At 34.3% G+C, this 72,089-nt stretch overlaps 5 protein-coding genes across 9 annotated transcripts in view; 2 read left to right on the top strand and 3 right to left on the bottom strand.

Annotated features, from left to right (window-relative positions):
- Nucleotides 1-2,052: 2,052 nt before the first annotated feature.
- LOC132549999 (craniofacial development protein 2-like) lies at nt 2,053-3,432 on the bottom strand. Its single transcript, XM_060213993.1, has one exon. The coding sequence runs from the start codon at nt 3,430-3,432 to the stop codon at nt 2,053-2,055; it is 1,380 nt and encodes a 459-aa protein (XP_060069976.1).
- A 6,577-nt stretch (nt 3,433-10,009) lies between these two features.
- On the bottom strand, nt 10,010-18,958 carry LOC132550016 (solute carrier family 22 member 18-like). Its single transcript, XM_060214014.1, has 9 exons — nt 18,566-18,958; nt 16,835-17,078; nt 16,069-16,201; nt 15,534-15,646; nt 15,089-15,181; nt 14,637-14,749; nt 14,177-14,278; nt 12,412-12,532; nt 10,010-10,579 (listed from the first exon to the last, which is right to left on the bottom strand). The coding sequence occupies exons 1-9, from the start codon at nt 18,797-18,799 to the stop codon at nt 10,410-10,412; spliced, it is 1,323 nt and encodes a 440-aa protein (XP_060069997.1). The 5' UTR covers nt 18,800-18,958; the 3' UTR covers nt 10,010-10,409.
- Nucleotides 18,959-20,741: 1,783 nt separating this feature from the next.
- LOC132550000 (MKRN2 opposite strand protein-like) lies at nt 20,742-26,414 on the top strand. The gene is made up of 4 exons (XM_060213994.1): nt 20,742-20,962; nt 21,688-21,737; nt 24,044-24,203; nt 25,675-26,414. The coding sequence occupies exons 1-4, from the start codon at nt 20,742-20,744 to the stop codon at nt 25,877-25,879; spliced, it is 636 nt and encodes a 211-aa protein (XP_060069977.1). The 3' UTR covers nt 25,880-26,414.
- Nucleotides 26,415-32,338: 5,924 nt separating this feature from the next.
- On the bottom strand, nt 32,339-59,492 carry LOC132550020 (protein smoothened-like). Its single transcript, XM_060214018.1, is given in 12 exon segments — nt 32,339-32,569; nt 32,572-33,207; nt 33,824-33,961; nt 34,383-34,519; nt 36,671-36,859; nt 38,348-38,456; nt 40,759-40,851; nt 41,546-41,669; nt 45,495-45,714; nt 45,917-46,095; nt 48,213-48,428; nt 59,025-59,492. Coding segments are annotated over 12 exon segments (2,679 nt in total). The 3' UTR covers nt 32,339-32,399.
- Nucleotides 59,493-63,559: 4,067 nt separating this feature from the next.
- LOC132550010 (tRNA-splicing endonuclease subunit Sen2-like) overlaps nt 63,560-72,089 on the top strand; it is a 9,812-nt gene continuing 1,282 nt past the window's right edge. The window contains exons 1-7 of one of the 5 annotated variants that reach the window (XM_060214006.1): nt 63,560-63,612; nt 67,502-67,705; nt 68,714-68,835; nt 69,011-69,135; nt 70,167-70,969; nt 71,325-71,378; nt 71,699-71,834. In XM_060214006.1, coding sequence (XP_060069989.1) covers nt 67,511-67,705; nt 68,714-68,835; nt 69,011-69,135; nt 70,167-70,969; nt 71,325-71,378; nt 71,699-71,834 — 1,435 coding nt within the window. In that variant the 5' untranslated portion in view covers nt 63,560-63,612; nt 67,502-67,510. Of the gene's footprint in view, nt 63,647-64,883; nt 65,032-66,400; nt 66,716-67,501; nt 67,706-68,713; nt 68,836-69,010; nt 69,136-70,166; nt 70,970-71,324; nt 71,379-71,698; nt 71,835-72,089 lie in introns of those variants that run through there. The other 4 variants (XM_060214007.1, XM_060214005.1, XM_060214004.1 and 1 more) reach the window with 4 other exon arrangements.

The raw sequence follows: 72,089 nt of genomic DNA on the forward strand, positions 1-72,089 counted from the left end.
AATATACTCTCTTCCACAGTTAAACAATTTCTTTATATTAATTATAGTATTCAGTAGAACTTTCCATTTTCCTGAAGATTGAGAGATTCTCCTAATCCATCCTAGTTTAAGGGAGTCTATAAAAGAACTGACATCTATCATTTTTAACTACCTATTCAAATGACTTGTGTTTTATTAGTGTTAATATGTAGCCAACAAATTTTAGTAAAAGTAGTTAGTTCTGTAATTGATTCTTTGAGTGAGTTTTCCGAGCCGTCAAGTGTAAGACCGGTATCGCCTACATATTGTGCATTAATATTGATTAATATTGTCATCCTAGAGAAAGGTATTAATCTGTAATAGGTTCGAAGTTTCATCACAAACAGAAAAATAGATAAAAATATATAGATCAATGAAAAATAAGATAAAAAGATAAATCAACACACTGAAAAAGAATAAAGCTAAACTGATAAACATGTGTAGATAAATATAAATAAATAATGAGAATAAACAGGTGTAAAAATAAAAATAAACATTTAAATTATCATAAACTCTATGTATATACTTAAGAATAAACAGATAATTAAATAAAATAAAGAGACATAAGTAACCTTAACTTGATTCTCTCTGTGCCAGGAGACAAACAAGGCTTGGACATCCCTTCTCCACTGTTTTCGATCTTCAGCGGCACGGCATGCAGAGTTCCAGGTACTCCAGCCAGCACCATTCCACTCCACCTCCACCATTCTTGTTTTTGGGCGGCCTCTTTCCGTTTTCCCTCTAGTGTCCACCCGAGGGCCACAGCACAGTCATCTCGTTGATCCTTCCTCTGGGCGTGTCCAATCCAGCTCCATCTCCTTCTCACCTCCTGGCTTATCTTCACTGTCCCTGCCATCTCCACAACTGTCTTATTCGAGATGTGCTGCTCCCATCGAATCCTGAAGATCCTTCTCAGACACTTATTTTGAAAGATATCTAGTTTTCCTTCCTCTCCCTTGGTCAATTTCCAAGTCTCACATCCATAGAGCAAAACCGATATTATGAGGCTCTTAAAAAGGGAGACTTTGACCTTTCTGTTGATGTCTTCAGCTTGCCAGATGTTCGATAGCCGTTTGAACTGTCCACTTCCCAAGGCTATTCTCTTTTTAACGTCAGGCTGTTTCTCCTTCGTCCTTTGTCACATTGGCTCCCAGATATGTGAAGCTCTCTACCTCTTCTACTTCATTCGCACCTTCAACTTCTCTTCATTCCTGCTTTAAGCTTTCATCACCTTGCGTTTCTTGTCGTTGAGCTTCAGTCCTACTTTGGCAGCATTTTCTTCAAGTCTTGCTGTCTTCTGTTGTAGATGGTTCATGGCAGATGAAAGAAGGGCAAGATCATCAGCAAAATCAAGGTCTTCTATCGTTGTTGTGAAGTTCCATCTGATTCCAGTTCTCTTCCCATCTGTTGTTCGCCGCATTACCCAATCGATTACAAGGAGGAAAAGGAAACCTTACATGCAGCAACCCTGTTTCATTCCGGTCATCACTGGAAACCACTCAGTTGTTTCACCCTCATCAATTACTGAGCACTGGAAATCCTCATAAAGGGTCTTGACCATCTGGACCAGTTTCATAGGGATTCCATACTGACGCATGATGATCCAAAGGCTGTCTCTGTGTATGGAATCGAAGGCCTTTTCAAAGACGACGGATTAAATGAACAACGTAACATTCCATTCGTTGACTTGTTCCAAGATATTCCTGATAATGAATATCTGGTCCAAAGTTCCTCTGCCTGTCCGAAAGCTGGCTTGTTCCTTCCTGAGTGATGAATCCACTCCTGTCTGTATCCTGTTGATCAGGATCATGCCGAGCATCTTGCTGGCCAGTGGCAGCAACGTAACTCCCCTCCAACTTCCACATTCTTGTAGGTGGCCTTTCTTTGGAATTTTGCAAATTAGTCATTTTTTCCATTGTGTAGGAACTGCTTTTTTAGGCCAAAAATCCTTTTTAGCTCAATACTTGTCAGCTCAAGAGATATCAAGTTCTTCTCCTTCGCCTTCTTCTTGTGGTGGTTCTGCTGGTGCACTTTCTAGAAATGCTCCTTCCATCTTCCGTTCCAAGCTTCTTTGTTCTTCAGCAGCTCTCCACCTTTGCTCTTTGCCGCAGCTACTTGCCTGGTGCTGTGTCCTGTCAGCTGTTTCACTATGCAGTAGAGCTCTTTCTGTCGCCCGTTCTCTGTTGCTGCCTGAGCTCTGTGTGCTTTCTCCGTCAGCCATCTCCTCATGTCTTCCCTCACACTTCTGTTCACCTCTCTGTTCTCCCTGTAGTCCTCCTTCATCCTGTTCTTGACCCTCTCTGAGCGAGTACTGTCAGTCCTGGTCTTAATGTCTTTCCTCTCATCGATCAGTTTCCAGGTGTTGTCGCTTATCCATGGTTTGCTCTTCCCTTTCCTGAACCCAAGCACTTCCTCTGCCGCTTTGGTATAGGCACTCCTCTGTTGTTCCCATATCTCCTCTATATCCTCAATCTCAGTCCTGTTCTCCTCAAGCTTACTCCTCACTGACTCACAGAATTTTCGCTTGGTTTCTTCGTCCTTCAGTCGGTCAACATCGATATTTGGCTTAACCTTTTTCTTATTTCTGTGTGACTGAAGGCGTAGTTTGATGCTGGTCCTCAACAGGTAGTGGATGCTGTTGGCATCAGCACCCCACTGTACCCTGGTGTCCAGTATTGATGATCTCCACTGCCTGCTGATCAAGAGATGGTCGATTTGGTTCTTTACTTGTCCAATTGCTGACATCCATGTTGCCTTATGGATGTCTTTGTGGGGGAATAATGTACCTGTTATAACCAGCCCATTCAGTTGACAGAACTCGCGTAGTCTCTCTCCATTGTCATTCTGTGTTCCAAGCCCGTGCACACCCATTGCCCTCTCATATCCGGTGTTATCACTCCTAACCTTGGCGTTCAGATCCCCCATGATGATGATGGTGTCGTTCTTGCTACATCCATCAACTATTTCCTGGAGCTCCTGATAGAACTGCTCCTTCTCAGGATCTTCTTTCACGTTGTGGGGGGAATAGACTTGTATGCTGATTATTCTTCTAGACCTCGAATAGAATCTGACTGTTATGATTCTCTTGTTGATAGGAGTCCATTCCATGAGCGATGTTACTGCTTTCTGACTAATCAGGACGGCAACACCTTCCTCGTGCAGTTCTTCCTCGCCACTGTAAACCAGTGTCTGTCCTGTTGCCAGCTTCATTCTACCTGCTCCAGTCCATCTGCACTCACTAATTCCAAGTACATCCAGGTGGTACCCCTCCATCTCCCTTGCTATCTGTGCTGTTGCTCTTCCTCTGTACATCGTTCTTACATTCCAATGTCCAATGGTGAACGTTATTTTGGGGCTTGCAAGAGATCTCGTCGGACGGGGAGTTTCCGGTAAGCTTTCACCCATCATCGTCATAGTGCCGATGCCGGCGATCCCCGCTCCTCCAAGGTTTTCCTGTTGATTGATGTTCACAGTTTCTGTAACCAACTGTTTGTTTCCGGGAGGAGGTAGTCAGCCTCCTGTCCAACCTCCAGACTCGGAGGGCCAGGGCTTATCTGTTTGGGATTTCCTTCCCTTAGACTGCGTTGGTCCGCGTGCATAAATGCAAACCCCCCCATCCGCCACCCAGGAGACGCACCTCTACGCCGTGCAGTCCCAGCGCGAGGGACATAAATAAATAGATAATTAAATAAACATAAATAAATAAAAGCAAACAGATACAAAGATAAAATAAATAGACATAAATAAAAAGATAAATAAATGGAATAAACACATCAATAACTAGACCAAGACAAACGATATGCAAGTTGCACACAACAAAATGAAACTATCAGTGTGATCGATTAAAACTCCGATATCAATTTCATTGAAGGATCACATAATAAGTCAGCCATGACTGGTTGTGCATCAGTTGTGTGAATGTGACGTTTATTTGCTGACTGGTATATATAAATGATTTCCCGACACCTTTGAGATAAGTAATCAGGCAAATTTTCTTCCTGAACGATTTTATTAACCGTATCGATAGATGACTACAGAATGAGCTCACTCCTACTTTCACTTTTGCTATATATATCCAACTGATAATTGATGACATTCTATTTTTGGTAACAGATGGTACAATGTTTTAATCAATTATACATTATGCATGTTTCTTTAAAGTAGTTCATCTTTGTTCAGTTTATTCATTGTAAAGTATACCCCGTTATTCTGAACTACATATGTATCACATTTTTATGATTCTGTACGATATTATATCATACACGTTTTATTCTGAAATCACGATATTTTTTTATATTACAATATACAATATACATATGTATATATGATTTTCACAAATATGAACTTAATTAATGGTAATACATAAAATTTCACTTGTGTCTTTTCTACAAAAATTTCTAAAATAAAATAATTATTATTGGATAGATATGTAATTAGATCATTAACTCATTCCTCGGGATGAACACTGACAACCATACATACAACAATCCCTGGACGACATCCGCCATAACAAACCGTGGTCAATTAAATAAAGTAATGTCACGTTCTTAAATGAGAATAAGGTCAACATAACGGAACAAGCAGGCAAACAAACGAGCATCAAACACGTCAAGCTCCATATCGCGCGAAATCTTGGAATACTTCAGCACATTAAGCTAGGAAATACCAAGACATATAGAACGACAGCAACAGTAACAGAGGAGACACCAAGACATATAGAACGACAGCAACAGTAACCGAGGAGATACCAAGACATATAGAACGACAACAACAGTAACCGAGGAGATACCAAGACATATAGAACGACAGCAACAGTAACCAAGGAGTAACATTAACCAGTAACATTAACCGAGGAGATACCGAGACATATAGAACGACAGCAACAGTAACCAAGGATACACCAAGACATATAGAACGACAGCAACATGAACAGAGGAGATACCAAGACATATAGAACGACAACAACAGTAACCGAGGAGATACCAAGACATATAGAACGACAGCAACAGTAACCAAGGATACACCAAGACATATAGAACAAAGCAACATTAACAGAGGAGATACCGAGACATATAGAACGACAGCAACAGTAACCAAGGATACACCAAGACATATAGAACGACAGCAACATGAACAGAGGAGATACCAAGACATATAGAACGACAACAACAGTAACCGAGGAGATACCGAGACATATAGAACGACAGCAACATTAACAGAGGAGATACCAAGACATATCGAACGACAGCAACAGTAACTGAGGAGACTTCAAGACATATAGAACGACAGCAACATTAACAGAGGAGATACCGAGACATATAGAACGACAACAACAGTAACCGAGGAGATACCAAGACATATAGAACGACAACAACAGTAACCGAGGAGATACCAAGACATATAGAACGACAACAACAGTAACCGAGGTGATACCAAGACACAGAACGACAACAACAGTAACCGAGGAGACGCCAAAACATAGAGATGTGGCAACAATAACCAAGGAGACACCAAATATAGAGATTAGGCAACAGACACCATGGAAACACCAAAACATAGAGATGTGGCAGCAGTAATCATGGCGACACTAAATAATATAGAAAAAACGCAACGGTAACCGAGGCGATACCAAAATTTTTTTAATAACAAATTTAATCGAGGGCACCTGTACATTTTTCTCCTGATTTTAACGGCACATCATGATCATAACACTCTTTAATATCCCGAGGGAACCGAACCGATGAACGAACGAACGAAGACAAATGGCACTTGGGATAACGCGATGCCGAAACCAAATCTAATATTTTTCATCGAGGACCTCAATCTACCTACTTTGCATTTCTTTATGTCTGAATTCACTCCATCACACAAAAGAGTAAGTTAAAGGATAATTAGGGCAAGTTAGAGGATAATTAGGGCAAGTTAGAGGAGAATAAGGGTACGTTAAAGGATAATTAGGGCAAGTTAGAGGAGAATTAGGGTAAGTTAGACGAGAATTAGGGTAGGTTAGACTAGAATTAGGGCAAGTTTGAGGAGAATTAGGGTAAGTTAAAGGAGAATTAGGGTAGGTTAGACGAGAATTAGCAAGTTAGACGAGAATTAGGGTAAGTTAAAGGAGAATTAGGCTAAGTTAAAGGATAATTAGAGTAAGTTAAAAAAGAATTAGTGTAAGTTCGAGGATAATTAGTGTAAGTTAAAGGAGAATTTGGGTAAGTTAAAGGAGAATTAGGGTAAGTTAGACGAGAATTAGGGCAAGTTAGAGGAGAATTGGGGTAAGTTAGACTAGAATTAGGGCAAGTTAGAGGAGAATTGGGGTAAGTTAAAGGAGAATTAGGGTAAGTTAGACGAGAATTAGGGCAAGTTTGAGGAGAATTAGGGTAAGTTAAAGGAGAATTAGGGTAAGTTAGACGAGAATTAGGGCCAGTTTGAGGAGAATTAGGGTAAGTTAAAGGAGAATTAGGGTAGGTTAGACTAGAATTAGGGCAAGTTAGACGAGAATTAGGGTAAGTTAAAGGAGAATTAGGGCAAGTTAGACGAGAATTAGGGTAAGTTAAAGGAGAATTAGGGTAAGTTAGACGAGAATTTGGGCAAGTTAGAGGAGAATTAGGGTACGTTAAAGGATAATTAGGGCAAGTTAGAGGAGAATTAGGGTAAGTTAAAGGAGAATTAGGGCAAGTTAGAGGAGAATTAGGGTAAGTTTAAGGATAATTAGGGCAAGTTAGACGAGAATTAGGGTAAATTAAAGGAGAATTAGAAATAAGTTAAAGGAGAATTAGGGCAAGTTAGAGGAGAATTAGGGCAAGTTAGAGGAGAATTAGGGTAAGTTAAAGGATAATTAGGGTAAGTTAAAAAAGAATTAGTGTAAGTTCGAGGATAATTAGTCTAAGTTAAAGGAGAATTAGGGTAAGTTAGACGAGAATTAGGGCAAGTTAGAGGAGAATTGGGGTAAGTTAAAGGATAATTAGGGTAGGTTAGACGAGAATTAGGGCAAGTTAGAGGAGAATTAGGGTAAATTAAAGGAGAATTAGGGTAAGTTAGACGAGAATTAGGGTAGGTTAGACTAGAATTAGGGCAAGTTTGAGGAGAATTAGGGTAAGTTAAAGGAGAATTAGGGTAGGTTAGACGAGAATTAGGGCAAGTTAGACGAGAATTAGGGTAAGTTAAAGGAGAATTAGGCTAAGTTAAAGGATAATTAGAGTAAGTTAAAAAAGAATTAGTGTAAGTTCGAGGATAATTAGTGTAAGTTAAAGGAGAATTTGGGCAAGTTAAAGGAGAATTAGGGTAAGTTAGACGAGAATTAGGGTAAGTTAAAGGATAATTAGGGTAAGTTAAAGGATAATTAGGGTAAGTTAAAGGAGAATTAGGGTAAGTTAGACAAGAATTAGGGCCAGTTTGAGGAGAATTAGGGTAAGTTAAAGGATAATTAGGGCAAGTTTGAGGAGAATTAGGGTAAGTTAAAGGAGAATTAGGGTAAGTTAGACAAGAATTAGGGCAAGTTAGAGGAGAATTAGGGTAAGTTAAAGGAGAATTAGACAAGAATTAGGGCCAGTTTGAGGAGAATTAGGGTAAGTTAAAGGAGAATTAGGGTAAGTTAGACGAGAATTAGGGCCAGTTTGAGGAGAATTAGGGTAAGTTAAAGGAGAATTAGGGTAAGTTAAAGGAGAATTATGGTAAGTTAGACAAGAATTAGGGCCAGTTTGAGGAGAATTAGGGTAAGTTAAAGGAGAATTAGGGTAAGTTAGACGAGAATTAGGGTAAGTTAAAGGATAATTAGGGCAAGTTAGACGAGAATTAGGGTAAGTTAAAGGAGAATTAGGGCAAGTTAGACGAGAATTAGGGTAAGTTAAAGGAGAATTAGGGTAAGTTAAAGGAGAATTAGGGCAAGTTAGAGGAGAATTAGGGTAAGTTAAAGGAGAATTAGGGCAAGTTAGAGGAGAATTAGGGTAAGTTAAAGGATAATTAGGGCAAGTTAGACGAGAATTAGGGTAAGTTAAAGGAGAATTAGGGTAAGTTAGACGAGAATTAGGGCCAGTTTGAGGAGAATTAGGGTAAGTTAAAGGAGAATTAGGGTAAGTTAGACAAGAATTAGGGTAAGTTAAAGGAGAATTTGGGTAAGTTAGACGAGAATTAGGGTAAGTTTGAGGAGAATTAGGGTAAGTTAAAGGAGAATTAGGGTAAGTTAGACTAGAATTAGGGTAAGTTAAAGGAGAATTAGGGCAAGTTAGACGAGAATTAGGGTAAGTTAAAGGAGAATTAGGGTAAGTTAGACGAGAATTTGGGCAAGTTAGAGGAGAATTAGGGTACGTTAAAGGATAATTAGGGCAAGTTAGAGGAGAATTAGGGTAAGTTAAAGGAGAATTAGGGCAAGTTAGAGGAGAATTAGGGCAAGTTAGAGGAGAATTAGGGTAAGTTTAAGGATAATTAGGGCAAGTTAGACGAGAATTAGGGTAAGTTAAAGGAGAATTAGAAATAAGTTAGAGGAGAATTCATTCTGCAGACATAGATCTACTTATGTTTCAGATTAAAGTAAACATGGCTGTATGACTGAAGCAACACAAAAACAAGGACAGAGAAGCTGTTTTAAATTGTTTTAATAATAAAATAATTTGATATGCTGTTACCACGGACTTGGATTATTCCAAGTCTGCACTGTTACAAAAGCAATGTTTACAAAAATATTTCAAACAATTATTATATATGACCCATAACATGTTTCAGATTGTGGAATGTTCCTTACCTAAAATAAACAGACATACAGATTTCCCACTGCAATAGAAACAAGTTTCTTGATTTAGACATTACACTGCTCATATTTTTATACAATTTCCATATCTGCTGATATATAAGACTCCCTTGTATCCTTAAATAGTGAACTCACGATATTTAATTTTCTAAAGTCTTCAAAAAATAAGAAACAGCAAAATTTATGAAGTTATACCTAAACTACATACATTTAGATAACTGAACAGTTTCTACAAGATCAAGTCTCTAATTGAAATACTTTGTTGAAGTGTTTCTTGTTTTGCCATGTACAGGGATGTCTACACTTTAAAGATAAAATGAATTCCTTTTTTTAAAATTCTTATATGAACATTTTGTATGGACTAAGGAGAGAGTAAAAATTACAAATTGTAAGCATTTCAATATGCTTAAACTTTTAATTTTCCTTGTCATCAACTTAAAATTTACAAATTGTAAACATTTCAATATGCTTAAACTTACTTTTAATTTTCCTTGTCATCAACTTAAAATTTACAAATTGTGAACATTTCAATATGCTTAAACTTACTTTTAATTTTCCTTGTCATCAACTTAAATTTACAAATTGTAAACATTTCAATATGCTAAAACTTACTTTTAATTTTCCTTGTCATCAACTTCAATGTAACATCTAGAATAACAAGAAAATTTTATCATATTAGATTTTTAGGGAAAAGTAAAAAAAATCAGTTCCTCTTACTAGTCATGACTTAAAGGAATTTCCCTTAAGCCAAGTAGTGAGGTTTCCATCTGGAAAATGATAGATTAGTTGTTCTAGTTCCAGTGGGCTTTGGTAGTTTTAGTTCTCCTTCCTATTAGACATAATGCCAGGACAAAAATGAGAGCTTTTCTGAGGGTGGCTCCTGATTATATAAGGAAATCATGAGTAGTGAAAATTACATCATAAAAATATGTTGATTTATAAATGATATAAAAAAAATGTCTTCTAAAACTTGTTGTAAATGATACCAAGGTATTTTAGATATTTTTATCCTTAAACCAATTACAATATTCGACGACTGAACAAAATATTCCCCTACAGTGAAGTTTTATACAAATATCTTGGTGGAAAATTCACAGCAAAGAAAACATGACAAAAGAATCAACAATCTTCGAAATTTGAAACTACAGTCCTGTTGGAATCACATTTAGGACAAGCTGGTATTACATATGACCAGTAAAATATTAATATGATTCCAAAATATAAATCACTTCTATTTTCTAAGCTAATTATCAAATTCTTTGGGTGGTACCCTTAAACCAAACCTGACATCCTGGGGTGTGATAGATGTTTCAATGGAATTGCCTTACAGAAATTGTTTACAGGGTTCAACACAAAGTGGATGACAAAATTTTCAGACTGACATATTTTTTTTAGGTACATTAAATGAAAGATCTGACAAAACAATGGTCACAATACTATAATTCTATAACACTTGCAAGATTCTTATGCAAGTCCCTCCTGCCATCCCCTGCCCAAGCCGCAGAATCTCAAAACATAAACAAATTTTTTAAAAATATCAATACCCAGTATTTACTACGTACATACATACAAATATGTACTGCCACCTACAACATTAGTAAATTAAATATAAATAAACAAATTTCAATCCTGCTAAATAACTACAACATCAAACATCTTTCATTTTCAAGAACAGAAATATGGTAACCCCTGACAACATAACAAAACCTAAGTATCCAAATGATGGAAAACCGTAATATTTCAGGAGCATGCCACCAATGGTCGGGGATAGAGATCGTATAAGTGAGTTGACAGCCATGTTTAATCCCAGCATTGCACCTACAAAAGATAATAAAATGGTATCTTATATTTGGTAAAAACTATCAAGATTGTTTTATCGTTCTGTTAAATGCTGCAGATTACTATGTTATAGAAAAGGGATGTATTTTCCACCAAATTCATGACAAATGCATCATTAGTATAGTTTGAAGGTAATTATTTTTTGCCAATTATTCAATGAAAAAAAAGTAAAAAATACATGTAACAGGGGTGATTATTTATTTCAATGCCTCTGACTAACTAGTCTTAAGCTCCACAAGTCTTTACCAGGGTTACATACTCCCCTTTCTGGAAATAACTCGTCCTTTTTTTTGTAATTTTCTTTTTTAATCAGAATTTTCAGCAATATATGGTGTTGATTTCATTCATAACATATATTTACACAGACATCACACAGCTCACATGTATGCTAATTTACATCAGTTGATAAAACAGAAATACACATATATCATCTTATCAAGAGAAACAGGGAAAGAAGAAAAGTGGAAGAGAAAGGCAGAGAAAGAAAAAGGAAAGACAGGAAAGAATGAAAAAAGGAGGGAAAAAATCTTGTTTTTGCACTGTAGCTCATCACTACATATGTATATATTTGGGTATAAAATCAGTTTATAAATAATTTAATAATTTAAGAACTATGTGCTTTCGGCCTTAATCAACAAATGAATAGTCTGACACAATTTACATTTTGGGTTTAAATTGGAAAAGAAAAAACTCATCTTTGATATCAAGGGGTTACAGCGATGCTTGTGAAAGGAACGCTATGTATCTCTGCGAGTTCCTCCATGAGTGAGAATGTGACAGAGGTCATCATTTACTTCAATGATTCCGCTAGGTTTTAAATCCAGGCCCCGCTTGTATAAAATATCTCAATTTCAGATTTCCTCAAGCCCAGATTTTCCTCAGCTAATATCTCCTTGAAAATATCTTGTATGAAAATTCCTCAAGGAATTTCAGGACATCCTAGCCGAGGACTTCCTCCTGTTCCTTGAGAAAATTTTATACAAGCCGTTTTTGAGGAGATATCAGCAGAGGAAAACCTTGACTTTAGGAAATCTGAAGTTGAGATGTTTTATACAAGTGGGGCCAGGTCTTCTAGCTTACAAGTCTGATGCTCAACTGATTGAGCTGAAGAGAAGTTCTCTCTAGGCAAACAGTTTAATGCAGCTAGTATTTTAACAGGATTTCATATAAACCATTGAAAATGAGAACCTTTACATTACTTAGATTTGTAGAAGTGTGGAAGGGAGATAACTCAAGGTACAAATCACAAGTCAGACAAGAACCTTTAGTGCATTGTTGTTCAAATGTTCCCAACATAAGAATATATGCCAGAGCTACTACATTAGATATTTTGACAACAAAATTTTATTTGTAAATCAAAGCAGTCCTTGAGTTAAAAGAAAATATATTTCAACTGGAGGGAAGATAGATCTCATTGCTTTCATGCAAACTCTATAGAGCAAATGATGTTGATATAAGATGAAGTATTAAAAGGTTCCTCACTAGTGGTGCCATCCACTATACAAGGGGAGCTAATTACTACTAAAGGGAGATAACTGTGTCACCTGTGTCAAGTTCAGATACAGTACGAGTCGGCACTGAGCTGATGACAATGTTAGAGGAAGAGATTCCCATCACTAGTGGTGTCATTACTAAACAAGGGGAGATAATTAGTGCAGAAGGGAGATAACTATGTTACCTGTGTCAAGTTCAGATACAGTATGAGTTAGCACTGAGCTGATGACGATGTTAGAGGAAGCGAGTTCATCACTATTGATGTCATCACTATACAAGGGGAGATAATTTGTGCAGAAGGGAGATAACTTTGTTACCTGTGTCAAGTTCAGATACAGTACGAGTCAGCACTGAGCTGATGACGATGTTAGAAGAAGCCAGTCCCATCACTAGAGGTGCCATCACTATACAAAGCTGCTGGACGTTGGTGACAAAGGCCTATAAACACAGATCCAGTCAAGAGATAAGTAAATTCTATAGTAAATTACTTCTACAGTCATATTTCAAATATTCTTACACAGGTGTCTCGTTTAGGTGAAATCCCAAGCATGAAAGTTTATTTTAAGAATGTAAAAACTTATTATCAAGTATACTCATACGATATTTAAATGACATGCAGCTTTTTTTTTATTTCAAAACAGTTTTTGAGGAGAAAAATAAAAAACAAGAAGAACAGACATTATCTCAATAATGACATCATGTTTTGCATGTTACAGAGCAACACTTCATGGGAGCGTAAACTTGTCAAAATTGGTCAGTGCTTAAGACTTCAGAACTAGAGCCAGTTTTAAACAAGAAATTAATTTTGGAACAAAGTTGTGAAGCAGAATCCTTTGTATACATATACCCCAGTTGTAGTTTTTCATCACACAAATTGAAAGTGAATAAATCTCCAGGAAAAAAAACCAAGAAAAACCATTAAATTTCTTCTTAAAACTCCTGTAACCAGTAAAGGTAGATAATATATACAGTAAAACATGGATAAGTTAAGTTGAAGGGACCAAATGAAATATTTGACTTATCCGATGGTTCAACATAGCCATGTTTCTATGACAAAGACGTTTTGCATAGAAGATTCAGCCTATTTTCATTGGTTATTTACTGAATGCATGTCTCATAATGTGACAGAAATGAATAAGTAACATTTTATAATTGTATACACTAATGATATCTTTTATATAGATAAACAGATATAAGTACGAATATAGAAGAAACAGGAGGCCCATGGGCCTTAACGGTCATCTGACATACAATACAAGATTTCAAATTTTGAACTTGAGAAGAAGTCGAAAATGTTTTTTCAAGATGGCAGCCATGTTGGATTTCGGACCAACCCAAAATTTACAAACTTTGGTCAGGATCATGTCATGATCATTTCAGGTAAGTTTCAGCTCAATGAGACATGTAGAACTTGAGAAGAAGTTGAAAAGGTTTACGACGGACGACGTATGAAGGACGACGCCAGACCCTTCGGTCAGATGACCTAAAAATGTAATGTGAAACACTGGAAGACATGCATGAATATGCATCCATTCTTCTTACACATAACTTAGTGAAATCTAAAACAAATATTGCATTCACGTTTATACCTTTTAGATAACAAGTCCAAACAAAAACATTTTTATATAAATACATCCTCATGAACATTCTACATTGATATAACATTGATAGCTAAGAGCTGGGTTACGAAAAGGTGAAGGCCGCGGCAACGTCACTGAAGCATAACGTCACACATACAGTACCATAAGAATGTATAATGTAAAATAGAATAAAATAAAGCTTACACCTTGTATATGTACATGTCTACCCAGTAAATGTACTTCAAATCATAATCTAATGTGTCAATAACTAATACTTTTATCAATCTGCATCTGTGCGTAGTTATCGCTTGTTTTTTCCTCTTGGTTTCCGACAGATATGCCCATAAAAATGTAAACAAACACAGTGTATCTTATTTTAAATTTAGTTTCAAATCACCTGTGTTAAGAGAAAAATCGTGACCGAACTAAACATTTGAATGATACAATGTATTTGATTCAAGTGTGTTTGACACAGTAAGTTTTACAGTGGCAGAATACATACCAATGCCAGGTAGGAGAAGATGAGGGAAAAAGACGACCACTTCAAAATAGAGGTTTCCGAGTATTTCTTTGTCAGTATGGATACACCTAATCCTTGTACAATCTGAAAAAAAGTATGAGAGGGCACTCATCGATACATCAGTAATTTGAGAATTTTTAACAGTTTGACCACAAATTTCTCTTCTTTCAAACATCTGAAAATTGATTTATTGCCAAAATTAATTCAGCAGCATCGTAGTAAAGCAGTGATCCCATTATCAAGCATACCTGACAAAAAACAAATATACACACCACCTATAATTGTACATAACATGTAAAAAACCTTTTCAAGTTTCTGAAAACTGTCACAAAACATTAATCCACAAGAAATAAATATTACTTAAAAAAAAAAAATTGTACAGAGTTTTCTTATTGACAAAATTTTTATTTATTTATTGGAATATTCACGTTGATGTACTTACCATGGTTAATACTCCAATATATGAGAGTATATAGCCATTTTGTTCAGGTGGCAATTTGAAGGTTTCCAAGGCAACAACAGAAAACATGCTCTGGAACACACCAATAGGTATACCTGTTGAGAAAAGAGGAATATTATTTCAGGAATTAAAAAAGAGTTATTGACAGTCTCATATATATAACCCACCTCCCAACTCACTACTGCCAGGAAATGCTGTTTGATTTGAAAAAAAGGTCAAGTATGACCTTTGACCTTTGACCTATTTCCTCTGACTAATGACCACAAAATATTAACAGGTGTAGACCTAGATGCAGAAGTACATGTAGTTCACAGGGATGAAAGGTAGCACCCCGTTAAATACAATATTTACCCAGTGGTTTCTGTGAACTTTAAATCTGGTTTATATGATAAGTTCCCCATTACAGAATTACGATGAAACATTTGTCAGCGTACCTGCAGCAGCTCGAATGATCAACAGAAATAAGGCCCCTGGAGCCATTACTAATTTTACAATCTTGTTGATGTCAAACACAGAGGACTGTTTTTCTGGAAATAAAAATGATAGAAGGTTACGATGAACAACAATTAAAAGATGTAATGTATTATACTACAACCATAACCAATTCCTTAATGATGTTACAAACCATGAGTTGGTGAAGAAGTTAATTTCCATACAGCTTAAACAGAAAGAAACCATGTCTGATACAAAAGAAATTATGTAATTTCAATTCTGTTCATTTAAACATCAAATATTTTGTTAAAATTGAACAATGGTTTTAAAAAACGCTTTAAACTATTTCAGTAAAATATCAATCAAAGTGAATAAATTCTAAGCATGAAGTGGAGTTTTAATTTTTCAGAGTGATTTAATTTGCAGTGACTTCAATTTAAACAATACCTTCTAAGGTGCTTGTTACAGTTGTTTTCTTGGTTTTCTTTGGTATAAAGAAGAATGCGATGAATACCGAGAGTACAGATCCAAAACAGGCTGCAAACGCGGCTGTCTGCTCACTACAAAGAGGAAAACAACGGGTTACAAATCAGATTCTATCAAACTTGTGAATATCTTTTAAATGTATTATCCATAAGGGAGGTATATTCGAGGATTTAAAATTTTGTTGTAAATTTTGTTTTGTCGATTTTCTGAAATTTTATATTTTTATTTTTATTTTTTGCAACTTCTGTAATTTAGACATTGAAAAATATACTTCATAATTGTGACAATAAAATTTAGTAAGAGAAATCTGGGTCTACATTGCCAAAAACCACAATACAGTGCAAAGGTCAAAGTCACAAGTTCAATAGCAAACAATATCTAAATAGAGTTTTATTAGTGTCCTAAATGGACTTTTGATATTTGACATTAATAAAATTATTTCTTCTCGATATTCTTTTTTTTTTTTGGATGTAAATAGTCAAGGTTATTATTTCACCTTGAGTATTTTGTGATGAGTCCACCAATGAATGGCCCCACAACCATCCCTACACCATATGACAATCCCAGCATGCCTAGTGAAGCTGCCCGTTGTTGTTTGTCTCCCATGTCTGTCACAATCATCTGCCCACCTAAAAATCAAATTTTACCTCAATGTTTTGTTCTAGTGGAACCATACAGTTTGGTCATACATCCAACCTTGCCACTAATGTTGAAGTTTGCATAGGTCAAATAAAAAGATGAAAAATGTTGGTACCACATATTTCAACAATTATGGTAAGTATAAGCTTTTTTCTGAAAAGTTACATAAAACAAGAGGACGACTACGGCTAAAATATATAGCTTCCTTGAAAATAAAATGATTAGGATTGGGCAAAATTTCAATTTCAAAAACTTGCATTGAGTTCACATGATTTTTCAATAAATTAGACTCAGCTTTAAAAAATATAAATAACAATTTTCTGTTTTTTTTTTTTTTTTTGAGAATAAGAGAAAGTCTCTAATCTTCCTATAGGTATATCTGACCACAAACTGAGACCAAAACATTTTAAATCCATTATCATCAAAAACATAAAATCCTCGCATATTCATCCTACAATAATCCACCAAATGATTATACAATGTAGGAGAATTGGCTTATTACAGAAAAGTATTTACAGAGATATCATTGGTCTCATTACTAGACATTGGTAACTGCAAAATAAATGTGGTACATAAAATGATCAGTACTATGCACATTCTCTGTATTTTTTGACTTTACAAACCTTGCATTGCATGCATGAATATTGATGGCAGACGGGATATGAACAGAAGTGGAAAGCTGTTTGCCAGTCCAAGGAAGAGATATGTTGTTGATGCTGAGGCGAAAGCCAACATCATGGCTGCTCTCCCTCCAAACAAGTCACCAAATCTTCCAAACAATGGACCACCCGCAAGCTGAACAACAGCAAAAGTGGTTTGGAGGTATCCAAACACAACCATATCTACTCCCAGCTTCTTGGTCAAATACTACAATGATTCAAAATTCAAAACGTGTTACAATGATTAGGGCAAAAAAGGGTGATAACACTTACAGAGGTCAATGACTGAAAAAAAAAAAAAAAAAAAAATAGGAAATATGGGCAAAAACTACAAAAAGAAAATATATAAGTTCACTTCATATATATGTAACACTGGTAAAATACTAGCTGCAATATACCACTCGGCTAGAGAGAACTTCTCTTTAGCTCGATTGGTTGAGCGTCAGACTAGTAAGCCAGGGGTCCTGGGTTCGATTCCTAGCGGAGGAACTGAGATGAAAAATGACCTCTGTTACATATATATATGCACATGTATAACTAGACACTGAAACAAACTTCTTACACTATATCAAACAAAAATGGGAAATAACTTCTACTTCAGAATCTAAACATGATATCAAGGTATTAAAGAGCTATCAAACTGACACTATTGAATTAATAGACACCAGGATATACCATCTAAAATGTTCTCAACTTTCCATGAAAATATGATACATTAATAACACTGTGTCCTGAACACTTATAACAAAGTCAACAAGACTGATGAATGAAATCAAGTTGACTTAATGACCCCTTTATAAAGGGGTGCAAAGATCGGTGAAAGTCACTTCAGTATCACGATGGTAGTTACTCTAACAGTTTATCTCTTATATAATTTAGAGACAAGCTTCGATGTAGTGGTCCATATGATGGTGTCTTCAGCTTCTGGCTCAAAGTCAAAAGTAATTAATCATTAAGAGTAACACAATCAATACAACACACTGATAAAGTGTATCACCATTGAAATAAGATAAATATATTTAAAATCTGATTAACAAGAGAGACATTTCCTTCTCAAAATAGCTAAAACACTTTTAGGACAGTTATCAGATTATGAATTTCAAATTCTATTATTCTGTATGAACATAAACATTTGATCAATTTTAACAGAAATTAGTTTATATCATAAACCTCTTGGATATGGTTGTGGCTGGAGAGAGATTTTATTTCGCTCAGTCACACTGACATGTGAAACTAGATCTGGATGTCTAGTATTGATGTGTGGATATTTATGTATGTCCATGATAAGGAAAAAAATGTCCTGTTGTGTTGTTACAAACACAAAAGGCTTAGATTGGTTATCTCAATAGATAGGACTGGCAATAACTGATTGGAAGAATGGGACTCTGGTACATATTACTGTATGCACTAGCGCTTTCTTTAAATCGTCTTTTTATCTGTCTCAAAATTGAAATTCGGAGGATGCTTATAATTGAAATTTGAAGTTGTAATTATTAGTACTTTGACTGATTTAGGACTTAATTTGCCCAAGTCCATGGTAATACAGGAGTGCATGAATGCATTGGCTTATAACAGGTACGTATTATAGGTCCCTGCTGATAATCATGGTACAAAAGACAATATATTGTCAAAAAGAGACATGGATATGGATTAATTTTTGTCCTTTTTCTGATATAATATCTAAAATATACTAACTGGTAATGCTCCTGTCTGTATCCAGAAACATGTTGCATACAAGAAAATGTTCACATGCGTCACTAGAATTGTGCTGTTGAAAGACCATCTAAATATTTTGATGTCGGATGATTTTGACATCGTGGGTTTATCTCCTTCGTCCATGAATGAATCGGCAGAATTTGTTTCTTTCATTTCCTTTTTATCTGTATTATGCTTCTGCAGCTTACGACTTATCAAATCGTAGGTCGCCATGTTGACAAACTCTTATCTTCAGCTCTGACAGGAGGCGTTCTAGATTGTCAACTTTCAATTTCAAAACCGCCGCCAGCATTCTTAAAATTAGAGCGGATTATTTCAGATAATTAAATATTAAACGTATCCCATTAAAACCAGTCGGCGAAGATACATTCGATAATTAACGGTCTTTTTCATACACGTGTCAAAAACGAAAGCAAAACAATTTTATTAGCATGGTCTATTTTTACCTTGAATTTTTCTGTCATTACCAGAATATCAACCAAACGTTGTTGTCACGCAGACAACAACTTATTTTTTTGTGTTGTCATTGATTTTTTTAAAATTATCGATGATATTTTATAATTTAATAAAAATCAAAAGCAGGACAAAATATAGTGATATTAAGCATTATTTATTAAATAAATGTATTTATGATTTCACAATATAGTTCTACTTTACGACAGTTATTTATAGCTGTCACGTGATATGGTCTACATTTCGAGCTATACACTGGATGGTAAGTATCCGAGTATGTGCCGAGAGCATAGATGTGTGTTTAAAAAACGACATTGGTAGTACCAGATTACCTGTGGTGAAATGAAATGTATTTTACTTTTACCATTTTCTCTTATGTTCTATTTTTTAGGGGGGGGGTGTTGACGGAGGTAGAATTTATATCTTAAAAGTTAATAATGACACAGAGCTGATATGCCATTGGCTGTTTATTATCTATATTTAAAAAAAATAGCATTCATTATGTGGCAAAATATTAAGATGCCTCGAAAATTTTGAAAACATTGATATATAAAACATAGGTAAAACACACCGTGTGACGCATATATTTGTAGTTTGCATATATCCTCTGGCTCAATTAAAGGGTGGTCCAGTTTTGTCAGTCAGTGATTTATAACAAACTTGGACAGACACGCTGACACTGCTTCAGGCCACACCAGTACTGTACAAAATATACGATAGGTAGATAAGGTAGTCATACTATATTGCAATCAACAGTGAAACAGCGGTATTTATATATAATAATCTCGCGGATTCGTTTTCTAACCACAAGATTATACTTCTTGTCTGTGTACATCCCAATAGTCTATTGACCATGGCATAATAAAAAATAAAATGTCAGACGAAATCCTTCATAATATTATCTGATAGTGTATACATCTACCTTAATTAGCTAATTAATTGTATCAAACCTGTCCTGAAGGGATTTTACAATTACCTTATAACTGGGGATACAAAGTAGGTTTTTACTTTACAGGGCAACCTTCCTAATTGAACACCTTGTCAATATATAAAAAGAGATTAGTGAAAACACTGGGTGCCAGATAACACAAGTTAATTTGATATGGTATGGGAGAACTTGTATCCAGATTAGATTAGTATACATATAGTTTATACAAAACTGAAATTTCATTTTAATGAAAAGTTTCATGTGATTTGATTACAATTAGATAATTATTGTAAAGAAAATTAAGCATTTATTTTTATACCCAAGTTAATTACATTTTGTAATTAGTAAGAAAAGTAAAAGAATGGGCACTCATATATTAACATAAGGATAGTGTCACCTTAAAAGTGAAAAATAAGAAAAAAACACAGCATAAAAACAATTAATAGGTCTATGAAAAATATATACTTCATGTCACACATGATGTTTAAGACATGAAATTAGTAAAATCTATAATTCAGCGAAATCATATATCAATAGAGTGTGGAAACATTTAAAATAAGTTTTTTAAAAAGTTTTACGTGCTGGTATTTAATTACTCTCCTCACTAAGGGGATTTATAATTACTTTAAATTAGGGGTCAAGTTTGGTTTACATTGCTTAATGTCAAATCACCATGCAGTAATTTAAGGATGGCCTTCCAATGTATTGGAGATAAATGCAGGTTTTGAGGTTTTTAAATGTTTTTGAAATGGTTTCATGCTTTTATTCTTAAAGATGACTGCTACAGACCCTTATACAGTGAGATGCTTTCAACACTGTGACAGAACTCAGAATATTCTATGTTTTTCCATTCCCCTGATCTGCCCGCTGTGTGGTAGAAGCACCACAGAAACTGAAAGTCGAATACCACCATATGTTTTGCCATCTCCATTTGTACAAGCACAGAAGCATCCATTTGCTATCATCATTAAACCAACTCTAGGGACATTTCTGCAGTAAGTAAACATACACCAGCTCATTAGGATTTTCAATATTCATCAAGAAAAAAATGTCTGGTTTTAAGGACAACCATATATATATTGCTGAAGGGAAGAGAATCACCAAGCAAGGCTCTAATATTCAGTAAGTCACCCTGACAATTTTTCTTTGCAGTTTCTGAAAAAATTATTTTCAAAAATTCCTTGTCAACACTTAATAATTTTTAGTTGTCTCATACTTTTATTTTATATTAATATATATATGTTGGTTTAAACATTATTTTATTTTCAGATTTTCATTTACAACATCTACATACACAAATTATAAAATTGAAAATGGATCTGGCAACAAGATTATAAATCTTATATTAAGCCATCTCCAATATATATATATATAAATAAAACGATGGTGTTAAATTGATCTTTTGGCATGATTTAAACAACTGCTTTAACATCATTAACTTTCATGGGTGTTTTATTATCATTGATTTCATTGGAACTCTTAATCCACAAAGATATGAGCAATATTTATTCATACTCAAGTGTCCAGGAAATAGGAATTTTACGGAAAGCTACAAAATTGAGTTCCATGAAAATATGTGATTTTGAAATAATCAGTGATATAGTTTCATACGATTCAAAGAAAAGAAGGAAGTTTACATTTGAATTTTGAAATTACAACCTTTGTATATTTGTTTCATATAAATTCAATAGAGTCAGTGTATTCAATTTCTCTTGTTCAGAAATTACACAGATGCATCAAATCTACATATAGGATTGACAGATTCCCAAGGTATGTATGACTCAGCAGTTTATTTATTTGTCAGTGTTGAGAGAGATACTTCTACATGGTTTTCTTCACCAAATTAAGGTTTAAATAAGGTATATGTCACATTAATGAACCATCTGGTCACAATGTACTGGCTCAGCTAGGGGTATGTCACAGTGTCGAACCGTCTGGTCACTTGTTACTGGCTCAGCTAGGGGTATGTCACAGTGTCGAACCATCTTGTCACAATGTACTGGCTCAGCTAGGGGTATGTCAGAGTGGTGAACCATCTGGTCACAATGTACTGGCTCAGCTAGGGGTATGTCAGAGTGGTGAACCATCTGGTCACTTGTTACTGACTTAGTTAGGGGTATGTCAGATGGTGAACCGTCTTGTCACAATGTACTGGCTCAGCTAGGGGTATGTCAGAGTGGTGAACCATCTTGTCACAATGTACTGGATCAGCTAGGAGTATGTCAGAGTGGTAAACCATCTTGTCACAATGTACTGGCTCAGCTAGGGGTATGTCAGAGTGGTGAACCATCTGGTCACAATGTACTGGCTCAGCTAGGAGTATGTCAGAGTGGTAAACCATCTGGTCACTTGTTACTGGCTCAGCTAGGGGTATGTCAGAGTGGTGAACCATCTTGTCACAATGCACTGGCTCAGCTAGGGGTATGTCAGAGTGGTGAACCATCTTGTCACAATGTACTGGCTCAGCTAGGGGTATGTCAGAGTGGTGAACCATCTTGTCACAATGTACTGGCTCAGCTAGGGGTATGTCAGAGTGGTGAACCATCTGGTCACTTGTTACTGGCTCAGCTAGGGGTATGTCAGAGTGGTGAACCATCATGTCACAATGTACTGGCTCAGCTAGGGGTATGTCAGAGTGGTGAACCATCTTGTCACAATGTACTGGCTCAGCTAGGGGTATGTCAGAGTGGTGAACCATCTTGTCACAATGTACTGGCTCAGCTAGGAGTATGTCAGAGTGGTGAACCATCTGGTCACAATGTACTGGCTCAGCTAGGGGTATGTCAGAGTGGTGAACCATCTTGTCACAATGTACTGGCTCAGCTAGGGGTATGTCACAGTGTCGAACCATCTGGTCACTTGTTACTGGCTCAGCTAGGGGTATGTCAGAGTGGTGAACCATCTGGTCACAATGTATTGGCAAAGCTAGGGGTATGTCACAGTGTCGAACCATCTAGTCACTTGTTACTGACTTAATTAGAGGTAAGTCACTCTGTGACCTATCTAATCACATGGATATGTCATGTTGGGTGACATTTTGATTCCACAATGTATAATATGTTGATTCCGCAATGTATAATATGTTGATTCCACATTGTATGACATGTAGATTCCACATTGTATGACATGTAGATTCCACATTGTATGACATGTAGATTCCACATTGTATGACATGTTGATTCCACATTGTATGACATATTGATTCCACATTGTATGACATGTAAATTCCACATTGTATGGCATATTGATTCCACATTGTATGTATGACATTTAGATTCCACATTGTATGACATATTGATTCCACATTGTATGACATGTATGACATGTAGATTCCACATTATATGACATATTGATTCCACATTGTATGACATGTAGATTCCACATTGTATGACATATAGATTCCACATTGTATGACATATTGATTCCACATTGTATGACATGTAGATTCCACATTGTATGACATGTTGATTCCACATTGTATGACATATAGATTCCACATTGTATGACATATTGATTCCACATTGTATGACATGTAGATTCCACATTGTATGACATGTAGATTCCACATTGTATGACATGTAGATTCCGCATTGTATGACATGTAGATTCCACATTGTATGACATGGAGATTCCACATTGTATGACATGTTGATTCCACATTGTATGACATGTAGATTCCACATTGTATGAAATGGAGATTCCACATTGTATGACGTGTTGATTCCACATTGTATGACATGTAGATTCCACATTGTATGACATATTGATTCCATATTGTATGACATGTTGATTCCACATTATGTGACATGTAGATTCCACATTGTATGACATGTAGATTCCACATTGTATGACATGTAGATTCCACATTGTATGACATGTCAATTCCACATTGTATGACATATTGATTCCACATTGTATGACATGTTGATTCCACATTGTATGACATATAGATTCCACATTGTATGACATGTAGATTCCACATTGTATGACACATTGATTCCACATTGTATATGTAGATTCCACATTGTATGACATGTTGATTCCACATTGTATGACATGTAGATTCCATTACACAGGTGTAACATTTGATTACGATGAGGAGGGTGTTAACATTAATGCACCTGGCTGGGACCAATGTGTTTCCATAGAGATGATACAAACGTCAGGTGATTTCTCATCAGAATGGGATCTAACCTTACGAAGACTGAGTAAAAGTGACCTCTGGACGAAGTACAGGTTTGTGGTATTTCTGATTGACACCCTTGATAAAACATAATTATATCACCTTGTCTCCACAGTACCACGATGCCTGGTAATAAGCTCGTCTATTTATATCAAAATTTCAATAGATATGCCAATAAATATTTTGTCATTGTTCTATAACATTCCCACCAACATCTGTTACAATTTTAGTAGAAACATCAATAGTACTACATGTATATCATTGTCTTGTAATAAGACCACCTCTCGTGATAAGACCACCTCCTGCCAAAGTTCATGTATTGCCATAGTGTTCACATGGCAAAATTGAGATGATGTGTGTTTTAAACAGAATTCAGTCAAATTTTAACTCTCGTGGTCTTGTTTCAGACTGTGATATGTTTTATTTGTCTCTCACCACATTTAAAGCACGACTCATGAATGCCTTTTACCGATAGTTCCATATTTTATACATTTAATAGTTCTGTTTCATGTGACTGTAATATCTATTCTTGTGCTATATTTGTTATCCATTCTGTAAGTGGACCTCCAGGTCTGTAGAATTGGAAATTGAAATAAAAAAAAAACAAAAAATGTACATTGATACTGAAATACATGCATTGAACTGAAAAAATATATGTTAATAGCAAAAGTGACCTTCACACTAAAGTCAGAAAATATTACCGAGTACATCACAACTGATTCGATGTATTTATATCTCACCATAAATCGTCTACCATGAGCAGATATTTGGCTATTACAGTTTATAATTACCTTGTGTCTGTGGTCCGTCCATCGTCAGTCCTTCAACATTCCTAATCACTATTTTTCTCTAATTATATAATGATTCCTATAGTAATGTACATTTTGAGACTAATCAGGAGAGTAAAATGACCGACAATCACCCATCTTTTATTTTGATGATGGACAAGTTGTAATTTGTTTCTGTTTTTTTCTTGAGATTACGGACTGGGTAGACTGTTCACAAATTCCATAGGTTGTCCTTCATATGCATTGTCCAATTTTTGACGGATAAAGAAACAACATGGCTGACCAGAGGCCATCTTTGATTTTGACAGTTATAGTTTGTAGATACAAAAAGTACTTGATAAATCATTCACTCTCAAATTTTATATCTCGATGTCTTTCGGTTTGTGTCATGCAAAACAATTGTGCCAACAGGTGGTATTCTTGAATTTGACAAATTAAGTTTTATTGTTGTGATTTTTCCAAAAGTACTGTACAGATCATTCTCAAATTTCATGTGTCTGTGTGACTACAAAACCTATTAGAACCACAAATAGATAAGGGTAAGGACATGGAAAGGCTAAGCTTACATAGAATTAAGATCAGACACCTTTAGGATCTCCTCTTTAAATTGACCTTAATATCAACATACCATAAGAAAGTCACTAAATTGATGTCATTTATTTATGGGGAAAATGAGATTAACATTATGCATATCCACAAACACACACATTTGATTTTGTTCCCAATATTCTTTCAGATACCATGAGGATGAGTACAACTGCTTTGACTTTGTGATACAGTTTTTGTGGAAAGTTCGGCTACACCATGTCAATCCTGCTCTGAGGAGTAAGTCAGCGTTGTGTCAGGAACTTGTCGTTCAACAAACAAGACGTGCAGGACAATATATCTCAATTTATAGACACATTCATTCTCACGGATATCTCTGTCAAATGGTTAAATGAGTCCTAGACTTGTACCAATCTAGCATCTTCAATGTTACAAAAGGCAGCAACACAAATTATTTCAAACCTTGGCCTCCCTTGCACCATATCATCCTCATCATCATCAAGAAGGCTGGATACCTGTAGGAATTCAACCTGTCAGCCTTAACATGTCCAATACAACACAACCAGCCACACGTCAAGGTTTGAGGATGATACATACATGACTTAACTTCACGTTAATCTGGTCAGCTCGTAAATGGTGTAACTAGGATTAGACAGCATTCATTTCCCAGTGTAACCATCACTGCCTCTCCGAACCTCCATATAACCCAAAATTTTAAACATACAGCATATCTCTTTATACAGAGGTCCTAGTAAAGAGGAAGAGTTATCTCCCTTCCCAGATATACTGTACCCATATTGTTGCGAGTAACATGTATTATAGTATTGAAGGGTTGAATCTCCTTCTTCCATGAACATGGAGAAGAATTTTATTAGAAATTGTCAATTTCAGATGAGTCTACCTGTGTTTTTTTCTGTGGTTACCTGTAAAACCTACCTTTGTTGTAAAGTTCATTGTTTCATTTAAAAAAAGTTTTTGATGAAAATGAAAAAGATTTTTAATCTTACTTACTTCTTTGTGGGCACAAATGGAGAGTGTGCCTGTATAAGGATCTGACAGAAATTCTATTGATCATCTTTATATATTGAATATTAAATTTCCATTAAAACATCTATACATCTTGTACAACTAGTTGTGTTTAGATATGACAGGTTTGTTTACAAGTCATATTGATGGTGAATATTAAGATCCACTGGGAACCTCTCTTACAGACAACCTTAAGTAACAACAACAAGTGTGATTCTGTGTGCCTAATTTCTCGGTTAGGTTTGAGGTATTTGTGAAAACCGTAGCCTTTTATATGGAAATACTGATTCAGGTATTTGTAAACAATTATTTACAATGACAAACTCATTCTTAGTTAACAAGCCCAACTAATTTGTTTTATCAACAGATATATAATCACAGATTAAATGCAAAATTTCAGAAAAACTTTAATCAGCTCCTACTGCACTAACTGTATGATATCTGAATTTGATGTTAAATTCATGGGTTAGTCAAATGGTATTGAACTTGCATGACAGACAATTGGTGCTTAAAATGAGAGAGCATGATTGTTTTGTTGATAAAATCTTTTGGCTTATTTAACGTCAGGTGAAGATCTGATGTGCTGGGGCACTTTCTATCCCTGCTAATTTGTAATTCTCAGGAAGCTAAGACACAGACTGACTGTGGTGACATGGTTGTATACACACTGTATATTAACGGTGCTAATTAGCCTGTGAATGGTCTCCTGTGTGTTGTTCAGTGAGGTACCAGCTAGGTTTTATAGAAGGAGAGCCTGCCTCAAAATGACCCCGTCTGTTTACAGGCAATAAATTCAGCAAAGAAAGAAAAAGCTTTAAATGAAACAACACAAGTTTAGTATATTTACATCTCTTTAATATATACAATTCTCAAGCACCTTCAAGTCAAGTAACAATTTAGCACAGGTATTGTGTACTTCTAACATGGCACATTCCAAAACAATTTAAATAATTTGTTATGAAATACATGTACTAAATGATTCTTAAACATGGAAAACAAGAAACTGTTCCCTACTTCAATTTTCCTTTAGTCGTACAATCATACCAAATGAAGTATATTCATTAAAAAATTTGACAAATTTCTGAAAAAAAAAAAAAAAAAAAAATCAATTTTGTGCCATGCTCAATTTCCAACTGCAGCCATACATACACATATATACATTTGTACTGACAATAGTAATTTGTTTCTACTTTTAAAAATCATCCACCTTCGATAACTTTATTTCTCATTTGCACGATAGTTCTTCCAACAACATTATATCATAATCAAGAAAGATATACTTCTTGTCCTAATGTCTGAATGAAATATTCACAATAGCGATATCAACACGTAAATAAATATTCACATATTGATATCGATAAATAAATATTCTGCAAAATTTAAGTAATATACCAGAGACTTACAACTACAATTCCTTCATGTATTTGCTTGTCACAAATTGTCAGCCATTTTTTCTGATGACAGAAATAATCGAAACATTATTCGGTAAATAATCCTTACACCAAAGGGACATAACTCTGGTAGATATAACTGCTAGTGGGATAAACATCTGGAAAATACGTAGGAAAAAATTGTGAAAGGTGGTGTAAAGAATTAATTAATTAGAAATGACAAAAATATAACATTAACAGCAAATAATGACCAACAGAAATACACTTATTTAAAGCATATAAGGATTTTGTAGTTTAGGCTTTGCCTGTCACCCAATGCCTTCTGTATCTACCTCTACAATACTCAATAATGAAATATTATAAAACATGGAACCTAATTATAAAATACATCCTACTACAGACTTACGGAATTAAGTATCATGACACAGTGGAAGGCACAATCTGAAGTTACACACAACCATACCGTAGCACTTTGTAATTCACAACTCAAAACATTTAAATGCACCTTTTTAAAACTTTTTCATTTCATAAAATCTCTTAAAACAATTACAAGTCATAAAATAAAATTTACATATAAAAATTTAAACAATATTCTATACACCTGTAGGTATGCCTTTCAAAATCTTAAAAAAAAACCCAAAAAACATCAGTCTTCGTTCCAGGTACCTCAGTAAATTTCTGCTACAACATGTGTGTAAAGTAATCATTTCTCTGTGTATGCAGCACTATTTTCTAATTTGGAAAACCACAAATTTTCAGTCCCACTAAAATATATGATTTTGCAGTAAAATACTAATGATTTCTATGTGAATCCACTTCAAAAAGATATTTCACACGATACACATAGATTGAAGCATGTCAGCGACATTCACATTCAGGTTCTTGTCAGGTAACGATTAAGGATATGAATGATATTATCATGTGAAATTTATACGATCGGACAGGTGGACGGACAATTACCGTAAATACCTCACATCACTTACCACAGCTATATACAGTCTATATATCAATACTGTAGATTTGTGCTTAACATTACCCAGACTCTTCAATTCCTACACTTTTATCTTTTGACAGCTTATCAAGAACAATTAAAATATGGTAATATTAGTCTTCATTGTTTATTTCTTGATAAAAAAATCTCATCATTTAGAATTTTTTTCTTTTTTTAATTTTAAATGATATTGTTTTATTACATTGAGGGAAAAGTTTTCTACCTATGTTACACTTACCTGTAATGAAATATGACGACATCAAAGGTTCAAATTGGAGTTTTTACAAAATTTTTGGCATTAAGACATGTAGGGAGTATATGCAACACAAACTATAAATACTACGACATGGATTTAAGGTACTATAGATCCACATCAAGTGGTAAATAAACAAAAACATTAAACTAAGGCATACGTTTAGTACAAACCTATTATTCTCAATTGCTGGTAGGCTTATATCTCAAATCATACTTTATTGATCCATGTCTCTTAATAAGCCCACCCTGTAGCATTACAGATAAATGCTATTTCAATATCATTTTTCCCCTTACTTTAAGACAGCGATAATGTGTTTGCTTGCTAGGCTAATCGCATGTCTCTTAATAAGCCCACCTTGTAGCATTACAGATAAATGCTATTTCAATATCATTTTCTCCCTTACTATAAGACAAGGAAAATGTGTTTGCTTGCTAGGTAGCATTGCAGCATTACAGAAATGCTATTTCAATATCATTTTCTCCCTTACTTTAAGACAAGGAAAATGTGTTTGCTTGTTAGGCTAATCGCATGATAAATATGGCAAAAAGTGAATCAATGACAAGCCCAGTAGGAAAATGCGCTCAATATCCCTATTATTGTGAAACATCTACTACCAGGTAACTGATTGGATTTTTCAAAAGCAGCTGTAGATGGTATTCATATTTTCAAAACTGTTTTCAATGGTTTCCATCATTTTGGAACCTCTAACTAAAAAGTGAGATACATATAAAAAAGAAATGGAAAGTGCAAATAAAGATCTCATTAGACTCGTGGATTTAGAGTTTAAACCAAACTCAACAAAAATAAACCACCCTTAAAAATTAATGGTTAACAGTATACTGAGAGAATTGTCAAGTTGTCTGATCCAAATGAATCAGGAATGTTGATCACTTGCAAGTTATGATGCATATCTTTATTTTAAAGATAAATGTAACAATTGAGAGGGAGAAAAAAAAGGGTGGAATCCTGACTTTAAAGAATTGCAAAGTGAACCAGCTGAGTAAAATTCTATGATAAAATGTTAACAGAAAAAAAATGAAGTGTAGTTTTTTTTCTACATGTAGATACATAATATTTTAAAGAGTAAATGAAAACAACCTCCTCAGTTTTTATCACAATTTTACACATTGGCTGCCTCAAAATATTCACAAAGGTTTGTCTATGATATGACAATTATAAAACACACAACGGTAAACTGCTTAATAAAACAAGAACTTCTTAAATACAATATTCATGACATGTTACATGTACATTCAATATCAGAACTTCACATTAAGAAAACATTATTGTGAAAAGATTCATGAAAGTAAACACAGTATGATAATTTCAAGTTTTTGCATAGAATCATGGGTAAAATAATTCTTTAAAAATACTTCTTCATGTAAAATTTGCATAGAATTCAAATAATATACAATCTAGAAATTGTATGTAAACAAACAAGAACCCAATTAATGGGAAACCAGGCAATCAGAAACATTCAAAGTTAGTCAAGTACAAAATCTTAAGTAACAGTGACCTACATTTAAAATATTGCTATAGTACTTGAAACATATAAATGAAGTATGACAAATGCTGGAGATCTCTTCCTAAAATGATGGAAATGAAACCAGTTCAATGGAAATGATAAGTTACATTGATCTAAATATAGCTTACACTTTTCTAAATATAGGTCACACTGATCTAAATATAGGTCAAACTGACTTAAATATGTCACATAAATCTAAATACAGGCCATGCTGACCAAAATGTTGAACTGATCTGCAACTGACCTATTTCTTCAGAATTATAGATGCTGTCTGCTGATTGTTTCACTTCTTGATTTTGAGCAATAAAGTCTTACAAAGATACTGTCTGACCCCAACATACTGAAAGAAAATTATTAATTATAAAATAATGATATAACCATGAGAGGGTTAATGAAGATCCTCTTTATCAGACGAAGTGTAGCAATGACTGAATCAAAGAAAAGTTTTCTAAAAAGTCTTCATAACAATGATACAATAATTACTCTCCACCTATAAACATTACTTCATTAAATCTGTGCCATATACTTCATTTGTACGCTTTACATAATTAATTTGCTTCAATATAATTTGACAATTTAGAAGTGTTTTGACCAGCATATATAGAAAACCACAAAAGCTTCATGAGTAATTTCAAATTAACAAAACACTGATACGTGAAACAGCAATAAGTTGTCCAATACAAGACTGGCTAAATTTAATTTTTGGTCCTGGGGCTTGAGCAAGTCTACAGCATCTTAATCACAGACACTGACTCTAGTATAGGTAAAGATGTAGATAAAGTCTATATATCAAAGTCTGTGGTGTTATTTATTTTTATGTAATAAGAATTTAGAGTTTCCAACATTTAAATTGTCTAATGATGATCAACATTTGTGAGACTTGTCTACAAACACAGTCAGTCTCAATGACGAAGGATTTATTTCTATCTAAAACTAAAATACCATCTCTAATGTACATTTTGTAAGATATAACTAAAACAGACATACATGTATTGCCTAACACAGGTCTGAACTTGAAAATCAGGTTTGGACCTTGACAATGAGTATCTAGGATGATGTATTTGAGATTCAACTCCATGTTAACATGAAAAAATAACTTGCCTGTTCATTTCCACTTCAACAATAAGTGTACATGTCCATTTGAAAATTTCAACTTTTTACCCTTTACAACCAAGAGAGTTCCATTTCCTTTAATGCAGATTCAAAGGAACCGACACCAGAAAATGTAATAGTACAGAGAATCATTATACATCTGAAATACATTCTACCTAAATTTTCTTCACAAAATATCTTTGAAAACGCAACAAAATTTGTTTACTAATATTTGACAAATAGCAAAGATATAATTTTATAAGAAAACAGTTTTCAGGAAAACAATTCGTAAAAAATCATTTTACAGAGATATCAGTCTAACGAAGTCACTGATACAAGATCATCGTCCTCCATTTCCACGACAGTTACACCAGGTAACGAGGGTGCCGCCAAAGGAATTTGACTATTCTGTGACCTATTTGACCTTGCAGAGCTTTGCCTTGATTGGCCAGATCTACTTGAGGCAGAACCACTGGTCAGTCTCATTGCTGGTCCCATAATACCCGAGCGGTCTGACCTTGCTGAACTCAGACCGGATCTCGCTGACCCGAGACCGGATCTTGCTGACCCGAGACCGGATCTGTCAGACTTAGCTGATCCCAGACCTGATCGTTCTGACCTTGGACCTGAAAGATCAGATCGGGCTGAACTGAGACCTGACCTGTCCGACCTTCCCGAACTCACTCTTCCCCTGCTTGATCGGCTTGATGCTGATCCATTTGGCTGTCGAAGTCCTGGTTCGATACGACTGGCAGATTTTCCTGCTGACCCTTGTCGACTTTGGCCTGAATGACCAGACACATTTCCCATGTTTTGTCTTGATCCAGAGAAGCTGTCTTGACGACCAGCTCTGTTTGAATTTCCTAATCCTCCATTAGCCTGTTGTTGTTGGTATATATGAGCTTCTGCCATTTCTAGAGTTACTTCCCTTGCCCTACTCCGTTGAGAACCAGAGTTGCCACTCTGTCGGCTGTTCCGTTTCCCGTTTTCTTCCTGGTTGACCTCGTTCATATAGGTACTTGCAGTAAAAATGGCATAGTTTGTAGACAAAGTTTTAGGTGGGGCTGGTAATGTTACAGCTTCAAGGCTGTTATTGTGTGAATATGAATTTAATGAAACTGCCTCCATGCTATTACGTTCCAATGCAAAATCAATCCCATGAGCAGAGGCTTTACTTATGGCTGATGAGTCACTGTTCCGTCGACCTTTTTTTCCACGGCGATGACTAAATGTCCCAGAATGCTTTGTTGTTATAGGACCCAGAACAGGTTGGATCCTGTTTCTCTTTTTACTCTTCTTTCTCTTCTTCTTCCTTCGTTTTTTCTTTCCTCCTTTGATATCCTCACTTTGATCACTTTGATGGAATTGGCCTTGAGCTTCACTGAGTTGTGAATCCAGAGACTGACGACGAGATGCCATCTTGGATGCCATCGACCCAATATCTAACGAAAATAAACAATAACAATCTTTAAGTTTAATTCTGGCAAATCATGGGATAACATCATTTTAGAAAATATTTCAAACTGATAAAACTTATTTTTCAGCTATCTGTATGAAGTATTTTTTCTACAAATACTGAGATGTATACTAATTGTTATGTATTTCACCACATGTATCTAAAGCATTAAGTACTCCTGTTTTGAGTAATAATGATAAAGAAAAAAACTTTTATAAGACTTGTTCTCAGAACAGATTCAGGGGATCATTTGATCTGTACTTGATTTTGTTTTTTGTTATTGTGTTCTGTGGTTGTGTGGCTCAGTGGGTTACACACTTGTCTGTCACCTTAGCAACCAGGTTTCAAAATCCTGATTGTAGGACATGAAAAGTTATTGGATCACCAGCCCTACTACTTAGTTATTCTTTGATGTCCTCCCTTAAAGTGCCTCAATCAGGGCAAACAAGATAAATATAAATAAACCAACAGGTTACCTTTTATTGTAAAATAAAATTTAGAATTTATGGTTCAAGTCTATGAATGTTTAAAATCAACCACATATCACATGATTTCTTATTATACTAAACTCTCATCCAATTCTATAAATATTCAGTTTGTACCTGAATCTGAGTAACGTCTAAGTGTGCCGGCAGTAGGCATAATCATCCCTCCACGTCTACGCACAAGTTTCGGCATTGCATTTGCAAAATTTGATGACATCTCGTGAGAACTAACACTGTTTAAATCAAACTTCATCCCTGAGAAAAAAAGTCAGAATACAGAAATCAGAAAACTTTTGTGAAAAGACGATTTTGAGATCACCAATATACTCAACTTAAAAGAAAAATCTTGTTTAGAATATACATACTGTTACAGGGACATGTTGTATTGTAATGATAAAAACAGCAGAACAATATATAAATCTTATCAATTTTAAATTTAAAATCCATTGTGAATGTGATTATCTACATAAAGTATTAAACCAAGCAAACAAAAACAGAAATGTTACAAAATTATATCTAATTTTAAAAGAAAGATTTGCTGAGAACATTCACTAGATAATATCTTTTTTTTTTCTTTTTTCCTCAAAATAAGGGATTAGTGATGATTTCTAAAGATCATTTCCTCAATCTGTTACATCTAGATATTTCTGTGACTTTTTTGACCGTGGTAATTTACCTAAAGGGTCATCATGGGTGCTGCCGAAACTGATAGACATTCGTCCATTGTTCATATCCTTACGCCGTTCAAAGGCTTTCGCTATCATCTTGTGTTTCTTCATTTTTACTGGTTTGTTTGAAGGCTTTTTGAACACTCTGTGGAGGAAAGGAAGAATTTCTCTTTAATTGATGTAAATATTACCATGTATGTCTTTCAGTCACATGACCTGATTCAAATGTGTCAACACTATTGGAGTTTTATAAATCATATTCGAAAAAGGACAGAGACAAGACAAAAACAAGAGATCCCAGAGGGATCTTGGCGCCCACCATTTTAGGATCTGTTTTCAGTTCTTGATGATTTGTTTATTTTTTTTTGTCTGTTACAGGTGTTGTAAATGTTCATGAACTGGTCTTCATTGAATGTACTCAATGATGGCACAAGATATTTTTATTAAGCACCTATTAGCAAATATCATTTGAAAAAGATCCCAAAGTATTATTAGATAGCAGTCAGTTACAGGTGGATAATGGACAATATGCTTGTGCTGTATTACTGTCAACATCCAAGATGGCTGCCTGTGGGCCACCTTGATTTCAAATCAGTCCAAAAAAGTACAATGCACAACTTGGAACCAATGCATATGAAATTTGAGAAAGATCCATCCAGTACAAGAAAACGGTAACAAAGTTTTACATCCAAAATCCAAGATGGGAATTCGAATCAGTCCAAAAAAGGTACAATGCACAACTAGGGAAGGGGAACCTGCATATGAAATTTGAGAAAGATCCATCCAGTACTTTCCAAGAAATAGCGGTAACAAACTTTTACATCCAAAATCCAAGATGGCCACCTGTCGGCCATCTTGAATGTGAATCAGTTCAAAAAAGGTACAATGCACAACTAGGGACCAAGGGGAACCTGCATATGAAATTTGAGAAAGATCCATCCAGTACTTTCCAAGAAATAGCGGTAACAAACTTTTACATCCAAAATCCAAGATGGCCACCTGTCGGCCATCTTGAACGCGAATCAGTTCAAAAAAGGTACAATGCACAACTAGGGACCAAGGGGAACCTGCATATGAAATTTGAGAAAGATCCATCTAGTACTTTTCCAGAAATAGCGGTAACAAGAATTGTTTACGGACGGATGGACGGACGACGGACCACGGACGCAGGGCGATTTGAATAAGCCACCATCTATTTGAATAGATGGTGGGCTAAAAATCTAACAGATTTGTGAAGTGCTTATTAGTTAGTTAATACAAATATCATAGACAAGTGAACTCAACCAGCTTAACAAGATCAGTAAATTTTTAAACTTATTCTTGCAGAGCTGTGATTGGCTAAGGCCTCATTTGTTTCTCTTCTGATGTCATAACTTTTAAGCAACATCCCTGCATCTCCAACCTATAGTGTTTACATGTTGCCATTGATTCAATATTCTAGGGCCTGTTCCCATTATCACAATTTTTGTGCAAGAAGTCGTCAACTGACGGACAAACTCATGACACTGCATTTTAAATGATGCAGGCTGATGAAAATTACAGGGAAGTTTAACAGTCATCATAGTGATCTCATTGAGAAATATTCTATTTCTCTGTGCAACATGAAGTTGGACATATTTGATGTTCGTTAGTTTGCCAGTTGGTTCCATTATTGTATACCTTGTTCTCACTTGAGAACATGACATTACTTACTTGGATTGACTAAGGTTTACATGGCAGATGTCACTGATGAAGCAGAAAAGGCTTACCTTTCCAGAACACCTGGTCTTATTCTCCTTGTACTTTTTCAGGAGTCTCAATATAAATCTTTCTTTTGTGCATGTTGTGCCCGTTTTAATTGACTTTGAGTTTGGATTATGTTTTATGAAATATGACACACCAATGAAAGAAATATAGAAAGAGAATATCCCAAGTTTCCATTTTTTCTTGATAAGCATCAAAATAATATAATTGACAGAATCTTTCATGCGATTCCATTTCATATGAAATTGATGAAAATCCTTAAAATTTGTTCCTTTTATCTCATTACAGACAAAATGAAAAACTAGGATTCGTTTCCTAGACCTCATCTAAATGAAAACTCATGAAACATTCTTTTAATTAAATAAAATTCTTTGAAAACTGAATTTTTGTCCTTCATTTTCTCTGCATATGAACACTAATTGCTACTTACGAAATTTCTTAAACAGCCTGAGGAATCTACATTTTCTCCCCAGCACTATCCATGAATATTTCTATAGCAGTTCTAAGAATAACTGACGACATGATTTTTTTTCCAAACATTGCTACATCTTACTTCCGTAAAAAACGTTCCCATGACAACAAGGATGCTTTTGTCCACGACCAGCTGCTCATCAGAATGCCTGCCCCAAAGAAAGCCAAGACGTGAAACTCCACTGCTACAATACTTGGTCTGCTTGCCATGGCACAGGTTCGTGAGTAGGAACTGTCCACTGTCTTAGTCACAGTCATGTTGGCGAGGCAGCTAAAAATAGACAGTTATCAATTTGCTGAGTTATATTAATGAGTTACCTTTATCAACATTAAAATGTGTTCAGATTCTTCAGTTCATGAAGTAATGAATGTTTATTTCAGTCAATATACTGTATTTATCTTGTAATATAAGCCTTTTCTTGAAGATAAGGCCACCATGTCTACCCAGTATTTCTTTCTGACTAACTCTTGATTTATGAGACATTTTCTGATGAACTTCAGACCCTTTAATGATTTTGAAGTAATATTCTAGTGACCTTGTAATGTCAGGTCATATTCTGGTGACCTTTTATCAAACCAGGGGTCATATTGTTAAGATTTTTTCAATGAAAGTGAGGTCACATCCTGGTCACTGTTTAGTAGAAGTGAGGTCATATTCTGGTTAACCTTTCAATGAAAGAGAGGTCAAATTTTTGTGGTTTTTTTTCAATGAAATTGAGGTCACATTCTGATGTCCCTTTCAATGAAAGTGTGGTCACATTTTGATGTCCCTTTCAAGTTTGGAACCTGTCCATTAGTCCAAGCATTGGGGCAGACAGAACAGAACTGGTAAATGCATACTTACAAAGTTTTTATTGTTTCTAAGTTTGGAGGTTTAATTTTCAAATGGAACTGATAACACTCTCTGTTGTTGTATTTTAGCATATTTGACCCTTGTGACCTTGAAAGTGATCATTCATTTTACTAAACTTGGTAGCCCTTCATCCCAGCATGCCACAGGCCCATTATCAGCACCCATAGCCTTTTGGTTATTTGAGGAGAAGTTGTTAAAAGATTTTAACACATTTGATCCCTGTGACCTTGAAAGTGGGTCAAGGTCATTTATTTTAACAAGCTTTGTAGCTCTTCATCTATCATCAGTATCAGCACTCTCTGTCTTTTGGTTATCAACAAGAATAAAAAAATGTCAATTGTCTCAGGTGACCTAAAAAATGAGGTCAAATTCTGATAACACTTTCAATGAAATTGAGGTCACATTCTGGTGACCTTTTAAATAAAAGTGAGGTCACATTCTGGTGACCTTTTAAATAAAAGTGAGGTCACATTCTGGTGACCTTTTAAATAAAAGTGAGGTCACATTCTGGTGACCTTTTAAATAAAAGTGAGGTCACATTCTGGTGACCTTTTAAATAAAAGTGAGGTCACATTCTGGTGACCTTTCCCATGGAAGTAATGTCACATTCTAGTTGTCTTTCAATAAAAGTTAGGTCACCTTCTGCTTGACCTTTCAATGAAAAAAGAGGTTATATCCTGGTGACCTTTCCCATGAAAGTGAGGTCAAGTTCTGGTTATTCTTGAGGTCACATTCTAGTCCAGTGATTTTTCATTTAAACAGATGTCCTGTTCTGGTTGACAGATGAAAGATATTATCTATTTACATTAGCAGCCAAAATGTTCTTACACTTGACCTTCTCAACATAGGCAGAAGAATAACAAAGGTGTTGTTATAGTTTAAATAAAGAAGAAAAAAATTTCTTACAAATAGTAGTCTTTAAAGCTGTCCTCCCATCCCTGTTCACTGGTGAAAGAGTAGATGTGTATAGTGAATGAGATCAGTACGAACACAAAAGCCAGGATAGTAAATGTACCTAAAATGAAAGAAAGAAAGTAAAACACTTAAAAGTGAAAGTAGAAAAAAATGATAAAAAATAAAATAAACACAACAAATAGAATGAACACACACAAACAACTAAACAACATGGCAACCAAACATTACGAACTAGAAGAGAAGTTGGGATTTTTTTTATTGTTATTTTTTCGAGTTGTACTCATGGCTTTCAAAATACCAGCTAAACATCAAGTCTTGCCTGCAGACTCTATAGTAACGAATGTTTATAAATCTGAAGGAAAACTTAAGGTCTTGCCTGCAGACTCTATAGTAACGAATGTTTATAAATCTGAAGGAAAACTTAAGGTCTTGCCTGCAGACTCTATAGTAACGAATGTTTATAAATCTGAAGGAAAACTTAAGGTCTTGCCTGCAGACTCTATAGTAACGAATGTTTATAAATCTGAAGGAAAACTTAAGGTCTTGTCTGCAGACTCTATAGTAACGAATGTTTATAAATCTGAAGGAAAACTTAAGGTCTTGCCTGCAGACTCTATAGTAACGAATGTTTATAAATCTGAAGGAAAACTTAAGGTCTTGCCTGCAGACTCTATAGTAACGAATGTTTATAAATCTGAAGGAAAACTTAAGGTCTTGCCTGCAGACTCTATAGTAACGAATGTTTATAAATCTGAAGGAAAACTTAAGGTCTTGCCTGCAGACTCTATAGTAACGAATGTTTATAAATCTGAAGGAAAACTTAAGGTCTTGCCTGCAGACTCTATAGTAACGAATGTTTATAAATCTGAAGGAAAACTTAAGGTCTTGCCTGCAGACTCTATAGTAACGAATGTTTATAAATCTGAAGGAAAACTTAAGGTCTTGCCTGCAGACTCTATAGTAACGAATGTTTATAAATCTGAAGGAAAACTTAAGGTCTTGCCTGCAGACTCTATAGTAACGAATGTTTATAAATCTGAAGGAAAACTTAAGGTCTTGCCTGCAGACTCTATAGTAACGAATGTTTATAAATCTGAAGGAAAACTTAAGGTCTTGCCTGCAGACTCTATAGTAACGAATGTTTATAAATCTGAAGGAAAACTTAAGGTCTTGCCTGCAGACTCTATAGTAACGAATGTTTATAAATCTGAAGGAAAACTTAAGGTCTTGCCTGCAGACTCTATAGTAACGAATGTTTATAAATCTGAAGGAAAACTTAAGGTCTTGCCTGCAGACTCTATAGTAACGAATGTTTATAAATCTGAAGGAAAACTTAAGGTCTTGCCTGCAGACTCTATAGTAACGAATGTTTATAAATCTGAAGGAAAACTTAAGGTCTTGCCTGCAGACTCTTTAGTAACGAATGTTTATAAATCTGAAGGAAAACTTAAGGTCTTGCCTGCAGACTCTTTAGTAACGAATGTTTATAAATCTGAAGGAAAACTTAAGGTCTTGCCTGCAGACTCTATAGTAACGAATGTTTATAAATCTGAAGGAAAACTTAAGGTCTTGCCTGCAGACTCTATAGTAACGAATGTTTATAAATCTGAAGGAAAACTTAAGGTCTTGCCTGCAGACTCTATAGTAACGAATGTTTATAAATCTAAAGGAAAACTTAAGGTCTTGCCTGCAGACTCTATAGTAACGAATGTTTATAAATCTGAAGGAAAACTTAAGGTCTTGCCTGCAGACTCTATAGTAACGAATGTTTATAAATCTAAAGGAAAACTTAAGGTCTTGCCTGCAGACTCTATAGTAACGAATGTTTATAAATCTGAAGGAAAACTTAAGGTCTTGCCTGCAGACTCTATAGTAACGAATGTTTATAAATCTAAAGGAAAACTTAAGGTCTTGCCTGCAGACTCTATAGTAACGAATGTTTATAAATCTGAAGGAAAACTTAAGGTCTTGCCTGCAGACTCTATAGTAACGAATGTTTATAAATCTAAAGGAAAACTTAAGTTTTGTATGCAGCTTTTTTCCCCTTTTTTAATTCCAGATGAAGAAGGCAAGGCACTCCAATATTGGTCTTACTGTTTTTGTGAAAATTTAATGAAAAGTTAAATGTCCTTAATTCTGGAAAAAAACTTCTCCTGCAAGTTATCAGCATAAAACTTCTAACAGTTCAATGTTTATTCATTGAAGAGAAAATGAACTAAAACAAAAACATGACAGCATTTCACACACAACATGCCATGAAGACAACAAGGAAACACATTCTAAGACAAATGTAATTCAATATGGATCTACATACAAAGCGTAACAAGCTCTGAAGCAAGTACCAATGGTAACTTGATATATACAATTTAATAAAGAAGACGATATATTTTTGTATAACTTACTCATTCTGATAATTGTCTCCCTTATTTTGGATGTTGCCTTGTCACTGATAAAGTCAGGTGTGTCCTTTCGTAGTTTTACAAGTGTCCGTAATCCTATAAATAAACACATATGTATATAAAATAAATCTAATTGATATCAAAATAATTATGATCATGGTAATTCAATTTTATCACTCCTGTAAAGATTGGACAAAAGCTTCCTGGGTCAGTCTGAATGTAGATGGTTGGTTAATTTGCTTGCTGGGTTCATTGCCCATGAGTAACCAGGATCATATTGAGGTGGGATGTAGTAGCTGGTGGCTTTCTCAATGAAAAACATACAGGATGTCCATCACATATAGTCCAGATCAACTATGGTACAGTATCTTGCCAAACAATGCAACGTCAACACAAAGCAGCCATTTTCTCAACTTCCTGAGAAATCCAAACCCCTCTTTCTGAGAGCACTGCTGTAAAACTTTTTTATATGTAATTTCCTAGTTAAAACCCTTCCAAGAACCTTTTCCGAAAGTTCAAAATATCATGTATTGTTGTGTTATATCTTAATAAATTTTTCAGAATTTAGAATTTTCTTTTTGTCAGTTTGGGAAATTATGGGAGACTGGTTTGGTATGTTAGGCAGTTCTAATTTTAACTGTCATAACAGCGAAAAGATACAACAACTAAACACTTTCTGGTGATTATATCTTAATTCACTAATTCCTATTAAAGTACCAAAATCTATGATTTAAAATAATACTCATGAATTTTTTTCGGCCACTGTAAGAGAAATCTTCAATCGACTTACCCCGTATGAGATTCACAATACCGGAGCAAAGACAGACTCCCATGGGTACCACAACAAACCCTAGTCTATAAGCATACTGACGGTATCCCACAAAACATATGCCACTGACAGAGTCTCCATCAATCTGTAAAAAAACAGTGAAATATAATGTTATTATAACAGTGTATAAACAAGACAAGGTTTTTGTCATTCATCATCTTTTAAGGCAACAAGAAAGAACACAGCAAAGCAAAACAACAGAAGGTGGTGGGGATGAAGGTGAATTGGAAGAATTAAGGGAGGGGGTGGGGTGAAGGGGGATGGAGGTGGAGGGGGGCCTGGGGTTTGGGGTGAGGTTGGACACATAAGTCCAAGTCTTATAGCAGAGAGTTGGGCTTATCAGAAAACAATAATGTAGCATATTTTGTAATTTTACTGAAATAGATGGACTTTCCAAAAGGCATGGGCTTATTATACCTTACTAAACAGTAGCCAATCAAAGGATGTCATCCTGATATCGCAACCAATTTCATTTTTAAAATTCACTAACACTTTAATTTGTGAAATGTGATCCAAATCTACGTAAATTTCCTTCTTAGATTAAAAAATAAATCTCCTCTCAGCAAAATCAGTTTGTTTGCGATCATCAGACAAATTGTTTGTTATCATTAGACAAATTGTCTGTAATCATTAGACAAATTGTTTGTAGACAAATTGTTTGTTATCATCAGACAAATTGTTTGTTATCATCAGACAAATTGTTTGTAGACAAATTGTTTGTGATCATCAGACAAATTGTTTGTAGACAAATTGTTTGTGATCATCAGACAAATTGTTTGTAGACAAATTGTTTGTGATCATCAAATTGTTTGTGATCATTAGACAAATTATTTGTTATCATCAGACAAATTGTTTGTGATCATCAGACAAATTGTTTGTTATCATCAGACAAATTGTTTGTGATCATCAGACAAATTGTGATCATCAGACAAATTGTTTGTTATCATCAGACAAATTGTTTGTGATCATCAGACAAATTGTTTGTTATCATCAGACAAATTGTTTGTGATCATTAGACAAATTGTTTGTAGACAAATTGTTTGTTATCATCAGACAAATTGTTTGTGATCATTAGACAAATTGTTTGTAGACAAATTGTTTGTGATCATTAGACAAATTGTTTGTGATCATTAGACAAATTGTTTGTAGACAAATTGTTTGTTATCATCAAATTGTTTGTTATCATCAGACAAATTGTTTGTGATCATCAGACAAATTGTTTGTGATCATTAGACAAATTGTTTGTAGACAAATTGTTTGTTATCATCAGACAAATTGTTTGTTATCATCAGACAAATTGTTTGTAGACAAATTGTTTGTGATCATCAGACAAATTGTTTGTAGACAAATTGTTTGTGATCATCAGACAAATTGTTTGTTATCATCAGACAAATTGTTTGTAAACAAATTGTTTGTGATCATCAGACAAATTGTTTGTTATCATCAGACAAATTGTTTGTAGACAAATTGTTTGTGATCATCAGACAAATTGTTTGTGATCATCAGACAAATTGTTTGTTATCATCAGACAAATTGTTTGTAGACAAATTGTTTGTGATCATCAGACAAATTGTTTGTGATCATTAGACAAATTGTTTGTTATCATCAGACAAATTGTTTGTGATCATTAGATAAATTGTTTGTAGACAAATTGTTTGTGATCATCAGACAAATTGTTTGTAGACAAATTGTTTGTGATCATCAGACAAATTGTTTGTGATCATTAGACAAATTGTTTGTGATCATCAGACAAATTGTTTGTAGACAAATTGTTTGTGATCATCAGACAAATTGTTTGTTATCATCAGACAAATTGTTTGTTATCATCAGACAAATTGTTTGTGATCATCAGACAAATTGTTTGTAGACAAATTGTTTGTGATCATCAGACAAATTGTTTGTTATCATCAGACAAATTGTTTGTGATCATCAGACAAATTGTTTGTAGACAAATTGTTTGTGATCATCAGACAAATTGTTTGTTATCATCAGACAAATTGTTTGTAGACAAATTGTTTGTGATCATCAGACAAATTGTTTGTAGACAAATTGTTTGTGATCATCAGACAAATTGTTTGTGATCATCAGACAAATTGTTTGTAGACAAATTGTTTGTGATCATCAGACAAATTGTTTGTAGACAAATTGTTTGTGATCATCAGACAAATTGTTTGTAGACAAATTGTTTGTGATCATCAGACAAATTGTTTGTGATCATTAGACAAATTGTTTGTGATCATCAGACAAATTGTTTGTGATCATCAGACAAATTGTTTGTAGACAAATTGTAATCATCAGACAAATTGTTTGTGATCATTAGACAAATTGTTTGTGATCATCAGACAAATTGTTTGTAGACAAATTGTTTGTGATCATTAGACAAATTGTTTGTGATCATCAGACAAATTGTTTGTGATCATCAGACAAATTGTTTGTGATCATCAGACAAATTGTTTGTTATCATCAGACAAATTGTTTGTAGACAAATTGTTTGTGATCATTAGACAAATTGTTTGTGATCATCAGACAAATTGTTTGTGATCATCAGACAAATTGTTTGTGATCATTAGACAAATTGTTTGTGATCATCAGACAAATTGTTTGTAGACAAATTGTTTGTGATCATCAGACAAATTGTTTGTTATCATCAGACAAATTGTTTGTAGACAAATTGTTTGTTATCATCAGACAAATTGTTTGTAGACAAATTGTTTGTTATCATCAGACAAATTGTTTGTGATCATCAGACAAATTGTTTGTGATCATTAGACAAATTGTTTGTTATCATCAGACAAATTGTTTGTGATCATCAGACAAATTGTTTGTAGACAAATTGTTTGTGATCATCAGACAAATTGTTTGTTATCATCAGACAAATTGTTTGTGATCATGATCATCAGACAAATTGTTTGTAGACAAATTGTTTGTTATCATCAGACAAATTGTTTGTCATCAAATGTAGACAAATTGTTTGTGATCATCAGACAAATTGTTTGTAGACAAATTGTTTGTGATCATCAGACAAATTGTTTGTTATCATCAGACAAATTGTTTGTGATCATCAGACAAATTGTTTGTAGACAAATTGTTTGTGATCATCAGACAAATTGTTTGTTATCATCAGACAAATTGTTTGTGATCATTAGACAAATTGTTTGTGATCATCAGACAAATTGTTTGTGATCATCAGACAAATTGTTTGTTATCATCAGACAAATTGTTTGTAGACAAATTGTTTGTGATCATCAGACAAATTGTTTGTTATCATCAGACAAATTGTTTGTGATCATCAAATTGTTTGTGATCATCGGACAAATGGTTTGTAGACAAATTGTTTGTGATCATCAGACAAATTGTTTGTAGACAAATTGTTTGTGATCATTAGACAAATTGTTTGTGATCATCAGATAAATTGTTTGTTATCATCAGACAAATTGTTTGTAGACAAATTGTTTGTGATCATCAGACAAATTGTTTGTTATCATCAGACAAATTGTTTGTTATCATCAGACAAATTGTTTGTAGACAAATTGTTTGTGATCATCAGACAAATTGTTTGTGATCATCAGACAAATTGTTTGTGATCATTAGACAAATTGTTTGTTATCATAAAACAAATTGTTCGTGATCATTCGACAAATTGTTTGTAATCAACTTATATTTATCACTCTTATATGCCCTAATGGAAGAGCGCAGAATCTCTATGGGGGAAGGAAACAAGAGTAATCGCCCCACTCCCATATCTTACCTCAGACACAGCGAGACATATAATGGTCAACATATCAACTGACCACATGTTCTTACCTCAGACACAGCAAGAAACATGATGGTCAACATATCAACTGACCACATCTTACCTCAGACACAGCAACAGACATGATGGTCAACATATCAACTGACCATATCTTACCTCAGACACAGCGAGACATATAATGGTCAGCACAAGAGGGACACACCAGCTGGCTATGTGGAAGTAGGCAGTCTTGCTTGTAAGATCATCGCGAGGTGTTCCAAGGGCCTTAAATGTGAGATGCCAGGCATAGGCCAACATGACAAACCAGACAGAGGCTGCCATCATAAAGTAATAGACAAGGATAAAGATGAAGGTGCAGGAGGCTGTCTCACCAGACCTGAAATCAACCAATCAAATTTAACACCTAATGAAAGGAAATAAAAACTAATTTTATAAGGAATGAAAAAGGGAAAATTAATAGTAACTTGTTTATACAGTTACATCTAAAAACTAGTTTCTATTTAATATTTAATGACTATTTCATGTCTTGTAACAGAAGGGCCAATTTACATCAAGACTACATCATCCTCCTAACATACCCTAGTTTGGGTTCCCCATGCCGTGTTGTTCCGTCTGCCTTACATACGATGTCTGTCCTTGCATCACCAGAGAACTGAGCCAACCAACCAATGGTACAGAAGAAGAAACAGCCATTGATAAAGAACAAGATGAGAGCTGGATACCTGCTGGAAGTCTTCCAGTCAATCAGAAATGTCAGCTGTAACATAGATATGGTTACAAGGTCAGCTGATGAGATACAGATATAGTTACAAGGTCAGCTGGAACATAGATATGGTTATAAGGTCAGCTGATGAGATAAAAATATAGTTACAAGGTCAGCTGGAACATAGATATGGTTATAAGGTCAGCTGATGAGATAAAAATATAGTTACAAGGTCAGCTGGAACATAGATATGGTTACAAGGTCAGCTGATGAGATATAAATATAGTTACAAGGTCAGCTGATGAGATATAAATATAGTTACAAGGTCAGGTGATGAGATATAGATATAGTTACAAGGTCAGCTGGAACATTAATGTGTTAACAAGGTCAGCTGGTACATAAATATAATTCATAAGGTCAGAATAGAATTTTTGGTACTACTGGTATCTTGAGATCACTTCACTGTTGTTCTTGGCAGAGGTTGACAATGATATAGGGTTACAGCCCCTGTAACTTCTAGAAGGTGATTGTGATCCTAAAATCAAATTAAAGGTGTGATGGTCTGTATATGTACCAAGTGCATACATCTATAATACTGTTGACAAAAAGTTTATAAATGAAGTTAATTGATAGATATAGCTCTTCATATACTATTTTGTTACAAAACTAATCTTCTTGTTTGTTAATTTTCATACAACAAAGACAGCCATAAAAAAACCTTGTTTTAAACACCAATACAAGAAATGCAAGGTCATAAATTAAAACTCCTCATAAAAAATATGCCAATGATTAATAGGATCTGTCCTGTCACCATTCAATCAGCAATCATAACAAATAAGGTATTTATACCAGTGAGGAACTGACGAGTCGACCGAAGCTATTGTTAAAGTTATCTGACAAGCAGGTCTTTTGTTTGAATGTTATTAGGATATGACTCATGACACACCTGTGATTATCTCCCTTGACCCGTCACACCTGTGATCCGACCCATCTCATTGAGCTGTCAATCACTAGTGCAGAACTGATAATAAACTGTATGTGGGTGTGTGTAACTACTGTAGGTATGAAGACAGTACTATGTGAGAGATTTAAACATATAAACATTTTATATTGTAAATCAAAGAAATATTGTAAACTTTCTTTTCATTTTTTACTTTTCTCTCCAATGGTTTAAAATTAAATCAACCGCTTGCAAAAAAAGGAAACATTTTGCCCGTGTAACAGAGGCGATGATACATCTTAAAGCCTCCAGTATGATTTGAACCTGTGACCTCTAGCTTACCAGTCTTATTTCAACCATTAAAGCCTCCAGTATGATTTGAACCTGTGACCTCTAGCTTACCAGTCTTTTTTCAACCATTAAAGCCTCCAGTATGATTTGAACCTGTGACCTCTAGCTTACCAGCCTTATTTCAACCATTAAAGCCTCCAGTATGACTTGAACCTGTGACCTCTAGCTTACCAAATCTGATTTCAACCATTAAAGCCTCCAGTATGATTTGAACCTGTGACCTCTAGCTTACCAGTCTTTTTTCAACCATTAAAGCCTCCAGTATGATTTGAACCTGTGACCTCTAGCTTACCAATCTTATTTCAACCATTAAAGCCTCCAGTATGATTTGAACCTGTGACCTCTAGCTTACCAGTCTTATTTCAACCATTAAAGCCTCCAGTATGATTTGAACCTGTGACCTCTAGCTTACCAATCTGATTTCAACCATTAAAGCCTCCAGTATGATTTGAACCTGTGACCTCTAGCTTACCAATCTTATTTCAACCAATCCAACTAAACTTAAGAGAGGATCGATCCCTCTAGCCGAGCTGTAGGTTTGGGCTGGTATTTACCAGGGTTATATGCATGAACCTAAAATCTCTATTTTATTTTCAAGATATCTTTTTATGGAACAGTACTCTATACTTAAAACTTTGTAGAATAAGAACTGATCTACGAAGGTAACATCACCTACAGCACTACATTGTACACCATATCTAAAGCAGTATAAAGCCAGAGGCTAGATGCAAGATAATTGGATGGCTGAATGTATAAAAGTAATAATTTGTCATACAGGGTTATTGACCAAGAAAATTGAAAATTGTATCATTATAGACTTAGATATTTGTTACTTAGATAATCTTGACTATAATAAGAATTTCAGTGTTGTTGTACTTACCACTGTAAAAAGAGTACAGACAAGACAGATGGATCCGAACACTCCGATGAAGATATGAACCTGGTTGTGTTCCTCGTCTGTATAAAACGGATCCTGACACTGAATACCACATCCAGGCACCGTCTCATACCAACTGTCTTCATTAGTCGTTCTCACCAGGGGCAAGTTACACACTCCCGTCGTGTTAAATGTCAAGGATTCATACGTATGTGATGTCTGAAATTAAAAACTGAAATTGAGCATATGTTGTACCAGGCAACTTGTTTCAAATGATATCTATTATACAGTATATGTACTCATTTATAAATACCATTTGTCCCAGACTGTCAATTTCACACTGCCAATAAACTTTTGGTTATTATTGTTAAACGTCCCACCAACAGATATGGACATTTACGAATGGTCTCTCCATGCATGCGAGGTAAGTGTTTTCATGAGACTACATAACGTATACTATTAAAGCTTGCAACTTGGTCACATTCTACCGTCAACGGGTGGACAAATTGTCGCACCACCTTAATCCTATCTGTTTGGCAGGAATTAGTAACTACCATTTTACAGACTGGTAGGTCTCGCTCAGGGGACAGAACCAAAGTTTCGTCAAACTTCAATGAATATAAACACAAGCTTAAAAATGAACAACTATTTATGAAGTCAACTCCATCACTGTTGATACCCTTAAAAACTGACACCTTAGTCTTACTTTCGTGACAATTGAGACAAAAACTGTGGTCTGTTTCATAACTTTTGCACACATTTGATCAGGTTGTTTTCAGGATATCTTAAAGGATCCTCTGTTTTGTTTCAAACTTTTAGTAAACCTAAAAATTTTCAACCATTAAAAATAATCACCCACACAGTGCGGTAATGCTAATTCCAAGGGCTTAATACAGGATAAATATAACACATATAGTTACCATCTAATTTAGTGTCCTTGGCTTGGTTATAACCAGAACAAGGACGTTAAGTTCCAAAAAAGAAAGAAAACCATCTAATACAGGGGCATTGTTTCAGCCCTCCTTTAATATTTACACCAGCATGATTTTTACTTACACCTATCAGAACAATGCCCCTCCTTTAATGCTTACACCAGCATGATTTTTACTTACACCTATCAGTATTTGATATCAAAAAGTTAGGTTAGATTGACAGAGTGATAAGGATTAAATTCAACATGTTCCTGAAGATTGAGGGAAACCTTCGACTGAAATTCAAGAGAGATCCATCTAGCACTTCTTGTATATCCGACCATCTGATGATGGTAGGCGGAAATATTCTAGGCTCCAAATCTTCAAACGAATGTTATAAAAACACTCCCTTGATAATTATAATCTAACATACTGTTTCATCCTACACAAACCTATCTATATTGATTGTTCATTAGATTGAGTTTTACTCATGTGTGAAAAATGTTTTATATCATTGTATGTGTCAAACGACCAATATACAAAATGTATACATTCCAAACACCTACGGACAAAAAAGACATAGACTTACAGAAAATATTTTTATCTCAAGTTGTCAAAAGCTTTATCAGTAATGCATTTATGAGTAATGCCATCAGAATTCTAGTGCATCTGATGTCTAAGGGTTGTTATAATACATCTTCTTGATCCAATATGGCTGTAGTGTTTCATAAGTACTACGTCAGAATTTTAGTTGACAAACTATCACATAGACAGTCAGGGTTTCCATAATTTTGTTAGTAGTAGGCTGTTTAGTGAAAGTAGGAGGCTGGCCTGCCGTGTACGTGTAGTCGTGTACGGAACATTATTACGGAACTGGATTGGTGTAGGCGGCCAAATGATCAAAGTAGCTAGTCAAATTGGCCGGCGACCGGCTCTTATGGAAAACCCTGATAAGGTCACTGTAGTATATGTAACATCAGTTTTTTTCACTGAGCACTGTCAAAGCTTTGGTAAAACGTATCAATACATTTTCTATACTAAGAGAATTTTTTTATACTACTTTTTTAATTGTTAAAATAAGGACATCTTGAAAACAGTTTCTGGGAAAAAACGTATTTCACTAATGTTGTTCTCATTTTAGAATTCAAGATTTACTTAAAGTTGAAATTGATAATTCAAATTTACTTGATAACCTGTCTGTAAATTATGATATATTGAATTTCCTAGTTTTATCGAGGCCGTTTGTAAGAAGTGTATTACACTGGTAAGTATATAACCCATGGTCGGGTACAATACACCAATGTTATTTTTTGTCTGTGTTTAACGGTGGTCCATAAGTAATCATGTGTGACTTTGTACATACAGATGACTCATATCACCTCTCTTACAATATACTGAACAATTAAAGTCAGGAATTTAATACTATAATGTTAAACAAGAGATCCCCGAGGGATCTTGGCACCCATCATTGTTTGATCTTTATTTTTTCTCTGAAAGTTGGATCTTTTCCTTTTTTTCTCTTCTCTGTTTTTTCTCTTAATGATAAGACATTTGAGCATTCCTTTGCAGACATAATGATGATAATCTTTACCTGCCAAATCCAAAATGGCCATCTGGAAGCCATTTTGTTTCTTCTGATCAGTCCCAAAATCAAACAAGCACAATTTGAGAGTTCTCCATCCAGTAGTTCTCAAGAAATAGCAATAACAATTTTTTGAAGTCAAAAACAGATGATCACCTTTATGCCATTTTGTTTTTCTGATCAGACCCAAAATCGAATGGGCACAACTAGGGACTAAATGGAACCTACATATTAAATTTGAGAAATATCTGTACTGTAGTTTTCAAGAAATAGTGACAACAAAATTTCAAAGTCAAAATCCAAGATGGCTACCTGATGGCCATTTTTTTCTGATCAGTCCCAAAATAACATTGGCACAACTATGAACAAAAGGGGAACCTACATATGAAATTTGAGAGAGATCCTTCTCTCACTTCTCAAAAAATAGCGATAAACAATCTTCATTGAAAAAATCCAAGATGGCTGCCTGTTGGCCATTCTGTTCTTCCAATCAATCCCAAAATCAAACAGGCACAACTAGGGACCGAGGGGAACCTTCATACACAATTTGAGAAAGATCCATCCAGTACTTCTCAAGAAATAGCAATGACAAAAATTGTGTATGGATGGACGACAGACTATGGATGCAGAGCGACTTGAATAGCCCACCATCTGATGATGGTTGGCTAAAAATCAAACATCATCTGTGTTAAACTGATTATTCATCAGATAAGGCAGGCTCTCAGAAAACTAAATTTATCACACAGTTTTCCTAATCTTTAAACATGTTCAATTCCAGGACTTCATTTCATGATTTCAACAGCCTGTTAGATTCTGTAACAAAGATGTACTATTTAAAATGGGAATTGTGTACAGACCTTGAACATTGAATTAATAATAAATATACAAGTATGTACAGATATGTTTATTGGTTATTCGGTCTTCAACGATATTAATAATTACATATGATACATTTGACCTCCTTACCTCACATAATGTAAACATGTATACATTGGAAAGCCTTGAAGCCATACCACAAATGGTCTTTGTTTTGAACTAAAACTTATTAATACAGTTGATCAATATTCCCAAGTTTTCTAGCTTAGGGGAGAGTTCTTTAGTCTTAATGAAATTTCGTTTTATTTTGATATTGGTCTCCATTGCCATGTGTAATAAATGAATATGTTGTGTTTCAGGACTTTGAATTATATATCAAATGTATTTCTTCTGAGTGACTGACTAAATTTGCCGAGCATATGAAAAGTAAATGTGAAGAAAGAATTTTTGAGAACTAATCAAAATACACAGTAATTTTAAATATTCAGCATTTTTTTAGCTTCAAATTTTCAGTGAGCAGACCTGATTTCACACTGTGCCACTTTCATTTAGATTAAATAAACATCTTGAATGAACAGTTTGTGTAAAAGACATCTTTTGTTGTGCCAACACAAAAAGAAAAGGACTTTAATGGACTTGGAGTGAGCCAGAAGTCTGATATAAATTAAATGCTTTTGAATTTAACTTTTTATTGAATTGTCAGATTGACTCAAATGATTTTGCAATCAATTCCAAATTGACTTAACTTTTATACAGCCAGACCTTATTCCTGATATGAGTAAAAGAACTTTATTTGAGAATTACCATTTGTGATATCAACGAAATCATACACCTAAACACATATACTTGTAACAAAATCAGCTCAATTTAACACACAAGCTACACATTACTTCATGTTTCTTACTTTTTTTTAAATAAGAATTATAAAGATTGATCTGTTAAATGTGTGTGAAAAAATCTCCATGAAAAACTAAAACACAAATAAGCACCACATTTACTCCAATAAAAGCTCCCCTGATATATCACCACCTCTCACTCCTGTTCAAATCATGAAAAGTTTCGTTAATTAAGGTACTTTGAAAATTACGGCTGACCTTAAGACTTATAAACAGGCTGTGTAGTTCCACATGGTCTGGTGAACTCTGACCTACAGTTTATTAAATATGTGGTGATAATTACCAAAAGTTATTAATTTATATGAAAACTCCACTACCTTTTTGACAGACACTCAACTGCTATAACTTTGTAGTTTGTTATTGCCCTAATTGCTTCTAATCATTAATTAGGGTAAAAGAGGTTAGGGACTGGGTAAAAAGATTATTTGAGAACATGGGCCAGCATTGAAGACAAAAATCAAGAGAAACTTTGCTTTCTGATCATCACCATTACTGTAGTACCAGTGAACTGCATATTGTTCATTTCTTTACATATACCTATGAACCTATACAAGAACTGTACACTTCGTCGAAAACCTTTAACTTAAATGCCTTTCTAAACCCTTTTTCTTTCAAACACAGTGTATAGGTACATATATACATATTTTTTTCTTGAATAAGACATGTCAAATAAAGCCAAGAAAAAGGTTTGTCCGATGAATGTTAAATGGCTTTTTAATGACCAGCGCACTGTAATTCCCTCCAAATCACAAAAGTTATTGAACATCTGACTGATCATATTACTGAATTCTTCGTATAAATGTTGGGAATAGTGGCCCGGTCCTGTCAATGGATTGGAGAGTATATACAGCTAGGCAATATATCTACACAAACTACTACTGGAAATTATATATATATATGATACCTTTTCAAGGACTTTTTTTCACATGTAATTTGATCTTAAATCACAGGGATTTCTGTAAAGAATTTTTAAAAAGTTTTGAAATACAAAGATTAATTAGATTAATATTTGAAAGTACATTAACTGTAATTTTAATGTACGCCGTCTGCAATGATAACATTACAGATAGAGTAAAATATGTTTACGATATATATACCCAGTATATATAAACAAACTTTCTTCAAATGATATTCAAAAGATTTTAAAGATGAAATACATGCACCAAGTGAAGGTACAACAGAACTCAGATGAATCTGTATGTCATTTACGTTTGTACATCAGCATTAAAACACTGGAATCAGAAAATCAAAAACAACATATATATATATATATGTAAAGATCCTCTACCTGGGGGTTGTGTGAGATAACATTCTGAAACACTGGTAATTATAATACTGGATAAAGATTGACACGTCAAAACATCAAATAATGAAAACACTATTGTAAACAAGATGTCATGTTCCCATTAGGCCCAGAAAATGCCCTCTAATGTATCACTGTATTTCCATGTTGAATAATTCGAAGAGAAGATTGAAAGTGACATTATAACAAAAAGTAAGACAACACTTTATCACCTACATTGTAAATAAGGCGCTATTTTTGGTAACGATTCCATCGTTAAATGGATTCTATTTATATCTACATTTCGAAACTTTGTAAACATCAGCTGAAATAGTCTGGTCTAAAGATGGGACAGTCACAGCTTGGTGTAAAATTGGTGTTATTTTGATTAAAATCTTTGACTTGAAATAATAACTCATAACTTGGATTTTATTATAAACAATTTCATTGTAAACTCCTCAATATCTTTATTGACATATTTATTGATCTTGAATTACTTTTTACGACAGCAATATTAATTTGCCTGTGCGTCGTAGAATGTCATTTAGAAATTAAAACAATTAATCATCGGAAAACATCCACATTCAATATTATCTAATTTAAGGTAGTGATTTTTACATACAAAATGTTGAATGAGCATTCTTTTACAGTCAAATTATGGACATCATTAAGGACTGATAACATATACCAATGATGCTTCAAAACCTTGCAATAATGCTAAAAATGGAATACAATATTGATAAGCTTAAGATTTTGCTTATAATTTAATTCTGATCTCCAAAATAACACCAAATATAACCAAACTCTACCAGTTACATAGACATGAAGCCAAACTCTGAACTAATGATAAGTATATTATATATTGAGAAATCAAGGACCATTATACATCTAACCTTAATTGATCATTATCCCAGGAAGGCTACAGAAACATTCGCTCACAAGAAACGTGAATTTTCCTGTTGGTGAACATTTTGGATAAATGAGGCAAAGGACATTTTTGGATATTACCTCTTTTATAAAATGTCAGAGCTTACAAGAAAATGAAGCAGCTAAGAAGAATTGACTGTCAAACATCTTACTCCTAAATGCACTCTAAAGTTAATGTCAGGAAGCCAATGTTATTCAATCGCCTTATATCTGAAAACCATTGTTATAATGTAGGTTATTACAAACCCGTATCATTAATGTCATCGTCTGGAGAAGGCCACAAGGCCTGAAAAAGTTAAAGATTTGGAACTTCATTTGCCATAGTAATGTTTTGTATTTCTATATACCAGTATTATTTTCAAACACAAGCTTGAGATATTATTTTTGCTCCTTATTATAAGGGGCCTTTTGAGTCCATCGGCCAAAAGGATAATTAGGGCACTTTACCATTCTCAATTATAGTATGTAACTTTTTTTCTTGTTCTATGTATGTGATGTAACTGTTATAATATTTATTGTCTTAATAAGGCGTCAGAATGTCAGAAAAATTACAGCAACATGTGCCAGCATGAATCAGAGAAATATTTCATTAACACTCTGATCTGGAACATATTCCAAATTTTTCCCTCAGTTTGGAATACATTTCATTTTATGGTAAGTGAAACCATTCACAAAATAACAGATAGCTTCACAATCATTAGCTCTAGTTCTTCAACAATGTTTTAAAATTGGCAAAGTTATGTCTCAAAATGCCTAAATTTAAAAGTGAAATTGGTGTTACTAACAATCAAAATTATATCAAAAAACAAAAACACATTCTTGAGTTTTTATTCAAGATCTATTTAGATTCTAAAGCTATAGTTTATAAGTTTTGAAGCTGATCAAGATCAACAGGTACCCAATACAAATGGCAGTGTCTTTTTACCTTACGATGTCCTACCCTTTACAACAGTCGGACTAAAAACAGATTCCCCGTGTATAAATCGTTATTGACAACAAGGACGTTTACTCCTCCCGTTCAATGGGCACCAACAATAGTCACGTTGACGACCAACAAAAGACATTTCCTACTTCACAGACGACACAAAATTGTACATGTCACAAATACCCATGGTAGGCCTTGTTACCTGTACCTAGTGAAGCCCTTGTTACCTATCCAATTAAAGAATAGTTAGCTTAGACCGCGGAAATAGTACAAAATTTGTTTCTAAGGGTACATTATATACATAAATGTATGTCTAATAGCATTTCATCATCATGCAGTACATATATATAAATAGTGACTATTACATTTCAAGGTTAATATTCAAAAAATTTGCAAACATGAATGAATTGACTCGTATATAAATCTGTATCTAAATAAATTTTACTGCTTTCATTAAAAAATATCATTAATCACTTATGGTAAATATTCACATTATATTTAACACATCAGGAAATAGAAAAATGGTTGAATCATTACAAGAAAAACAAACTGTATTTAACGTCCAAATGATGTAACAGAACAAGTGATTTATACAATGTTTCTAAACAAAATCATTTTATTTCCTGTATATTGTTTTATTAGATAAATTTCTCGAGTTTTAATATTCTTACCTTAATATTTGTAAATTTTGCATTAATTTGATATAAAATTGTTAACGTACACGATGTCTGTAAATTATAGCAGAATGGTATTACTTGACAGTAGTTGTACATTTAAAATGCTAATAAAAAATATTTTTTGGTTACACAGTCCATTAATTTAGGATAACCATGCTAATTTACATTGTAGAAACTTATTATAATTGGTATATAAAGACATATTACATAAATTTTGCATGAAAAATTTACCTACAGAATTTTCACTGTTATGATAATGCTAACCAGTCTTCAGCAGCTCTCTGTATAGAGCTAAAGATGTTGAAATGTAAACAGAGGTTTCTTTGTCAGGAAATTAAATGTCCATCCCATCCACTAACTTTATATATAAAACTAATGTCCATGTCCCAAATCATCTGTAATCAAATAACTTCAATAAATATTTTAGGGTAGGATTTAAACGTATAAAGGAATTAACACCGGTGGATTTTTTAAAACTAAATATACAATATGTACGTTGTACAAAATCGGATAAAACATATTTTCATTTAAAATCACTCTGAAAACTGATAAAAAAAGTAATCTTTATGATATAAATAGCAGGCCAATACACTTCAATATAAATTTGGGATTGTTATGGTTTAATACAGAAATCTGGGAATACTATCCATTGTGGAAAAAGGGGAATTTCGGGGCCATTTTGAATATTGAATATTGGAGAAATGTCCGACAGCCCTCTAGATAAGAATTCGTAAGAGGGATATGATAAAGGACATAAATTGCTCTATATAAAAAAAATTACATGAATAATATTATGACAAATGAATAGATAAAAATGAGCCAACACTGCTTCAATGTACGTATGCTTTTTAGATGGCACCGTCGCTGGATAATGGATAGAATAGGGCACGCAGGGAGTCACCCAACAGTTATAATACCAAAGATATAGGATAGGACTCAACACTAACCAGCTAAACCAATAAGTAGGTGTTTAACTTTTATTGTTTGCTGAACAGTTTCTCCAGTTACAGCTCATCAGGGCATATAAAAATATGTTAAGTAAAACATACTGATTAGCTCATAAAACTCACTGGATCTAAAGTCTGAAAAATTAACTGAAACATGTACAGTGTTTACTGATTATTGGTCCCGTCAGATTTGAGACAGTTATTAGACTGAGGATACATTTCATGTATTTTTCCTGTATCAAAGCACACACCAGTCAAATTCTTTGCTTTCTGATGAACAACACAAACTGCCCTGAGTTGTCAAACCACACACTTAGGATCTCTACCAGAGATCACAACATCCGACCGACTGATCAAGGTCTCATACTGGTCCCTATGCTATCACATGAATCGTCATTAAATGTACATATTTGGGCATAATACAGTGCTCCAGATAGCCTGCGTGAATGCGTTTTCACGCACAATATTTCTAATTTCACGCTAGGAAAAAAATAAGATTTGCGTCATTAATCCGTCAATGTCCGGCTCCAATATTACGTAGTTAGAAAACTCAATAATCTAAGTCAAACAGACACTTATCGAGTAAACGAAACTCGTAACAAGCGCTTTCTTGATCGTGATTATAAACCAGTCGCATAGCAAATATGGCGCTGTCAAAAATGTTTACAAATTCAGTGTTACCCTAATATGGAAAAACCCATACACTTGATGAAGGCAGGGGTGAAAAAACCCCTCAATTTATAAAGGTAGGAGTGAAAACCCCACATGTCAAAAAGTTATCTGGAGCACTGATAATAGTAAATGTATATGAACCATAAGGAAACTTAAGTGTCTGTATGTAATGTACATCTTTTGTATAATGAGAAAATACAACCCTATATTTTTCAAAATTTATAAACATACACACTCAGATCCTTGCTGTAGACTTTATGAAAGAACTGATCTGTCTTCATAAGGAATTTATAAAGGTTATAAACATCATTGCTCTGTTTATGTGTCATTTCATACTTTCTCACAAATTTTTATCGTTATTCAAAATGTTTATTACCAAAGTGAATTCAATTGATAGAACAACTCAACACCAGTGTTACTGTTGACCTCTTCATGGTCATAATTATGATATAATAAGGGTCACACAAGTGATGTATTTACGGTCTGGTAAATGTCACTCTTGTGTGATAGCTTTATAGTATAATGTAAATGCCATGCAAATGTGAATAATATACCTATCTATTCTTCAATAAGCCTAAGGGCCAACACATTACTTCTAACACAAAGTCGGGGGGTGGGCTTATTACATGACACCTGGAGGTCAACACATTACTTCTAACACAAAGTCAGGGGGTGGGCTTATTACATGACACCTGGAGGTCAACACATTACTTCTAACACAAAGTCAGGGGGTGGGCTTATTACATGACACCTGGAGGTCAACACATTACTTCTAACACAAAGTCAGGGGGTGGGCTTATTACATGACACCTGGAGGTCAACACATTACTTCTAACACAAAGTTGGGGGGTGGGCTTATTACATGACACCTGGAGGTCAACACATTACTTCTAACACAAAGTCGGGGGGTGGGCTTATTACATGACACCTGGAGGCCAACACATTACTTCTAACACAAAGTCGGGGGGTGGGCTTATTACATGACACCTGGAGGTCAACACATTACTTCTAACACAAAGTCGGGGGGGGTGGCTTATTACATGACACCTGGAGGTCAACACATTACTTCTAACACAAAGTCAGGGGGTGGGCTTATTACATGACACCTGGAGGTCAACACATTACTTCTAACACAAAGTCGGGGGGTGGCTTATTACATGACCTTGTAATTTGTACTTACCAAACATTCTGTGTCTGCTGTAAAGATGTCCTGGGAACAACTTAGAAAGTCTGGCCAGCCCTGGACTTCCTCCACCAACTTGCAGGCTTCGTGCGCTCTCTGACAAGCATCCTTACTGGGTCGTTCTACTAATCCTTCGGTATTATCACACTTTGGTACGTACACAGAACACAAGAATGGCTGGACGACCAGCCAACACTCTGGTGCACCCTGAAGTCCTTTCCATAATTTCAATTTTTGTTCAACTTCTTCATGATTTGAAGAATCACCAACAAATGCCAGTGTTGTGTAATTGAATGGGATATTTCCCCCTAAACATTGCGTAAAATTTTTCGGAATGCAATTATTTACAGTATTTGAAACATTGCGTTTACAAGCTGCACAGTTGACTTTTTCTATACAAATGATATAGATTAAAACAAAACTGCACACTAAGTAAGTTGTAAGATGAAATTTTTTAGAAGGCATGATTCACTTTTAATAAAATCATCCCTCCCACAATAATTATGTCCTTTGTGTTTTCTTTTCTTCATTCAAGCAAAGAAATTCTTCCAAGTTTTTTGGTTGGTGTTAAAATTTAACACTATCCATAAAATTCTTACAGTATGATCCTAATTTTTCACATGTGAAACTCTGAAGCATGAATTAGGAACCAGAGGTAACATTACAACAATAACAAATTACATGTATAATTTGCAGCACTTTTGGGTAAAACACTATTCCACTACAAGTTGGAAACAGATTATATTTAAAGTTAATAGCAGCACCAATTGAAAATAATAATTACGAAAAAGATGAAATGTAATTGTCTTTCAATCTGATCACATAGAATTCCAGCTACTATGAAACTGCTCCATCACCATGGTTACTAGTCATTGTGGAATCGCAGTATAGTACAGTTTACATTCATTCCATTCCGCAAAAATAACGTCTTAATTGTGGCCGGGTTGTCTATGTTTTCATATCGACTGTGGATAACTTGCTCCGGCCAGTCTCTATCAATCATAATGATAGCTGGACAAATGACCAACACCTGAAATGAAATTTATGGGTTACAATGTAAACAAAGACTTATCTTTACAAGTCAATATGTGATGTCATAAAGTAATGTCAGTACATGGTTAAAAGGACTACACCAGTCAATAACATGACGATGTCAATAAATTTTCACAGATTGGCGTTTGTTTCGTGCTCACATATTTTTTTGACGATTTAACCTGTGAAAATTACATGTACTTACCATGTAGTAAATATTATACATACTATGATACATAACATCCTAGCATTCCCAACAACCCCCTCCCTAATTTTGTCTGATTTAAACACACCAAATTAATCTTTTCACTAACCAAAATAACACACAAAATAATGAGAGCAAAACTGATACAATTACACAATTCTGATGAATTTCAGAACTTTTTTCTTTAAAATGATTCCAATTTTCTCACCAAGTTTTCCTGAAAATGATTACTTAGGTCCCAATTTAGATCACAGGACTCAAATAAATTGTATTGGAGTCTGTACTCCTGATTTTCCTGTGGGACTTCCCTCAAATTTTGAGAACTCACTATACATATATCTATCTCTTAATACTGACACTCGTCAAAATTTTAGAAACAATGTTCTGGATTTGTCTGATAAAATTCTACAAAATACATGAGTATCAGCAAACATGGTAATTAAGGAGGTTCTAGAGGATTCTGAAAGTGACCAAACTTAAAAATATTGTACTTAATATGTTGAAGTTTCTTATCATTCTTAAAGTTTTATAATCATCAACAATATGACTGACAACATAAAATGAGGGGAGATAAATCTACAACAAAGTCATAAAATGAAGCAAATTAAACTCATAATAAAACTATCACTATAGAACAAATAAACCTATATCATACTTATAAACATGTAGCCTTACTAAAGTCCCAATCTACACATAACCTTTAATAAAAAAAGAGATAAAAACTAATATATATAGATAGGGTAAATCTAAGCTAATCTGAGATATACTCAAGACAATCTTATCCTTTGGTATTGATACAAATGTAGTTGAAATACATGCCTCCATCTACTGTTGTTGCTGAACGATTATACACCTGCATTCTACCTGTGATGTGACATCACAAAATGCACACAGCGATATTTAACTTTACCTACCAAGTATGTAGATTGGTCACAACTTTTTGTGGTCGCCTTCTCGACTTTGTATGTCATTGTTTTACATTTTCAGTGGGGCCCAATCTTAATAATTTCTATTTGTTTTGATATTTCAGTTTAAAGATGTTTTAATATTATCTTTGCAAAATGATCACATGCAAATTTTCTGGGAGAACTTTCTGAATCACATAAATTTGTCAAAAAATTTAAATGATGCATACACGTATGTTAGGACTTTAATCCGAGCCACAATCGATATATAGATGTATCACAATGTAAAAGGTTGTATACATTTTGGGGGGTGTGGACAGAGCTTCATTTTATTTTTGTTTAATTATTTTCAGTTTTTATCAATCTAAAAGAAAAAATCCTTAATCCCATCATTTGAATTACTTACAGTTAGTATTGAGAGAATATTTTTAATATACAACTTTATTTTTCAAATTTTGGGTATCATTATAACTTAAGTACTCTGAGTACTGTATATTTTTATAATATAGGCAAAAAAAGTGTTTTAGATATAACCTTTAAAGTGTACTAAACTTTTATTACTGTGATGTTTTACATAGAGAGTTTTTAGACTTAAAATACCTGTGTTCCCACTACAAACCAAACTGATCCTATATGTTAAACTGGAGATGTATAATACAGTAAAATTAGAAATAGACTATATCTCTTTGTAACGGTGTAGCAAAGAAATTCAAGTTACATGTAACCCTACCTACTATATTCGTGAACCATTTGCCTCAAAAGTACACAACTAAACTTTTCAAAATAACAGTAAGCTTAATAATTTTCAAATTGATTGTGCTAATTTTTGTGACAAATAGTGCATGTTTAAGCTATTTACCATTGAAATACCATCCTACATTATATACCACTTCCGGCCCAAAAAGCTGAGCAATTTTCAGATTGACTCTTGTAACTTGTAAGTGTTACTTTACCAGAACTATTTTTTCGCCAGGAAAATGAGCATTATTTCTCACCGGCCAACAAAATGACTCTGGTCTAGGTTAGGCCGGTCAGTGCCAAGTCGACTACATCTTAGAGGCGTAAGTAAATAATGTAAGATAACAGCAGTAAGAAGAGGGGACTTCACGGCTCAGTGAACAAACACAACAGCTAACGTCAGAGAAGTCTCAAGTGGGCCTAGTTTCTTATCCCTCTGTGTTATATGTATGTTTCTTCAAACTTATCCTTAATTCTCTGGGAAATTTCAAGGTAAAAGCTAAATCATTTTAAAGTTTATCCAAAGTATCCTGGTAAGAAATATCACAAAGTGGATTGCTTTGCCTTATCTAATACTGATCTAGTGTATATTGATTTTTTCCATCTTTATGCAATATCTATATATCCATAGTAAAATAGAATTTTAAAAAATGATATCCTGACCATCCTACCCTATATTTTCTGGCATCTAACATAATGAATCACAAATCTTATCCATCTAAGTATGAAGTAATTTTATGTATACAATTTTAAAACTGTCAAAAGTCATGTTTTTTTTACATATTATCAGAGACGGATATATCCGTCTCTGATATGAACTATTGAGTTTTATTTTCATTTTTTGTGGTTATTATTTTTATAATAAGCTTGTCTTTATCAAAAACATCATAATTAAAATAATATTATACAAGTAATACTCACTATTTAAGTAATACTAAATTAATTTTAAAGTTTTCTTCTGCTTAATAGCACGCAAAGTCCTGTGGTGCACAGGCCAAACTTGTTGGAACTACATGTTACTGATGATGATACAGTTAATATTTTTTGAAAAAAAAACACTAGATTACTTGAGTTATAAGAAATAACAAAAATCAACACCAAAGGTGTTGGCCACGCGACAAAATAACAGGAATGTGTCAACATAACACACCAATGCTACCTATGTACTCTGTGTACATATATCCACACAAAAGCCCATTCAACGGTTGCATATATAACTGCAATTTAAGCAAATTAGGAAAACGCAATCCATACAAGGGATGAAAAACTCAAACTTACCGCCACTTTGCTGGCTATGTAAATGTTGGGATTAATCGATATTAGTCTACCACATGGTTTAAGCCAGCATGTCAATAAATGTTGATAGCTCGCCAACGTCTACCTGAATGACCCATATAATCAATATCCTTCGCGTCACGTGACCAAATAGAAAGCATTTCCGGTTGATGGGGACAAGTTATTTTGGTATTCATTTAATTGCACTGCAAATATAAACATTGCTCTTTATATCTATGTTTTTATTTTGATTTAAAATTAGAAAAAAATAACTAAAATCAGTGTTATTAAGATATACTCATTTGTGTTACGTTTAGAAAGAAATTATAGCACTGATTATATCCGTTATACCAGAAAAAAACTTTCCCAATGCAAGATGTCTGCTCCCATGAACAGGTGCCCGTTCCATCTGCTTGTGAACTAATTTAACGTAAGATGTTTCATTTTACGGTTGTAAGATTGAGGTAACTGGAATTGTATTCATATCAACTGACAGTACACTTGCGATGATATGAAAGAGATGTGATGTCGCTTATTTTAATGTAATTCATAACTCGGTGCGATTACAGGTCTGTTTTTTTGGCTCCGAACTTAAATGACGAAAGATCCTAATCCCTTTTAGGAAACATCCTCAAGATATGATGAAGTAACTTCCAAGAATTCATCCTCCGATGTCGATGTTTCGTTGTCATCTGTCATGTGAATAAAAATCTAACATAATTAATAAGCCATTCCTTCTCGCAATTTTCATTCTGAATAAAACAAGAGGCCCATTAGGGCCTGTATCGCTCACCTTGATCTTTATGACCAACATTACTATATCTGTGCATATGTTCCACGTTTAACACATTTGACCCCTGTGACCTTGAAGATTGGTCAAGGTCATTTTTTTTTTTTTTGCAAACTTTGTCAACTCATTCCCCATTTTATATAGGCCTAAATAGCAAGTTGTTGATAAAGAAATGAAAAATCAACTTTATTTAAATAGTTTGTGTTATAAAAAAGAAGTTTAACGAAGAAATATGGCTCATTTGAGAAAAGAAAGAGCAAACAACAAAAGCTTGAACCTCACCCTTTAGAAAAGGTTTCCACATAAACACAGATTTCCATTACTTTCACTCCATAAATGTATTTTGATTTTTATTTCTATCAAAATGTCATTCCCGTTCAGATGATGACTTAATGTAATACCTGTGTACTTCTGGATCACACTAAGCTAACTCAAGAGTCTCTGTGATTCAGTGATGTCATCAGAAACAGAAGTGCAGTCACACATACACATGTCGTCGATTATTTCAGGAGAGTCAATTTGAGGTCGTGTCTGTGGATATTTTTTTAGAAAAACACTAGTATTTCACCATCAGTCTTTAAATAAATCAGATAGTAAGAACACATTTCAAGTCATTTGTGCACTTGTTTGGTGGCAATTCATCAACATAGCACAGGCTGTCCAGCGTCCCTAAAATTCCTTAAAAAATCCTAATTTTTTTCAGTTTGGCTAAAATTCCTAAAAAAATGAAAAATTCAAAGGGAATTCCTAAAAAGCCCTAATTTTTCACTTCAGTTCCTACATTTTTATATTTCCTACAATTTACTGAAAATGTTTTCATTAAATTCATACTTAAAATGTATTTTAATGTAGTCTGTAGTTCTAATTCAGGGTAGACAATGAAAGGCAGTTGACCAGTGGATCTATGTACCCAGATGTAGTTATTGGTTGTGACTGAGTGACAGAGGTATGATTCTTAAGGTCACAGCCAGCAGCAGCTGGGACATCGAAACCATGGAAGACACCTTTCCTGCAATTAAGGCATTGCATGTTAGTTTCTATTTTGTCAAATTTGCAAAGGTAAGTCAGTTTAATGCTTTCATACTCCCTGTTCTAGTTACAAAATTACTAATTTTAGCCCTAAATTTTCCCTAAAATTAGCCCTAATTTTTTGTCAAGAAGTGCTGGACAGCCTGCATAGCATAGCTAGCGAAAAATTATTCTCAATAGGTCCGAAACTAATGTGCCAAGGATATAAGATAAGTTTGTTTACTATAAATGTAAATGTAAAATCTTGTATTAAATGTCTTCAAGAGCAGATTAGTCTGAATTATTCTGCCATTTTATCAAGTTTTCTTCATCATTAGGAATCAACTGCAGACATACATACCATAGGCACTGCCTATAAGTGAGTGCATTTGGATCAAGAAGATGCACATTTATAAATATATATTGTATATATCACCTGTTTCATGACTTTTCACTCCCCTTGTTTATTGCCTCATAATGATTTTTGATACAACTGGACTGAACTTTATCATTCCCCTTGGGGTTTTCTTCCTTTCCTTCAAATCTGAACAGTAACAACAGTAACGTCAACAATCCTTAAATAATGTGTTAACAGTTTCTAAACACTGGTCAACTTGTGTGCCTAAAAATAAATGTGCTGATATACATCCCAGGATTGTAAACAGAAGAGTTATTTGTTATTTGCCGGTAACAATAATTTGTGTACACAAAGGTTGTTTCAAAATAATGAAAGGTATATAGCTCCATTGAAAGCGAACACTTCATTCAATACATACTTCTAACTTAGATCTTTGATTGCTAGTCGATGATCAATGAAGTAACAGCATCAGTACGGACAAGCGAATTGTCAAAATTTCAAGGCAATCTGCCTCTTTATCAAGACACAAATATTACATAAATTGCATCACATACATAGAACATAAAACAGATACAAAGTTATAACCTAAAATTGAGAATGATTTGGACGCTGGATGCTGAAGGACCTTTATAAGGGGAAAAAGACAATCTTATGTGCATGATGCACAACAAACAAGATTGATATAAAACATTTTTGATCATTTTAATTACCATCTTTCATACAACAACCTAAAATCACTGGGTTCACCTTGGTTAGACATTGTGTCAAGTCGGGACTGTAATTTTTCTAAATTGCCTTGTTCTGTAAAGTTTTTCGCAAAATGCATTTTAAACCAGTATTGTGTGCTTCTTATATTTATTTTAGTCATATCTCAGAAATTGAATAATCTTTTCCACATTAAAGATATTTTGTTGGTGAAGATATTTCCAATCCAACAAATGGGTCAGAAAATGTCATTCTATGCTGTCATAAAAGTTCCAGTGATCATATGTTCAATGCAATTAAATATGCAGTTTGTTGGAGTATTTTTTACTTCATTTTTTATTATAATGCCTCTGCTAGGATTTGAACCTGGGACCTCTGGTGTTCAAATCTGACACTCAGCCTATCAAGCTAATGAGAAGTTCTCTCCAGCTGAGCGGTATATTGCGGCTAGTATTTTACCAGGGTTACATACTCCCCCTCCAGGAAATAACTTGTCCTTGAGTATCCAGGGGTTACAGTGGAACTTGTGAAAGTAACGCTTAGTATTATTCCAGAGTCCTTACATGGGGGCCAGTGTAACAAAGGTCAACATTTATTTCAATGCCTCTGCTAGGATTTGAATCCAGGACCTCTGGCCTACTAGTCGGACACTCAGTTCTCTCCAGCTGAGCGGTAAATTATGGCTTGTATTTTACCAGGGTTACACCTTCATTGTTTTTTGCCTGTACAATATATGAATATGATACCTTAGCATCAACAGTGACATTTTGTCAACCTCTAAATCAAAAATAATTTTTTAGATCAAAATGGAAAATAATAAAAAAAAAAATCAAAATTATTATACATAAGTATATACATATTTTAGATGAAGGTTGAAGTTCAAAATTTATTGGCTATACATACAGGACAAAGTCACCATATCTTACATATCATACAAGTTTTAAGTTGTACGTGATAATCACTCAGTTTGTAAAGATTTCTTATTCCCAAATAATTAACGGGTTTGTAAAGAACATAAAAACGAAATATGCAGATATTATAATAAGTGAGTGTGGTATGTGCCTTGATGATGTTGACTATTTACACCACTCTCAGTTATCTGCCCTTGATCTGTGTAGACATATTAGATACCGATAATCTTTAGATACAACATGTAATGACATTTGCTGAAAGAGCAATGGGGCAGTTTGAGATTTCCACATTTTTAAAACTAATTCATGAAATCTACTTTGAAATCGGTGAATCCAGTGGTCATGCTGCCTGTATACAGTGTAATGTGTAGGATATTGCAGATTAACAAGTAGTTTTAGACTGAGGTAGCCTGAATAGACTTTCAAGATGCCCAAGGTTTGATTTCACATATATGTTTCAATGTAGTGGATAAGGTGCAGAAAATTATGAGAAAAAAATCAACAATTAAAATATATAAAATATCTTTTTTTTTTCTTTGACTGACAGAACCTTACAATGTGTACACCTGCTGGTAATCCTCGCAAGAAAAGGAGAGTGTATGTCAACCGTGAACCACCTTTTCCTGTTCCCATAGCAACTATTACTGGGGAAACTGCAAGTGACAAAACTTGGTTTTACTATACAGGGGAGCTCCATGGTAACCATGTGGTGGTGAAACATTCTGGTGATATTGATTTCCTTTACAAGATGGTGAGTTATTGCTGACAATTAATTCAGATGACAATCCCTCCCTTCCCCCCGCCCCCCCCCCCCCCCCCCAAAAAAAAAAAAAAAAGCATAAGTAAAAGCAAATGGTGCTCAATTGAAGAAACAATATGTTCATCTGTTTAGATACCAGCTATCTGATTGTAGGTGTGCAGAAATAAGTATGACTGTTTAATATCATTTACAAATTTCAGCATCATGGCATCAGACTTTTATTCTTATTTGCTCAATATGCCTGATGATGTTGCATCTTATTTCATATTTCTTATAACAATACTTATAACTTCATAATGGACAGTATTCCTGTTAATATCACAATGTTCATGATGATGTCAAAGATATTCCTGTTAATTTCACTGTTTGTTTTATAACAATATTCTTGCTAATATCACATTATGTTTAATAACAATATTCCTGTCTGTGTCACATTTTGTTTCACTAATGTATGATAACATTCCTTTTTATGTCACATTTAAAAAATATTTTTATTACATCCCTTTTATTTCATAAGAAGAGCAGTTAGATAAATCTAAGCACCAAATTTCATGAAAACAATTTTACATGACTATTTTCCAATTAGAATTTGGCAACAAATCTTGAGATGAAATTGATTAAATTCAAAATTAAATCATAATTGAAATTCCTTAAAGATTTATGATAGCATTCATTGCCATTTTGAGCTTGAAATCACAGAAATGCATCACTGTTCTTGCAAAAATAATGTCTACTTCATTTGTTTGTAAGCCAGTTGATTTCAAACTTACCCCAAAAGAAATGAAACCACATAGGTAGAAATCTGAACACATTTCTTAGTTTGAACAATGAAAGTTAGTTATATGTCACACAATAAAAGATGTTAGAAAGAGACAATTCATTGAATTATTCTAAATCCATTCCCTTCCCTTTAAAGAAATTAAAACTCAACACAACTAGGATTAAAAGCATTATGATTTGAAATTCTTCCTATGGTTTATGTCATATTTGCTGTTTTAGGGTTTCTTCGGAAAAGGATCTCTGTCAAAAAGTAAACCTGATTTTGACTACCGCAGAAAAACTGTGGACATACCAGGCACACCAGGGGAGACAACTAAAGCTAAACTTGCCAAGAGAAGAAGGTGCAGTTTTACATAACAAATCCTGAAATTTGAGACAACAAAACAAAATTTACATAAAATATCTGGAGTTATATGGAAGAGCTCCAACAATGATACTGATATACACTGTGATAAAAAGCTGTGGAAGGAAAAAGCAGCCTGAAGTATTCCCTGACCTCTAAATTCTTCATTACAGTTACATTCGTCATATGAAGTGGAAAAGATTGGAAATAAAAGTTGCTGGTGGTCAAACATCTGTCGATGACCTTATTGAATATGACAGTTCTTTGGACCTGGCAGATGAAGAAATGGACACTGAAGGTAATATGCTGAAGATTGTAACTGTTGGATGGTCATTAAGCAGTTGTAGGTATTTCTAGTCTAAGGCATGAGGTGCTGTAGATTGTGAGTTCAAGACTTGGATGGGGCACCATTCAAAAATTGTCTATTTTTTACATTTTATATTTTTTCGTTAAAAACAGCAAGAATATACCAACTTGTGGATAGAATCATGATCCAAACTCATATTCAATAAAACTAGGGCAAAATAGCAACAAAAAGGGAAACTCCTGAAAAAGTACAAGGAGAATGAGACCAGGTGTTCTATAAGAGTAAGCGTCTTCTGCTTCATTAACAACACCTGCCAAGTAAATAACGGTCAAACCAAGTTAGAAATGTCATGTTCTTAAATAAGAACTAGGTATACAACAAACTAATGAACATCAAATTTGTCCAGCTTCATATCGCACGACAAAATAGGATACCTGTAAGATCCTACTTTTTCTGAGGATGCTGAAGATTATGATATGATTAGACTTGTATTGTGTATTATATTTTCACACGATTCTCACATGACATCTGCAATCCTTTTTATGACTTTGTGGAAGTTTCTTTATACATATACCTGTGCTTGATTTGTCAGGACTCCATTACCTCTGTCCGTAGAACAATAGGGTAATGCAACAATAGGTGAAGATTTGAGTTATCTAATTTGATCTCTACCCGAGGCGGTTTGTGTTTCTAAGGGGAACTTGGATCCTACAGTGTGCTGATTGTGTCCTTGATTTTGGGGAAGGTCGTTTATCCCAATCACCTATGAATTGGCCATCCTGTACCATGTTCAGTGAGAAAGTCACCAGCTATTTGAAAGCCGCACCACGTGAAAAATGATTTTGACTATTCACAAGATAATGAATCCTGCAAATAAAACAAACCTGACATTCATGATGTTTATGAAATTTAGAATACCCCTTTGTACCAATTTCAATTTTTCTTTTTTTTTCATGAGCCAGATTCACATCCTTTAACATATATATTATCTGGTGCGTTCTGTACTTATCTGTTAATTGTAGGTGAGCATGTTATTAATGACAAGGAAACGTATCTACAGTCAAGCCCACTCTCTAATGAGCCTATTGAAGCTGCAACCTGGGAGGACACAAACGAGGAGTTCTGGACATCTCCTGGAGACAATCAGGAGAGAAATTCACAATCATCTGATATGAAAGACTGGGCTGAAACAGATGAAGATTTCTGGGGAAGTGCCCCTACAGGACTGAGTGAAAAAACACCTAATGACTATAGAAATAAAGTGAAAGTTGTAGATGTTAATGTAATGGTAATGGAGAATGAAAGTAGATCATGTGACGATAATAATATAACAGTGGAAAGTGAAAGTAAGTTCTGTGACAGTGAAATATCAGCGGAAACTGAAGCTAGATTAAGTAGTAATAATAGCACAGGACTTAAAAATGAAAATACAGTGCCTATTATAAATGAAATTAATGAAAACAGATTTGATCCTTCAACCTTGGACAGGCAGAAACAGTTCAAGGGGAATAATTCCTGTAGAAGTTCTCATGAACACAGTGACCAGTCTAATGTGGATAGTTGTCAGTGTGATACAGGAGAAGTGAAAATATGTACACCAACTCATGATGTCCCAGAAATATTAGAGAAAGGTTTGGAAAAGGAATCAAAATTTGTATTAGACTCACTGTGTGAGGAGGACGAGGGGGAAGGCGATGTACTTGTCATTGAGGACTCGGACAGCGAGACTGAAGGGCGTTACAAAAAAATATTGAAAAGATGGCTACCAGTGCTTAAGAAAGATGCATACCATGTGAAGGAATTTCTTCATCTCAGTTTGGAGGAGGTAAAAGCTATTAGAAAATTTGTTGGGGGAAAAGAATTGAAGGAAAAGAAATTGGAAAAGACTTCAAGCAGCCTGAAATAGTTTAAAAAATATCTTAATACTTATCCATTCTTTTGATGAAATTGTGAAACCAGATCTAGTTGGTATCCAATGAACATGTAATCACAGTCTACAATCAAAATGTTCACTAAGAATTAATTCTTGTTATTTACAAAGACAATCACGTTTTTTCCCCTCAATCCCAGAAAGCCTTGATGATATGGCTGATCTTTGTATAATTAGATAGAGAGAAATAAGACTCACTATCTTATCTACATTGTACATCTGCTTAGAATATCATGTGTATATTTTTCAGGCTTTCTTCCTCAGTTTTGGATTGGGCTGCCTCATTGTGAGAGACAATGGAAAGGTTGGTTTACAAACATCACAAGTTTAATTTGTGTTAATGTACGTTGAGGAGGAATAAAATGAAATAACAGATTTTTTGAAAATTCTTAAATAATTTTCATTTTGATTGAAAGGACATACCAAAATTAATATTGCTTGTAATGTAATTGTACATCAAACTATAATTTTACATAAATTTTCAAACATTAAAAAAAAGAAGATATTTTTAAGAAGACATCATGCAAGATTATGTGAAATGAGATCATTCTGATCAATTATCTTATAAATCTGACAATAAATATGCAGATATGATATCCATAGAAAATTTTGTGTTTATTTCAGACTCTAGATTTACATTCAATGTGGACAAAGTTTTGTGATGCTCAAGCAAATTTTCTACCAAACTATGTAGTATACCATTACTTTCGAAGCTTGGGATGGGTCCCAAAGTCCGGACTCAAGTTTGGTACCGATTTCAGTAAGATTAAGTTTTGATTTTACTTATGTTACTCAGTATGTGTAGTTTTCACCACTTTGTTTAGTTCTTCAGATACATATTTACGAAGATGATTTGCAAATATAGGAATAGCCAAAGAGCTTTTTATATACTGACAGATTATAATAATAACATTTTTTCCTCTTGCCTGTGTCTTATTGTGACAATTTTCACCATCAAAACCCACATCAAAGTGAATATTGGACTGGTTTGATTTGAGTAACTTTCTGGACGATT

The sequence above is a fragment of the Ylistrum balloti genome, unplaced genomic scaffold (genome assembly GCF_031769215.1).
Source record: "Ylistrum balloti isolate Yb309-2 unplaced genomic scaffold, AGI_CSIRO_Ybal_v1 Utg370100, whole genome shotgun sequence".
NCBI classification, from domain to species: Eukaryota; Metazoa; Mollusca; class Bivalvia; order Pectinida; family Pectinidae; genus Ylistrum; species Ylistrum balloti.

What these genes read in the sequence shown, in the direction of transcription:
- LOC132549999 (XM_060213993.1), bottom strand. Translation starts at nt 3,432, where the DNA reads ATGACGATGATGGGTGAAAGCTTACCGGAAACTCCCCGTCCGACGAGA.
- LOC132550016 (XM_060214014.1), bottom strand. Translation starts at nt 18,799, where the DNA reads ATGGCGACCTACGATTTGATAAGTCGTAAGCTGCAGAAGCATAATACA. An exon ending in CTCATCACAAAATACTCAAG is followed by an intron (nt 15,647 to 16,068) that starts GTGAAATAATAA and finishes TCCTCTTTGTAG; the next exon opens with TGAGCAGACAGCCGCGTTTG. An exon ending in TCTTCTCCTACCTGGCATTG is followed by an intron (nt 12,533 to 14,176) that starts GTATGTATTCTG and finishes CTGTGTTTATAG; the next exon opens with GCCTTTGTCACCAACGTCCA.
- LOC132550000 (XM_060213994.1), top strand. Translation starts at nt 20,742, where the DNA reads ATGACTGCTACAGACCCTTATACAGTGAGATGCTTTCAACACTGTGAC. An exon ending in AGGATTGACAGATTCCCAAG is followed by an intron (nt 21,738 to 24,043) that starts GTATGTATGACT and finishes TCCATTACACAG; the next exon opens with GTGTAACATTTGATTACGAT. An exon ending in GACCTCTGGACGAAGTACAG is followed by an intron (nt 24,204 to 25,674) that starts GTTTGTGGTATT and finishes ATATTCTTTCAG; the next exon opens with ATACCATGAGGATGAGTACA.